This window comes from Haemaphysalis longicornis, unplaced genomic scaffold (assembly GCF_048455015.1).
Source record: "Haemaphysalis longicornis isolate Haplotype H1 unplaced genomic scaffold, Haemaphysalis longicornis Haplotype H1 scaffold_23, whole genome shotgun sequence".
NCBI classification, from domain to species: Eukaryota; Metazoa; Arthropoda; class Arachnida; order Ixodida; family Ixodidae; genus Haemaphysalis; species Haemaphysalis longicornis.
The window spans coordinates 1,661,962-1,734,050 of record NW_027526306.1 but is presented as its reverse complement, the minus strand read 5'-3'; the positions used below and the strand labels follow the sequence as shown (position 1 = coordinate 1,734,050).

At 45.6% G+C, this 72,089-nt stretch overlaps 1 protein-coding gene across 1 annotated transcript; it reads right to left on the bottom strand.

Moving 5' to 3' along the window:
• Positions 1-42,352: 42,352 nt before the first annotated feature.
• Positions 42,353-70,095, bottom strand: LOC144172519 (UPF0462 protein C4orf33 homolog). The gene is made up of 7 exons (XM_077701202.1): positions 69,888-70,095; positions 59,157-59,341; positions 56,085-56,142; positions 53,056-53,107; positions 49,377-49,573; positions 46,901-46,998; positions 42,353-42,475 (listed from the first exon to the last, which is right to left on the bottom strand). The coding sequence occupies exons 1-7, from the start codon at positions 69,998-70,000 to the stop codon at positions 42,372-42,374; spliced, it is 807 nt and encodes a 268-aa protein (XP_077557328.1). The 5' UTR covers positions 70,001-70,095; the 3' UTR covers positions 42,353-42,371.
• Positions 70,096-72,089: the final 1,994 nt, after the last annotated feature.

Here is a 72,089-nt window from a genome sequence, read left to right as displayed (position 1 = left end):
GTGTGCCTAATTAGTGTCCTTCTAGCATAGAAGTGAGAAAATGCGTACGCTTGGTTTGAATTTTGAAGGTGTGTTGAAGGAGAATAATTCTCATTTTCTGCTTCTCTTTATCCCGCAAACATCAACAAAGTCGGTAATAGTGGTCTGTCATTCTAGCATCAGTGGGTATGTGCACGAAGTGCAATTTTGTTGATGTCGTGTGCGTTTAGTCACTCACTAGCAGCCAAAAATCCTCGGAAAAGCTTTGGCCAATTCGGATATTGAGGTATGTTTTAGTGTCGGTATGCGACACTGTGCGAATTTCTAAACCCGCACGAAGCAAAACAAAAACCTTCTGGCAAACTTAACGCTATTAATCATAATGGGTATGGGCTGCTCTGTAGACATTGTTATGTGGTGGCAGAAGAGATAAGTCGATCCATGCTAGCTGCTGAAGTGATGTATTTACAGAGATGCCATCGATGTGTCTAAATTATGTACATGACGGACATGACAGAGACAGCGCGAGACACTCGCTGGTGAATGTGGCGCTAGGAGAAGACAAAGAAGAAGGCGCTGCCGCGTAGCTTTGAGCACTGTCGCCGTTTCTCAACAGCTAGACAACTGTTTTTGAAGGAGCCGATTGAGCGGTTGGGGTTTACTTTAACGATAACACTTATATTATCTATTGGCGCATCACAGCTGGGGTTTGCAAAAGGGTTATATATAACTGCATTCAAAATTTTCTTTCTGCCTCAGGTCGTTTGAATTGCTAAACGGTGCTGATTAATGGGTAATTCGGGTTTCATTCACAACTAAGTTTCCTTTTATAGCCTCTTTCTGGAAATAAGTATTTTGAAGTCCCCACGTATTTAACCTGTTTAGCGCTGGCCAATCCCCCCTTGTGGGTACGTGCCAAAATATTTGAGGACATCATCATCATCATCACCGGCATCCGGGACGGCAAAGAAGCTGAGTGGGGGAACATTGATTATCTTGGTCTGCCCCATGGCCACCTTTGACTTTGTGTAAATTAATCGTTATATTTTCCATGGTTTGTTTTGCCTTCATCCCGCCGGCCACGGAGCAGTGCATTCCTGCGCGTGAATATTTAGAATAGCACGAAATGCAAACTTCCATGGCTTGGCGTCGGTCAGTAAATCACAGCGGGTACCTGTTATAAACACTGGTAGTACTAATAAAAGGAAACCATAACATTTAATCTATCCAAGGAGATAACGAAGCTAAATGCACTGCTCGCCAGGCAGAGGATTATCAATTAAAGCGCAACCATCCGCAAGTTACGAGCGTGTATTATCATTATCGGTCGCGAGTCCTTGTTTAAGGTACACACTGCCTTCGAAGACAGCAAAACAGAGTTACTATCGGTGATAAATGTTACTGCTCAGGCTTATCATACTGAGTAAAAGCTCGCAAAATGCAACTGTAAGCTTTGCGCCACTTCAATTCCAACTCATGAAAGTTTTAACCGACAAAGGTAAACAGCAAAATGTGTACGATGCTATTGGGGAGATGGAGAGCATGTAAGGAATCGCATGCTTCAAAAATTCCTCGAGTGCAGCCTGCCTTTTATCATCGAACGAGAAAGCCATAACTTTTTAATCAATGATATGAGCGAAATTAGTAGAATGGGCCTCCTCTTCGCCTTCTTGAAAAGTGAAAAAGAAAGGGGCGGACTGACCATCCGCCCAATACAGCTGCAACTGGTATTTTTATCACAATTTCAGGGCTGGAGTTATTCGCTACGAGTCCCGGACCGCACACACGATTTCATGGCAGAATGTTTAGCAATAGCTTTCGCTCTATGTGAAGTACCACAACATGTGTCAGAAACGACCTGCGCACGTTTAAAACGTTTCGTAATAAAGTCACAAGTTACTTGAGGCAAGCCAAACAAAATTACCTACACAATCTATTTAGCCCTGAAATATTAAGACGTAGCGACTTACTGTGGAAGAATCTAAACACTTTACTTGGTCGTGAGAAAGATAACACTGTGGGCACCGAAGTAATGCAAAATGGGATACGCATGTCCGGTCAGCAGCTGGCCAACGCTTTTAATAACTTTTTTCTATCTGTTGGTGAGAGCTATTACGACCCACGTTGTTTAGAGTATATGGCACCCAGGAACTGCAAAAGTGCGTTTTAGCACCTACAAGCGAGCACGAAATCATTTCCACGTTTAGTTCATTCCGAAATAGCAAAGCACTTGATGTAGATGACCTACAGATTGGGCCTGTCAAACACGCAATTGATATAATCTGCCCTGCCCTTGCACACATTTACAACCTTTTCTTTCAGCATGGAACCTTTCCAGCCCGCATGCACCATGCAAAAGTCTGTCTTGTATTTAAAGCGGGTGACAAGAATGATTTCTCGAATTACCGACCTATATCTGTGCTGCCCTATATTCGATAGGATAAATCACGCGACGCTGCTAAGAAAACTTGACCATTATGGCTTCAGGGGAGTTTTCTATAATGTGATTCAATCGTATCTTCAGTTCCGCTGCCAAACCGTTGCAATAAACACTCATTTGCACGAAATTAAACCTATAACAGCCGGAGTTCCTCAAGGTAGCATCATTGGGCCATTACTTTTCATTCTATACGTAAACGATTTAGTGAACATTGGCCCATCAATCAAATTCGTCATCTATGCTGATGACACTACATTACTTCTAACCTGTAAGGATGGTACAAGGCTATTGGTTGAAGCAAATCGTGCATTAAGTACACTGCATAGTTGGAGCGTATGCAACTCGTTAAACATAAATACCACTAAAACGACGGCTGTCCTTTTCAGAGCAAAAAACAGAAAATGAAATGTTGATGGGGATCTTATGCTTGGTACGTCTAAAATAGAAATAGTAGATCACGCGAAAAGCCTGGGAGTGATATTCGAAGAACACATGGTGTGGAATAGGCATATCGTAGCGATTTCAACAAACTTGGCGCGTATTACAGGTGTTCTTGCAAGGCTGCGTTTCTATCTCCCAACAAGTGTTAAGACAATAATTTATAATTTCCTTTTTGTATCCAAACTAAATTACTGCCAGTTGGTCTGGGGAAACACAACAATGTCAAACATAACAAAACTTCATATCTTACAAAAGAAAGCTGTGAGAGCTATCTCAAACCTGCCGCATGATGCTCACACTGCACCAATTTTTAAAGAACATTGTATCCGCGCTGTTCCACAATTTTATAATGACACGCTCCTCAAGCGTTACTACGCAGGAATGAAGAGAAACAACATTATCATCGATCAATTATCAACTATGAAACGAAACTGTCCTGTTCGTCATACTCGCCATGCTGACACATGGGTGATTCCCCTTACACGCACAAATTATGGTCGCCAGTTGCTCTCCTTTACATTGCCGTCATTACTTAACTCGCTGGGTACGTAGATATTCCTTTGTGTGAAACTGTTATTATAGAGTATTTCTCATTTTTGTGTCTGAAAGGTGTCTTCGCGCATGTGCTGATCAAGAATGTTTGCTGTATAAAGTTTCAACTGTGTGTATTAGTTTGTTACCGTTTCACATGCACGATTAGTTTTTTTTGTACATTACTACGAAAGGGGCACAGACCCCGTCAAGCCTTCTTTCTCTGGCTTTTTGTCTGTGCCCCTGGTATCTGTGTTGTTGTTGTTGTTGATACCAAAATAAAGGTGATTGATTGATTGATTGATTGATTGATTGATTGATTGATTGATTGATTGAAATCATCGTATTATCCGGTTTGACATCACTTATATCGGCATTACCTTCCTCTTTCTTCCGATTCTCTATTGTACCACAGATTATTCTTTTTTGTTCTAAGTCACGTGAAGGAGAAAAAAATCCTGTCAATATATAAACACCGTCTAGAACGCAGTTTTCTTTCGTCCTCTAGTCAACATTAGCTACGTACCTTGATGCACACGCCGCTTTGCAGCGACGATCTGTAATGCGGAGACCACCCGCGGTGAGAAAGACTCCGGCTCGAGGATGACCCACGAGACCGGTCTGCTCAACCAGATGCCATGTACCAGTCATCTGGGATGAGTAAGGCAGGAGCACAAGACTCTCGAGAAAAAGAATACGCTCACCTCAATAGAAATGGGTGGAAACCTAACTGCCAACATCGTTGTTGGTTGTTTGGGGTGCGGGGGTCAGAATCGTGGAGGTGGGGGCTGCCCGAAGCTCCAGCACTGCCCATCGCAGTCTCACCTGTCGAATTACAGGGACAGGGTGAACCCATCGTCTCCTACTGGGGACGCGCAAGATGGAACACGCTCCCTGTACGGCTGCGCAAAGAGCGACTAGCAGTTGAGGACTAGCCTCCAGCAGAGTTCCCAGTGCGTGCGCAGTAGTACCCGGAAGCCTGACGCGTCCACGGGGGAGTAGTGTGCGATACAGATAACCACCCTAGCCGTAGTGTCCAGGGCCGAGTAAAACCACTCGCGAACTCTGTCATGTCAGACGAGCAACTGGTCTAGGGGGACATTGCCCCGAACGGACACCTCCGGCCGATTGCTCACCGGGGTCCCGGATGGGGTAGAGGTCAGCCCTGACAAAGTTTGTGCATGAGCCGCCAGGTGGGTAGGTCGAGTCCGTGGCCATCCCAGCTAGGCCGAACTGGTTGTCAAGTCCGGGACTACGTGAACCCCGGGTGTGTGGTGGTTGGACGCCGGGCTGAGTTGGCGTGGTGCTCCTGACACATTGAAACCCTTGTTCCCACCACACGGCCGCTTAGGCCGGTTGCCACGCACCCCTTTAGCCGTAGCTCGTGAGCGCCGACGTTGCCCGTGGGACACCACATGGAGGCAGGTGCGGGCAGGGGGGAGTTTACGCTAACTCCTACTACTCCCCCCGGAGCAGATGGTGAATGCTGCTCGTCCCACAAGCTCATTTCCTAAGCTGGTTCCTAAGCTTATTCCCTTGAGTTTTAGGCGTCGTCGACCTGACCTTTTTCTGCACAAGCATGGCCAGGATTTCGGGACACGGCGTCGAGTTTCAAAAAACTGACACCCCGTGGCGTAGCAGACCTGGAGACACAATTCCCTCTCTCTTGTTCTCTCCCCTGCGGCGCGAGAAGCAGGGCCTTCACACACAGTCTAGCCGCTCGCGACGGTTTCCCAAAGTGGCCAGCTTTTCGCCGTTGAAATTCGCCGAACTAGGAAGAAAAAAAAAGAGGGGAGCCCTCACCGAAAGACCCCGCATGGGCTGCGTTCCCCCGTGTGGACGAGGCTCGTTTATGGGCCGGGGACGGGTCGCCACGCTCGGACGCCTGCTTTTTTCGTGGCGCTCGTGCCGCATTTCTCACTCGAAGGAAAGAGCCGGGTAAATTTTTCTTTCGACTTGTGAAACAATGTGCGTTAGTACGTATGGAGCATGTTCGGGTCAACTGCAGTGTCGCTAATTAGTTAACTTTTGCCAGTGTTCGTCTTGTCTGCTACGGACGCATCGTCTGCTCCCCGCGCCGTTGGACCAGCCCAGTGCCCTGGCTATTTCACGGGATGAAACGTGTTGTTGGGGGACGTCGATTCCGAAAGCCTTTCAGGCCCCATGGGCCGCCTTTTCGACACTAAGGGGTCATCTGTTCAATTTGTCACAGGGAATTTTTATTTCCTTCCGCTTGCACGATACTTGTTCGCACTTGGCACATCCCGATCTCCTTTTTTTGCCGTTGAGCAACTTGCACAAATTGTGTTGGTACATTGATTCGTACATTAGAATTAATGAGGTGTCTGATATGTGGGACGTCTTTTGAACGCGCATGCGATTAAACGGAACGAGCTTTTCTTTTTCTACTCGCTTTTAATTTCTACTCGCGAACATTCACACCCGAATTCAGGAAAATTATTTGTCCTATGCTAATATCTGCGTCGGCACATGATTTGCAGCACAAAAACATTTTGCGTTATTGTTGCAAAGCACAAGCGGTAGAGCAAGGTCATAATCTAATATTTCGGGGTTCATAAAAAACCAAAAAGCAAATGCCTCAACCCTTACCTACTTTGCGTTAAGGTTGAGGTGCAACTATAATTACATTATGAGTAACGAAAAACAAAGAAATACGCAATTAACGCGACAGTGCCGAAACAAGCAGATGAGCGTATGCAAGTCTTTGGCAAGTAAAAAAAAACAAGTTATGAATGTTTTCTATTGTGTGGGACGCGTCCGCTGAATGGGCTTTCCAGTGCCTCCAAAGCTAAAACATACGCACGCCGGCCCGACGAGAACGCTTCTGCAAAGAGCACGTGCTGGATCGACTTGCACGCGCTAGCCCCTGAGGCAGCTTTGCTCAGAAAGAGAAAGGTGATGATGATGATGATGATGTCCTCAAATATTTTGGCACGTACCCACAAGGGGGATTGGCCAGGGCTAAACCGGTTAAATACGTGGAGACTTCAAAATACTTATTTCCGGAAAGAGGCTGTAACAGGAAATTTAGTTGTGAATGAAACCCGAATTACCCATTAATCAGCCCCGTTTAGCAATTCAAACGACCTGAGGCAGAAAGAAAATTTTGAATGCAATTATATATATATCTCTTCTTGCAACCCCCAGCTGTGATGCGCCAATAGATAATATAAGTGTTATCGATAAAGTAAACCCCAACCGCTCAATCGGCTCCTTCAAAAACAGTTGTCTAGCAGTTGAGAAACGGCGACAATCGAGAAAAAAATGTTTGATCGTTTCGGGGACCTGGCACCGCAAACATAGTTCTGTAGGTGAAAGTTCTGAAAAAGTGCTACTGAATGCGGGTAAGTTCTTCTCTTCTTTTAGACGTACACTAAAATATTTTAATACTCCCAGCCTCAACCACCGGCCAGTGTGGGACATGATCAGTGAGCAATATTCTTGGACTAGCGCTCTTACGTGAAACGCCCTGTCCTTCATAGTACCTGAAATGGGGTATGCTACCGTACTGTAAGTAGTATTTTTATTTACAGTACGTTCCCCGGGTATGTGCCGAGTCATAGTCACGAAGGAGAAGATAAGAAATTGGCTGCGTATCTGGTTGCTTCGCTGCAAATGATTACCATGGCCTTCGGCCGCCCCCGCCTCGTAACATCCTCCGCTCTCCCCCTCACGGTGTTCTTCTCCCCCTGCCTCCCCTATAATTAAGGCAATTGAAGTTTGATTAATTAGATTCAATTTTCCCTCGTTTTCTTGGTTCGCGCACCACCTGTTGGGACCTTTTCTTTCCATTGTTCTTGGAACAGCGCCTCAAAAACCTCACCCCGCCTGGGTTCCTGGCTTCTCTACCTACACTTCCAAGAGCTGCTGAGGTATTCGTGAACAAGCACCTTGCCAATGCCAGTCATGCACCAGAAACTCTACGAAAAACGCGCCTTCCACCACACCACGTTGCCCACAGTGCCACCTCATTTGGCTTTGCCCCAAATTAACTCGCTATAGAAATTTCTCTGCTCCCACCAACGATCCCACGATAGCCATAGACCATCACTCCATGGACACTCCCACCCTTCAGAACATTGCTATATTCGCAGTCACAAGCGGTCTAGCACGAGCAGTATAGAACGGCCGGTCTGCTCCCCTTCCTTACCCATTCCTTTAATCCTATTCCCCCATCAGGCATAGGGCCCGCCTTGCCCCAAATAAAGGTCTCTCTCTCTCACTCTTGAGGAGACATCTTTCTTTTATTATTTACATTTAGCTGGCCTGTTTTTGACACCATTTTTTACCGCATTTTTATTAAAACCAGTCTATTTTTGAATAAAAGAACGCCGCTGCGGCCAGTTATGCACTAATGTTTTGTCTCAATTGTGCCTAATGCTTTTTTTAAAGACGATAGTCTTTCTTGGGCTACTTAAACGCGATTGATTGACTGGTAAATCTTTATTTGGCGAGCATCAAGCGCAGATGTTAGGGCACCCGCCCGGTGGACGGCACCGGTTCAGCCACTGGTCCAAAAATTATAATTATTGTTGAACGAGATGCTCATATACGCAAAACCGTTCCAAACTTCTAAAACTGCCAAGATTTGTCATACATGTCCCAATAATATAGCGCGAAGTCAACCCCACGTACATTTGAAGCCAAATGTAAGTACATAACCGGGATTACGCACATTCTTTTAAATAAGAATACGTGGCCTTGGTTTTCACGATAGAAAATTAAAAAAAGGCATTAAAAACAATGTTTTGACCAAAAAATACAAAAAGAAGCTGGCGCCCGAGCCTCCAGCTCGAACGCAACCCCAAGCCGAACAGTAGCAAAGGTTCGAACAGATGGCGTGTGAGCGTTGCGGCGCGGGAAAATTGGATTTAATTTAGCTAACCTCCATCACGTCAGACGCGCGAGGAGTGAGAGGGGGAGGGGGGCGGGGGGGGGGGGGAATGGGGAGAACGTATGAAATGGCAGGGGCTGCAGAGGACTATCGCCTTTCGACGACATTTGCAGCCAAGCGAGCAGATACGCCGCCAAGTTTTACTTCAGAACACTATTGACATGTAGGAATATATGCACGCCGCCAGGTTCAGTAGCGTGGGACGGTTTTGCCTATATATACTCCCTGTTCCAGCATTGTTTCATATTTGGCCCGGCGGCTCAATCGAGTGACAGACGGACAGACGAACAGATAGACAGACAGAAAAGAAAAAAGGACGATTGAGAGTGCACGTTGGGCAACTGGACACTAATGCTTTCTCATTCACTGTAGCATAAAAAAAGTGCTTAGGTGTCCTCGTAATTTACACCCAGGATAGAGAGCTGCAATTATTGTGTGTGGCACCGAAGGGCGCACAGAAAAGTCACAGTTCAGAAGCTTGGTCCGCAAGCTTAGCAATAGACTTCTCTTTTTGGAAGTGCCTACGTTTGAGCAAGTTTTATTTGTTACAAGTCTTAATAAAAACCACTTTATATGCACCGGAACCATTTCTTCAGCTCATTTACACAAAGTTTCACTAGCGACAGCATAAAGCTTTGAGAGCTGCATAATTTGCCCCTTTCGACGCCAGTGTAACATTATATGTGCCGTAACATTGTTAAATATCTCTTTTTGCGCAGATGCAAGGCGCCACACAAGGCGGCAAGAAGCTGCTCTTTTTGCGGCTTTCTGAACCCTCGCCCGCGCCCCTAGAAAAAAATTAAGATACATAATAATTGGTATTGCCTAAACGAGTTAATAAATAAAGCCCTAAAAAATCTCAACTTCTGACCGAAAACTTTCAAAGCATAAACACAAACGATGAAATCAGTGCGTAGACAGTAATCCAGAACCTAATACACGCAATTAATAGGTTGCCGAAAGTTTCACACAAATAAGCACACAAATTCGTTCGCAGAAAAGTTGGCGTACTAAAATGTCGGTGCATCGAAATGTCTGCACCGTAACATCCTGCATTGAAATGTCCCAGTACATCGAAATGTCCTAGACCCGTCTAAAATGGGCGGTTCATAGGCGTCTAAATAGTAGTGACTTGGAATCTCGAACATCAATTCTCAACATTGGGGTTAATTTCAGGTGCAGCACTACCGTTGCGTTCGTATATTTCACGACACTTTAACTGTAACAGTGTGCTGTATATGTATAATTGCTTCCAATCGGTTAAGCGCCATTGACATTTTCACGTGTATGCATGCTTCTTACGGCGTCGTTTATACTTTTTTGTAACCGTTTTTAACGCATATCAGTTTATAACTGGTGCTGTTCCGATGGAAGCGCCTTGGAAGCAGTGGAGGGCGGCCACAATTTTATTATTTACAATTAACAAAATATCAAACAAATTCGCTAGAGCGCACACAAGAATGAGAAAATTCGCTAAGCCTAAAGGCAACAAATATTGAACAAAAAGCTGCGGGAAAAACTGCAAAACTACGCCAATATACTGGGAATTTTTCATAATGATGAAAAAACAATTATTAAACTGGAACGCACCTCTAATTATATATTCCCTCTCGTAAAAAGCGTTTAAATAGAAGTGGGTTGAATGTTAAATAAATTGAATAAAATAACAATTAAAACACAAGAAACCAACGAGCATTGGTGATTCTATAAACCGGCATTCGAGAAAACGATTTTTGATAAAACGGACGCCACTTCGATGTAATAGCGTTAAAAAAACAGCGGTTGTTCAGCTCTTGGCAACCCCTCTTGCGTCATAATTTCAGTCTCAGAAACTTAAAGATGGTGCTTTATTTTTATTTATTTAGTATTTATTTCATACTTCCAGCCTGAGTGCCAGGACTTTGGCATGTGTGGGAATAGATATATACAGTAACAAGGATGGCATAATTAACTGTATACATAACAAAAACGCAATACAAAAAAATCACGCCATATCCACGGAATGAATGATGATAAGTGGGGCGAAGCTCGAGAGGGGGAGATCATCGGTAACCGTAACTCTCCCGTGAAAGTTCGCCCAATACATTATTAAGAAATACGTAAGACTGTGTGCGTACATTGTACAAATCAACTTTTATTTTCGGAGTCAATGCTCCCAGGCCCAGACCTGGTGAAAGACCCCGCGCCATCGAGGACTACCCCGCAACTCCACCACAATTTGCCACGTAGGATGGGACACAACGGTAAAGAAATAACTTTTATTTAGGGCGGACTTGTGCCCGAACAAGACGAGAGGAAACGAGCAAAGGTCCTTGCGTCTCGTTCGATCTCCGAGAACGACTGCCTGCGTTCGTGGCGTGATCTCTTGCGTGATTTCCCCCTCGCAGTGCACGTGCGCTCGCGCCTCCGTTGGCGAACACAGACAAGCTCGCGCTCCCGGTGCCGAGTTTGCGCTGCCGGTTGCAGCAGGTTCTTGCGCGTGCAACGCGGCCCACTTTGCGGCATCTCCGAAAGCATGTGGCGGTCACGTACCACGAGACACAATGGATGGACAGACCCATGACTTAAGGAGCTTCGCCCCTAAAAAAGAAGAGAAAACGCTGAACAGATTACAAATACTTTCATACTAATCCGTATGTAAAAAGAGACAAAATGGCATACCTGCGCGCGAACATATACGTTTTACACATTTTAACGCATCACTGCAGGAACCGATAACCTATTTTCACCTTTGACACCGTATTAACATAGCGTTACTTGCCACCTCAGAAAAAAAAAGAAAACGAAGAAGCAAAAACTGTACACAGTAGCGCGTGTGGACATGTCGTAGGTCCTTCAGGCACAGTTCTTGATCTAGATAGTCTTCCCCCCCCCCCGCTCCCCCCGCCTCGCGAAAAACACCAGGGTAGCACGCTTTGTTTGCTCCGCGCAGGCTAAAAATGGGGAAGGGGGAGGGAGAGAAGTTCAGCACAGTCAGCCAAATCTTTTCAGTGGCAGCAATTATCTCCCCCACTTCGTAGGGATAAACCAGGGGAGCAGGCCTTGTTCGTCCTCGCGCACACTACCGACTGCCTCTTTGTTACTATTAGCGACAACAGATGGGAACCCTCCCTGGTTCCGCTGTGGAGAGGCGGGTGTTCGGTTGGAGACGGTCCTCCTCTCCACTTCTTCCATGAAAAAGGAGGGGGATGGGCGCCACGTAGGGTCAGTTTCTCGAAGTTTGTGGCAATACGCCTCACCCCGGCCGTGAAAAGTGTTGCAGGGAACCTACACAAAGTTGCAAGAAATCTACAATAAAGAGTTTGTAGCCCACAACCTGAAGTACTCAAACCCGGGAGTTGTTTTAAATGCAGAGCATTTCTTTAACTCACGATGTCACCCGTTCTAGGCGTCCGTAGTAGTCCGCATCGCTCGCAGGTGCACCCTCTCCCCCGCTCCATCTCGCCTACTCTCCGCTCGCATCGCGCGCTCTCTCCGCGGTCGGTTCGCGCCCAACAGGTGGGGGCGCGCGCGTCGCGGGATCAACAACATCTGCGCCGTGTCCCGTTCACTTCGTTCGTCCTTGTCCATTTTGCGCTTACTTACACGGTGATCGTGACGTCAGCATCGCGCGCGTGGCGCGATCGTGGCGTGATAAAGGCTGGAACGCACTCATCGCCGCGCTCTCTCGTCAGCAGTTACCACAAGTGCAACAACATTAACGTAACGCAAACTACTTAACGTCGTGCGCCCCCGGAAATGCTCTGCATTTGATCGTGCCCCTCGCGAGGGGGATGTTTAAGTGGCCTAGACGTACTCTTGGCCTAAAGACGTCACCATAACAAGTTTTTTAGATGCAGAGCATCTGATTCACTCGCCTTGTCCCTCCGCCGTCGTCGTCGTCGTTGTCGGCGTTGTCCACCCCTCCCGCATTCTCCTCGCCGCGCCAGCTGTGCTCACCCCCTCTCCTCTCCGATAGCGAACACTCTCTCGCGAGGGGCATTGGATTGGATTCGATTGGATTGGCTTGGATTGGATTGGCGTGGATTGGATTTGATTAAAGTGGATTGTGTTGGATTGCGTTGCGTCATAGCCGCGGCAGACGCGCAGAGGCCGGCGCATGTGCAGTACTCTCTCTTCCGCGGTTTCCTCTCCTTCGGGCGCGCTGCGCATAAAACAGGTGTGCCGTTCTCCGGCGAAGCAACATCCACGCTTGGCTCAAACACCTAGAGTCCACGCCGCTTTACAAGTACGCCAACGTCGTCATCGACTGGGACCGGCTTACGCAGTTCCCTCAACGTTATGCGCGCTATAAAACGCGGTCCCTTCGCCGCTCCGCCTATGCGTCGCATCTACACAGGGGTTCCCGCGAGGGGAGGTGGGAGTTTTTTTTCTACCTGTTCTCTGAGCGCCACAAATTTGTGTTAACTAGTGCGGAACTACCTAAAATCCAGCCTGTTCTCATATGCAGCAGCAGAAAACGTTTAGACGGCCTGGGAACCTCGTAAGTTAGTCGTACCAGCCCAGACTTTTGCCACGGCGTGCCGCTAGAGCCATGTTGCGTATATCCCAGACAGATGTTTCTACCTGTCTTCGTTATTAAACTGCGGCCGTTTATTTTTTCTGTCCCATTCAGTTCCGCCCCGGACGGGCGAAGCGCCCGGGGAGAGGGCGCAATCAGGTTTCGGCGGCGCGTGTCCCTCAATCATGGGGATACTACTAAGAACTTCTGTCCCAGCTTATGCTCCCAGTTCCCCAGAAGTGCACGCGATCGCGCTACCCATTCAATACTGGTGCAACTAGTAGTCGTCACTCGTGAATCCACCGACTGCAAAGCCTGTGCAACTTTCTTGGTAACAAATTGGATGTTTTAATGGATCTCTGACTTAGTTTTGTGCAGGGCTGAGTAGTGCTGTGTGTAGCCAACGGTATGTGTCTCACTCCGTTCACATAATCTTGCTATGCCACCTTCCTTTGTTTGCTCGTTACTGCATTTTATTCAGCTTCTCGTTTTTTTAACTTTTATCCTTACCTCACTATCTTCTAATTGGCTGTATGTTCACTTAACAAGTACATTATTTGTGGCTAACTCTTCCGTCCATAGAGTGTGATGTCCTTGTTACTACCGTTCTTTGTGCTTCTATTAGTGCAGCGTACTTTTAGTGATACGTCTTGTATGTGTGATGCAATTTTGTTTGTTTTTATGTTTGTTCGTGTACCGGCACTAAGACATCACCGTCGTTCGTGGGCACTGAAAATAAATTCATTGATTGATTGATTATTATTATTACTATAATATTAATACTATTATAATATTATATTAAATAAAAGTGATAATTATAATCATCATCCTGTCTACGCTTACTGCAAAGGAAAGGCCTCTCCCATAGATCTCCAATTATTCAGGTCCTGTGCTGACTGCGACTAATTTATCCCCGCCAGCTTCTTGATCTCACCTGCCCACCTAACGTTCTGCAGCCCCCTCCCACGCTTGCCTACACTAGGGATCCCCTCGGTTACCCTCTATGACCAACGGTTTTCTCGCCTTCGCAATACGTTCCCTGTCAACATCCATTTCTTCTTCTTAATTTATGCTAGTATGTCCTTAACGCGCGTTCGTTTTCTGACCCACTCCGCCTCTTTTCCCTTAACTTTACACCTATCATCCTACTGTTCTATTGCTCGCTGAGTCGTGCTCAACATACGTTGAACCATTTTAGTGAGCCCGCCCAGTTTCTGCCCCTTAGGTGAGTACCGGTAATATGCAGCTGTTGTGCACTTTCCTCTTCAGTGCTCGCTGAATATAGGAGCTCAATTTCCGCGGGAACTGAAATGGCCGCCATTTACTCTTTACAATGTTGGAAATTTGCTTTGCCGGACAACAGCGCTAACGTTGGTTATTCCCACAATGGGAAAGTTTTGCCTTCCATTTATATACTGCTACATTGGCGTACGTTTCCCGGAAGAGCATATTAGCACCGTGCTATTGTAGAGGACAGTAGTAGCGCACCGAAAATTTAATTGGAAAACACCGCGATTGTCTGCCTGCTGAAGCAGCAGCTGTTTTATCACGGACTGCACATTCACTTCATCCTGCTTTCCTCACCGTACAACGCACTCTGCGGAGCCAATAATTTACGCCTGAGTGAAGTAAGCCACCACGCCCAACTGGCACGAAACGCCGCTCCCGACCGGCAGAACAGCTGTACCGTGACATCGCGTCCGCATATAGCGCCCTCCTGTTTCACCGCGACCATTTCAGTTCGAGCCCAGATCCTGCATTCGCTGCACGGGACTTTTATTCTCTGCGTATGAAATATGAGGGCTTTTTTTTTTAAATGAGCCATATCCACCTAACGCGAATTTCTGAAACAAACGGAACTTTGTTACCGGACCTAAATGCAACGCTGTCAAAGCCATTGCCGTATTCACTCGCCTAATGAACGCACTTTTTTTTTCGCGTAAAACAGAAGCAAAGTTGGGGCTGCCTTTTTACGCATGGTAAATATCAGGAAACTTTTTCTAAGTGACGAAAGAAGGCAGCATCAAAAAATATTGCATTATATAACCAACCTTTCGCAGTAAATGTACGCGTGCAGAATTTGTAAACAAACAGCGTTTTTACTTAACTACACTCGTCTTCGTTTGTCAAGGCCCGTTTTTATCAAGGCTTCGTCTATGAAGGCATCGTTTGTCAAGGCCCGTTCGTTTGTCACTTCGTCAATTCCGACATGTCTATACCGGCGTTGCGGTTCCCATACTCAACTGCGTACCAAAGAGTCTCTAACCTAAAACTTGCCGTTTAACTGCCGTTTCGGCCCATTGACGACTGAAAGGTGCAATACGAGCAGAAAAGCGAGTAAGTAACAACACTATCGCGACAAGAAAGCCGGGCTAGACGCTCGCCCGACTCAGCAGACTGAGCATCGTTGTGACTGGCTGTCCCACAACGCCGCGCCGGAGTGTTTGTTCGCTTTTACTCCGAGAGATGGCTCTAGGTTATATGCGCGATCACCATCAGCGGGAGAGAATGAAGAGAGAAAACTACACACACACATTCGTGGAACTGCAGGGTTCAAAAGATTGGGGTGCATTAATTAGGCGGGGAAAAAAAGAAACCTAATTTTGGCGACTAAAGTTGGGGGTGCGTTCATTATGCGAGGGCGTTCATTGCGCAAGTAAACACGATATATGATATATTATATATGACAGCTAGGCGAAGAATACGGCAGCAAGTTATTAAACATTATGCCGTAAATGTGGGCAGTACTGGGGTGATAAATTTGAATTTGGCTAACATTGAATTGAAACCTCAGGTTGATGCAGAATTCTTATGAAATCTTTATTTAAATTGACTTTCAAGGATGGTACGATTGAGTGTTGGTGGTCAAGGAAACAAAAATATCCAACAGCACCTCAAGAACAGTAGAAATATGCAAGGAGAGCAGGTGAGTCATATTGGCACCATTATCAGATCTTTTTGAATTCCCCTAGGATAATTTTCTTTGGCATGTCTGAAGGCCCTCACGAAGTAAGCAAGTTTTGCATTGCTTTGCAATGAGCTTCCAAAACGCTTCACAAGAGGTATTCTCATATCCTCTTTTTCAGCTCAATTAAGTGATTCGTGCTCTCAAAGGGGGGGAGATTTGCCAGGGCTTGTAAGCGGCAGCTATTTAGTTAAGTACTGAAATAATAGGTGTTGGAGTAAAAAAAATATATAACCAGAATTATTTCGTGTGGACGGGTGAGACAAAATGAAATCATTATTTCGTTTTATTTCAGTATCAGTTTCATTTCGTTCACTCGTCGTTGACATCTGGGGACAGATCTTTCGCTAATCCCCTAATTGCGTCTGAATGGAAAATAAGCCAGCTCCAAAAAGCGGAAAAAGAAACTTCCGGAACACCCATTAAACAGTCTGAACAGTGAAGCCGGGGGCAAACTTCCATTGTAAAAATTAATTCGGCTCATTTTAAGTCATGAAACAGCATGATCTGGCCTATTTTTGATACGGCCTACTATCTCTGCGTACACCTTTCCTGGGCGTTATCTCAGCTATTTTCTTGCGACCCCTTTTTTAGGGTAAAGTTGCCCAGTTTTTCTTGTCGCTGCAGTTTTATTCGATTTAGTTTTGGTTTCTGGATCTGGCGGTTATTTCGAAAAAGAAAATGCCTCAAGAAGTCATCCATTTCGCCTTCTTGCGGTTTCAGTGAGGTCTTTTAGTGCGCAATGGAAGTTGGACAATGAAATCCCAGCGCGTCGCGATAATAACGTGTGCGTCTCTCTTAGACGAAGGGTGCAAATGGTACAGTGCGGAGAACGTTTGTGGAGTTATCCAAACAAAGCGAGCTGTGCGGCGACGCCAGCCTACCTCCCTGCGAAAATTCTCTATCCCTGGAGTGTTTGTAATGTCTTGAAAACCGTTACTGTAGCACTGACTTCTAAGACGAATACAATAGTGTAGCAGTTTCACCTAATTGTATTCGTTATTTAGCAGTGAAGTGCAAAGGTATGGCAGTTCCGGTCTCCACTGACTATACCATATTCTGAGTGAGAAATATGACACATGAAATGGGTTACTCCAGAAGTATCCAAAGATAAATAACATGATACTTCAGTGCTCGGACTACTATGCACATAACAGCTGAAACTGTTACATCATCCTGTATTGTGAGAGATTATGGGTCACGTGTTGAACACGAACAGTACAAAGTCGAAGCTTTTAAGCTATTGAGCAGCGTCACAAAGGCACCCAGGAGGTAACAGCCTCACCCTTGTTTGCTGGCGTAGAACGGTAGTTCTTCCAATTAGCATAAGAAACTTTTTTCCACATTGAAAGCTGAACAAGCCCTGGCCTCCTCCTATAGTAAAGTCATCCATTCCATTCCATATTGAAAGCGAATATCAGCTTACGTCCGTCCCAGCGAGCTAGGCTGCTTTCATAGGCCAACGTCCCCAGTTTTAGTAAAGGCCGTTGAGTGTGTCTCTTAATTTAGAAATATGCTAAATTATAAATTACAAAGAACCGGGTTTCGTGTGTGCGCTAAGACATGATCTCAAATTGGTTAGGACAGCGCCCAGCCCAGCATAATGCTTTTATTGCAGATCCGTTAAGGGCGACACAAATCCCGCTTACGTAGACAGAAAACCCAGAGCACACGTGAGCGCGTGCCTCGCGGTAACCGCCCCGTGTCGCCCAGAACTGCGAGTGGGCTTACGAACATATGGAGCTCCTGCCTTCATCGTCGTCCTTGTGTAGCGACGATCTACCCACGGGTCCACGCCGGCGGAGACGAGGGCGACGAATCTGTGAAACGTTCTCTTCAAAATCCACAACTAGAAACGGCCACCGGTCCAAGTGACAAAGAAGCGGAGATCTACCGTGAAGGGGGCGCTGCAAGAGGATTGACCCTACGACGCTGTACCATCGGAAGACGCGGACGAATAGGATGAGGACGATTACTACTGATTAAAACACAGTAGATACTTGAGTGGTCTCTTCTTTACAGTGCCGTCCAAAAGGCTTTGCACAGCTGCGGTCTGGCTGCTCCCTCTCCTGTAAGATCCGCTGTCGGTGTGGGGAGAATCTAGGTCGACCAGCAGTTCTGCTCCTTCTCCACCTCTGCACCACTAATGGTAGCTGCGCCAGCTTCTGTTACCAAATAAAATAATTCTATGCTTCAAATATGTATTGTGGAAAACCAATAATGTAAACCACAGAATCTTCAGTTCCACAGCTTATTGAGTCACCCAGTAAAGTGTGTACTCAAGATATTGCTTTCAAAAAAATGTGTTCTTGCTACAGCCCCCAGTACTTAAATTTAAAGCCGGAGTTCGCTACATCGCAAACATGCTTAATCGGCCCCACTGTATGCAGTCGACTCTTGTTGAACAGAACTTAGAGGTAGAGGGAATATGCACTCGTTATGCCGAAATTCTTTTACTGGAAATATCGCTTTATTCGAAATTTCTTCCTGTCCCAACCCAAATGCATGCATTTCAGCCCGCATTACACGACGCTTGACCCGCTTAGAGCGAAGTGGTGAGTGGACACGGCGCCGAGCGTTGCCGACACAGCTGCGAGTCAGGCTGTAAACATGTCGGATCAACGCAAGCCTGTGTTTCCCCGGCGATTTTCTTGAGTCGGGCATGCTCGATTCGCGCCGTCGGACAAACGGTCCAAATGCGCGGTAGGGTGATTGAATTTTGTTCCTAGACATTGGTCAATGGCGCGGACGCGACGGTGCGCAAACACCAAAACTCGAACCGTAGCAGTAGCAGTGTCGTCGACAACGAAGCGCCAAAAAACTGTTCTTTTGCAAATTTCACGGCTGCACGCCTCCGAAAACAATTGACTAGTGATCGTGCAAAGCATGCACCTTGAATGTGGGAGCGCCCACACAACTGGAACGAAAGTAGAAAAAACAGGGACAGCACGGCGCTAAGCCCCTGCAAAATTCATATTGCAAAACCGGTCAGTTTTCATGATTTCGCGGTGTACCCACAATTAGCGGTTAACCTTTTTCTGAACTCAACAAACACACCCTCAGGCTCGAGCCACACCATTTGCGGAGCTTTCGAGCGCGAAAATTGCGTAGCGTTTCGCGACCCCCGCACGCCCCCTATAAAAGTGGCCATTGACGCTGCCACTTTTACGGGCGGTGACCACGGCCTCGTGCAACGCTCTGTCAAATTGGAGCAGAGTTTGCTCGCGGCCGCCAAGGACTTCAAACAGGCGAAGCTCACTGCCTTATTTCCACGTGAATAAAGCTTTGCGTCACTAAATACACTAGTTTTACATTCCTCGCAGTTGTGGCGCAATTAAACTGCTTTGGCTTTTCTCGAGTGGTCGCTTATATTGAGATACTGCCTATAACAGACATTTTCGCCATTCCGCTTACTGCGCTATAACGAGAGATTACTGTACATTGTTTTTAACGTTTTTATTACGTACTTGATAGGTGCAACACTGCCTGATGCTAAATGTAGGTAATAATAAAAGGGCACACCACGAGTACTAACTATTCCAAAAGATCAAGCACGGAATCTTTTATTCCCGAATTCTAGACCGCAAAACGTATGTCAGTTGTCTGCTAACTCCTTCCGCCGGAAAAAAAAAGCAACCAGAGCCCTGAGTGGTTGGCATGTGAATAGCGCCTGTACATCTTTTTGTTTTAAATCTCTCAGCAGGTTTTGGTGAAGTCATTCCAACGCGCATGTATTAACAGAAAATTTGTGAACATTATCGTTTGAAGGAACATTTGAGGGTTTGGACTGCTCAGTCTGCCTGCGCACGTTTTATGTCGTGATCACAGTCGGTACATTCGAGGATCTACCTGGCCTACCCGACCACAAGAGGAAGCACATCGCGCCTACAATGCAGCTGCGGGACTCCAGTTCGCGGAGTTCCCGATGAAACTGCAAACCTGCCGACATTGTTGTTGTTTGTTCGTTTATTTAATAGCCTCAAGGCTTAGTAGACACCAAGCGGGTCCGATCTATATCCAGGAAACTAGGTTGGCCTCCCGGATATAGTCCAGTAGGGAACGGTAAGCAGGACCATGGAGCCACCGACGGTAATGCGTGTCTTGCCGCAAATGTAGGCCTGCTGCCATCAAACATTTTCTTCTAATGTCCTTAGTTCCAGGGCATGTCCATAGTAGGTGGTGAAGGTCTGCCGGAACCGTTTCCTCACAGCAGGTTGGACATTTCACATGTCCTCGGTAGTCCCCTTTCCATCCACTCGTGCGGGCAGGAGTAAGAGCCACGCCGACATGCAAACAGGGGGTGATGCCTACCGCGACGGCACTGAGTATGCTTAGCTATTGCAGAAACAAACGATAAGAAGAAATACCGTCCGTCCTGAACATGGTGCACGAGCAGTGCGAATGCAGGAAAATTGGTTCGCATTGAACAAACTTCCAGTGAATTCATTATAACATCAGCGAGAGGGGAGGAGAAACACGAGAGTAGAAGGACTGGAGACCAGAGCAGGGATTACTTGGCAGCTGTCGAAACACTGCCTTTTTTATCATTGCTGCAGTGAAGTAGGCAGATACGGCGCATATTTTTTGTTCTAAGGACCTTCAAGAAAGCGTTCGCCAAATTTCATCTTTATGCCTGACGGTATTGGTTTTGCCTGCCCGTGAACTGCCTTTTGAATGCACCCGCCACCTCGGCTTAGTGGCTAAGGCGTTCTGCTGCTGAGCACGAGGACGCAGGTTCGATTACCGGCCGCGGCGGCAGCTTTTGTGAGTGAGGCGAAAAGCAAGAACGCCCGTGTTTTCGAGATTTCATCGCAATTTAAGGACCCCAGGCGGTCAAAATTAATCCTGAGCCCCCCACTATCGCGCCACTCATCACCTGGGTTGCACAGGCGCGTTAAACTTTACAATCAAACAATCAAGCCTTTGCAATGCAATTATATCCATCCAAATTTTTGATTGTAGGGTTGATTGTAAGAATAAGTAGCAGAGGGTGCAAGGAAAAGATTTCCTATTTACTCTTCCGTCATTATTGAATAGGCAAATCGTTCATTATAATTCTGTCCGTGGGACTGCACCAGCCTAATGATTATTATCAGCGTAGTAATGACATTTGGTATGTTTATTCCGTGCTGTGGAATGAGCCATAGTATTTATTAATCACTCTTCCCACGCACCCATATATTTAGTTCGTGTGACAGTTCCTGTGTTTACTGTGAAAGGTTCCTCGTAATGCTCATTTCTAGTAATCATACGCGCAACGAATACACATTGCGAAAAGTGGACTGTTGCTAAAACTGCTACACGGAAATAACGGCTGTTCCAAGTCACGTAGCGCCTCCGTTTCAACACATTCCAAATTCAGAAAACGCATTTAAATAATTTCATTCGCTTTCCAATCCAGGTCCCTTATTCTTCACTGTGGAGGTAGGTTTCCCCGTGTCACCGACTGTAGCAACCGCCCCTATCAATCGCATTGTCCGCATGCCAGGATCACAGTATTTTGTGTACTCGCCTTCGGCAACGCTGTATTTTGCCCGCGAAGCGAAATGTACTCCTGATTTATTTCCCCACCAACCTCCTCTGACGCTTGACGAGTCAGCACTCCGAACAAATGACAGTTTATACGCATGTTTCGAACATGTGTCGCTGTCTGCGCTTTTTTTAATCCTTTACATTGAAAGCGTATGGATGCATGCTATACGTGGATGCGTAATCGGTTTATACCTAGGCTGGGCATTGTGCTGCACATACAAGAACGGTTTTCGACATAAAATTATTTGTCAGGTTTATTTTGTACCTGTCATTTGTGAAACGTTCGGGTCGATATTGCTTTTTGGTGTCTGAGTTCTGTGCCTATATCCCAAGCCCATCGACGAAGCTGACGCACATTATATCCTTTTATTAAAATCCCGGTGGCAAGCACAGTGGGCTCTCATTCGGCAAACGTTGCTCTTTCAAACGTTTGTTCACAATTCTAGACGAGCACAGCTGACGAGGAAACTCGTCGCCAAGTGAAACCCGCTCGCTCTTGTTAAACCCAACTGGTTCATCAAAAATACGTATAATTAGCGACAGAGGACGTTGAACTCAAGCTTAAAAAATCAAAACCCGCCGGAGTTGTGTTTTCATTTTGTGATGACGCCTGCGTAGCGAAATTTCTTTACACCAGGTGGCTGCAGCGATGAACTAAATTATGCTCATCCGTTACTGACTATACACTTTATGCTGTGGCATATTTGTAGCATTACAAAATTCGGATACTAAAACTGTTTTTAAAGTACCTGGGTGGAGGCTGTGTGGCTGGTGAGGGAAGAATTGGCCCTCAGTTATCTTTTCAGAATCCTCTATAGCTCGGGCTTCCACTTCAAAATCGGAGAGGCACGTAACGACCTTCTTATTGAATTTAGGACATAAACCAGCCTGCGAAATTGTTTCACTGTGTGTTCACTATAGCTTATTCCTCTGGGGAAAATGCTGTTTCCGATGTAGCTGGGAGAAAACCCGCACATTTACAGACCTTTTCGCAACAGCGCGTCTGACGAGCGACAGTAAGCGCAGCGTGTGTTTCCGGCAACAAAACCTCGTTTCGTATCCACAGACTGCATGCAAGCAGGCGTAACGATCAGTTGTGGGGGGAGCGGAGGGGTGGCGGAGCGATGCACAGATGTTTTCCGCTATTTCAAAGCGGGGCAATGAATGGAACTTTATTCCGTAGCAATCGGCGTATGCGCGAGCTGCGTCCGCCGTCATATCTTGTCGCCCTGGGAAAAATAAACACCTGTGTCGTACTCGCCCTGCTGCTTGAAAAGGAGCCACTACTTTCTAGCGCGGCACCCTTTCATCGCTACATGCTTACGTAGCGTAAGCTACACTGGTCGTGGATGAGCAGTTTCGCGTGGACCTTGAAGGGACCTTGAAGGGAAGCGCGAGGAGCATTGGATAGGATTGAATTGCATTGGATTGCATTGGATTAACTTGGATTGGTTTGTATTGGCTTACATTGAATTGCATTGGTTTGTATTAGAAATCCAATCTAATTGATTGGGTGTGTCCAGAATTTGGTCTGCACATTCGCTGGCCTGCCAATTCCAGAGCAGTGACGCCATTGCCCCGGCATACGCACTGACGCTGGCGCGTGCCCAGCTGTGCGCCTCCGTGGCGCAGTAGTCAAGTCTGAAGGTGCGCCGCAGCCGCTTGATAGCCGTTTCGCATGGCTCCTGGATGGCCGTGCTGCGCATGCTCGAGGAGCAGTGACTGGACTGGACTGGACTGGATTGAACCAGATTAGAAATCGTTTCAGCAGCAGTAAGCATGATAATCAGCTAATCTTAGACAACCACTAAACCATACAATAACCACCTGGAACCTTATCTCCCGCTACGTATATCATGTGTCAGCCGGGGTGAGTTTGCTCTACACACAAAAAAAAGCTTGCCAAGAAAAGTGGCCAAGCTTACAAACGAAAAGAAAGGCTGCAAAAGCGGGGAGCACATAGCTGCAAAACTGTGGGTCAAAAAATAAAAACAATAAAAAACGGCCCTCCGTCCCCGCACATTAGCCTCAGTAATCTGCACCTGCGTCAGTGGCCTTCATCTGAAAGGAATTATGTAAGGAAGACTTGGTGGGAAATAAGTGGGCGGCGAGGATGCTTCGTGCCCAAGTTTTTTGACAGCGAGATGTTTCCTGCCGTGGCTGCTTATGTCGCCGTGCGACCGCTAGGAACCTGATGTCGGAAAAAGCTCCATTTACCCTGGCGGAAGCTTCTAAATGACCGGAATCCACTAGGACCACAAAATACCTGATATACTTTGGTATTGTATACCCGTGAGTACAGTGCCATGCGCAATTGAGTTTGTAGTGACAGGATTGGTGCCAAGGTAGTTTTTTGTGACAAGCATAGAAAGGCCAATGTAACCAAAAGTTTAGTAATTGGGACCATTATCCTGGTGATATCGCTTAGTTCTACATTGCTCCTTCCTTGCCCAGTATGCCCAACGTGCAGCTCTGATGCTTAAAATATCATTTCAAACGAATATTTTAAGCGCTTTTACGATTTTCGTCTCTAATTGAATAAAAGTGATTAAGATGCGCCGTTAGGGGCATTTTCTGTTTCTTGCAGCACTAAGTGACGAATTTATCCTCGCTTCACTTGGCGGCAATAGCGCCACCTTTGGTGAATTTGTTTGAGTAAGGAGGTTGCTACAAGTAAACTGTTCCCAATGGGTAATTCAGGTTTAATGTAATAAAACTCATTGGTGCACTTACGTCTACTTACGGGCTTCAAAGGCAAAAAATTTGCGAAACTTTTAAACAATGTTTACACTATGGCGTATTTGTTGTCCTTTGTCTGGTTATTTTTTTCGTTGTTTTTTTGTGTGAATTCCTTTTAAAGGCTGTTTAATTGCGGTGCTGTTGTAGCTCACCGTAATATGTGGCACGAAACACCGAATGGTTTATAAATGCGAAAAATTGCCCACTGCTCGTGAGCCGGTGCCTCCAGTGACCGCGTAGCTTCACCGGCACGTGTAGTGGATTTATCAGAACATGAACTGGCGAAAACCCCAAGGAGAAAGAAGATGCCGAGCGCGTGTGAGCGAGCGCGTCGTGGTGACCGCCGAGCACCTCAAGCTGGCCCACTGGCATTTGAAGAAAAACGTTGAGCTGACATCTATGTATGGGTCTTAAGATGTAAGACGCGATAGTGTTACTTCGACTCCAAGGGAGCATTTTCGAATGGTAGTTACTGTATTTACGATCTATGCTTCACGAGCCCTGAAGGAAAACGAGGAGAGATAGACAAGCAGCAAAGGGTTTTATTCGCCGTGGTGAAGGAGAGACAAAGTCCCCCTGCGTTTCTGTTGCTTAAGATGTAAGCGTTACGCCTGCAGGTTTCGCCTGCGTGTTGATTGTTGGTCAGTTTGAGAGAGAAGGTGTCAGTGTTTTGAAGTGTTTATTCTCTGATGCTTAAGCCGGACGGACCGTTTTCGCATTTCTCGAAGAGAGGGAGAGTGAGTGTGAGAGAGAGACTGTGTTTATGAAGATATTTATTGGTGAAAATATAGTTGGGCTTTACGAAAGGGGAGGAAAGAGATGTAAGGGGGCTCAAGGGTGAAACCTGATGTCTAGGGCGCCACATGCAGCAGCTCCTTCCCTTGCCGTCTCCTCCGCTCGCCGTGATCTTGAGGTTACCAGCTGGTCAAAGCTGCCTCCCATGTCCTAATAGAAATGGAATACGTAATGTTCGAGTTGTTCTCCTCCCCCCCCCCCCCTACCCTTGGACATAGCTACGTTTCGTGGAATAGAATGAACGTTTCTCTGATTTTAACAGAGTTAAGTCAATGTTTGATGTTCCCACCAAACAATGTCGCCCAGATAGGTTTCTAGATACTTGTGTTTCTTTATCCTCCACAGAGTTTGCGTTTCTTCGGCATTGAGACCTGCTTGTACCAAAGGAAAAATTGTGTTCTCAGGCTTACGATGAGAAGACATTATTGGCGTTTTTGTAGGAGGGGAGTGCGGTAGTCCTCGGCGCAAAGAGCATGGTATGGGAGTTCCCTTGTCTTCTGGTCGGTGCCTAGTTCTCCTCCAGACCATTGTATCTGGGCGTTCAGGTGATGTCATTAATTTTATAAATCCTGGAAGCGAGTATCCTACAGAAGGGTTTAGTTATTATGCCTGCAGACTACAGTCTAATGGCTATCGAGAGCCTGTAACAATGCTTACGACTCTATCCGATACCTCCGCTGGCGCTACTGCCAAGAGGATGTCTTCAACTTGTATTTTTTCTTGTACGTATAAGGGTAATGCAATCACACAGATTGCCTAAGTAGTCAACTACGACAACTGCTGCCTCGTATTTTCGTACGTGCCGGGGTCGGTGCATACTGTGGTCTCATGTGTATTAGGCGTGCCTCAAATGATCTGAGTCCTGACCTATGCCTGTTCTTGTGCAGCTTTGGATGCAGGTTTTTGGTAGAGGAGAGTTTTTGTGCGGCATCACTGAATCGGTGACCTGTTTATAAAGGCGCGCACGCGTTTCTTTTCAAATAGGCAACCTGCGCTTCATGCGACGGCCGGTCCCAACTTTGTGTTCCCAGCTGCTCACTTGGCGCTAAGAGAGTGGCCTTCCAGATTTCTTCAAGAGCGCTCTAAAGACAGAATTTGGGGGCCTATTCACGGTCATCATCATCAACATCCTATTTAGGTCGACTGTAGGACGATGGCCTGTCCCATTCACGTTCACCGGTCTTGTCCTGCGCTTCCCAAAACCATTCTTTGCCTCTGAATGTTGCTATTTGTTCCCTCCATCGACTTCCTGGCCTTCCCCTTGTTCTACAGCCATCTCTGGCTTCCCATTCTGTTACTTTGTGGACCACCAGTTTTCAGTTCGTCTCACAGTCAAATTTGCTATGTGCTGTCCCGATAATGGTGTTTTTATTTAATTTACTTCGGTGCAGGACAATTTGTGGCAAGGTAAGCTCTGCAATATCCACCTCATGATCAGTGGCTGAATAAGGGCTACTGCTTCTTCTTTCTTTCTTTCCTGGCTCCTATTGGATAGGGGTTTTGTAATGTGGGCAATTGGCTCCACATTTTCTTTCTTATGGTGATTGTGAGTTAAGCTCTGCCACGTTACTTTAGAGCTACGCCCAGCACCCTTATGCGACTGTTCTCTGGAGGACATTCGTACGTCTTTTAGAGTGATTTTTAACTTGGCCGCACAGCACCCTCCGTCGTTTGCCAAACGAAGATAGGACCACGGCAATATTGCAAAGTAGTTTGAACATTTATGTGATTAGACCCTTGGGTCTTATTATAGTTCGTTTCTACTCATAATTGATGCCTTCCGTGAGTACACAGAGACTGGCGTTATTCCTCTGCCCCCGTTTTAATTAGGTAACCCAAAGATGGTGCCGGCATCGGTACCGGTGAAAACACCACGTGGTGGCCCAGTTGATATCGTGTCGTGCTGCTGAACCAAAGATCATGGGTTCGATTCCCGGCCCCGGCGGCCGTCTATCTAATGGAAGGAGAAAAGTGTAACGGCCGTGTGTAGACACTTCCGCGCACGTTAAAGATCGCCAGTTGTTCGAAATCTTCGGGAAACTTACCCTACATCGTTCCTCGTAGCCCAGGTGTAGCTTCGGCTCATGAATTACCGGAATATTATTCTTATCCTTCGCTCGAAAGATGCTTTGATGTGGTGGCGTTCGTCGCGGGCATGGCTGGTGACCGTGTGCGTCGAATATGCTACCACCGACTTGGTGGTTAAGAAACTTCACTGCGCAGGCACGGCACCTGCTGAAGTGCGTGTCGTTTCTTTCGTCTCCGCCGTAGTATTACTCTCATCCTTTCCACACTTCTGTTTTCCGGATTCTGACCAGCCATCTAATCTTGCTGCTTCAGTCATAGCTCACGGCTTGCAGCAATGACCTATTTGCGTGGACACTTGTTAAGCACGGCGATCCGCCGCGGTGGCTCAGTGGCTAGGGCGTTGCGCTGCTGAGAACGAGGTCGCGGGTTCTATTCCTGGCCGCGGCGGCCTCTTTTCTGATGGAGGCGAAAAACAAAAACGCCCGTGTGTACGAGATTTCGGCACACGTAAAGATCCCCAGGTGGTAAAAATTAATCCGGAGCACTCCACTATGGCGGCCCTCATCGCCAGCGTTGCGTCGGCGCGTTAAACCCTACAATCAATCAATCAAATCAGTTGATAAGCACGGCTGATAGCGGACGGCTAGCAGCCACGGGGAAATCGAACAATGAACCTAATAACGCTATCACGTTAAAAACTTGCGAAAACCCAAAGGAGTGGCTGGAGTTGCACGGCAACCAAGAACACAACTGCTGGCGAAACACCTGCTCCACGTAACCTCGATGCGACTACAGGAACTCCGCGCGTGCGTCGTGCACGCACGCGCCGCCGCTGCGTTCCAGCTGTCGTCACGCGCTGCCACACATGTTATTATTGGCATGAGGAACGCGACCATATCAATGCATATGGCGTGTACTGCTACTAGCACAGTGCAAAGCAACGACACGGCATTTTAATAAACAATTTCAAACTGCACAAATGTGAGGTGACGTGTCCTTCAGTACTAACGAAAGAATACTGCAGCTTCGCTAAGGTTCAAGCTTGCGCGACTTAGTGCAAGCTTCGTGAGTTTTTTTGTTACTATAGCTGTGTGTTTAGATTGATATAATCCCTTTTGTTTCATCATTTGCGGTACGAGATAAATCAAGACTTAGTCTAGTGACCCACGAATTAGTTTCCCTAGAATTTTCTCTGCATGGCTAGGGTGCCCTTGATATATTCGTGCAAACATGTTTTCCCGGATTACGATGCCTTTGTTCCTCAGGCACCCACGTCAAAAGGTAGTTCAGCGCTAGGCAGAGCTATTCCATGTAAATAACTCTTGTGGCAACTCACTTGTTTTCCTGCTCTGGGTAGAAAATGCCACATACACTTGCATGTATTTTATGCACTTTTTGTAGTGGTGGCGATTTTCAAAACAAGAAAGTAGTTTCAACAAAAGCGGCAATTTTTTGTTTAGTGATTCACATCACATAGAGATTTTTTAAAGCAAAGCACGAAGAAGGGAAATGCGCTGAACGCAGCAGTTTTCGGATACTCTTTTCCATGATACGTTGTATCAAGAAAACCGCCTAAAGGTGACCCACTCTAGAAAATACGTTGCTTTCGTTGTAGAGCCAATTATTCACAGAGACAGTAGAGGTCTACCATGCATAATGCTCCGATTGCTACTTAAAGTGGTTGTCGAATATTTAACGAAGGTTAAATGCAAAAACTAACAGTAATATTAAAAAGAAAGAAAAAAACTCAGCAGATGAACACACACGCGCACATACACAAGAAAGAGCTAGAGAGGCAGTCACAAGCTGGAATTTAGTACAGAGTCTCCCAGCGAACGCACGAGCGCACTAAAATCGCTCACCGAACTGTTCTTGCCATTACAAGAGCCTACAATGTCCCTCAGCCTGACATTTCTCGCCCGTATTTTACTTCTTGGAGTCATTCCTGTCAAGGAGAAGCGTGAACGGAAATACAACCGGTGTCCTCTCAGACACTGCAAAGGGGCCACAGAGGTGATGCCACCACATCGCTTTTGTAAAGAAAGCTGTTGGTATAGGCTACTTTGAAGCGCAGGAAATATATAGCAGACTCAGTTGGTCTGGACAAACTGTGGTATACAAAACGTAGACTGCGTCTCGACAGCTTAAATGGGGGCATACTGCAGGTACGAATTCATCCAGTGCATCAATTGCATGCGCCATCCAAGAGTTGTGACTAGTACGTTGATTCCCTCCTTCGATTAAAGGAAGTTGGGCTGTTCACCTCGTATAATGGCCCCAGCGCACAAGGCAATCAGATGTTAACTTGCCCATGATGCCACAGTGTACGGGCAGCCACTTCGACAAAATAGTGTGTCTTTTCTGCAGTATCTCTGTGTGTATCATGTTGATTTTATGAATCAGCTGGCTTTGATGGCATGCTCACTTTAGAAGAGCATATAGCGCTGAGCGGGAGTTCAGGAAAACAACCCAGGGTATTGGGGGGCAGCGCTTGACAATCTGCAACGCAACTCTCACGGCTTCCATCTCGGTTTTTGCAGCCATGTCTTGTGGATGAGGTTCTGGCTCAGACAGGCTCTGAAGGTAGTGCCCACACACCTATTAGAGAATATTCGGAAGTAAGAGTCCCAGGAGTTGTTCTATGTACTTCGCCACCACGCTTTGTATTGATTTTCAAGTGGACAATGTTATTACCCATGAGCCAACTCCCCCAATCTGAAGCTGTTTTCAATTTCAATGAAATTAACACTAGAATATGAGCCCAGATTACGGTGGCACTTCTGTTGTTGAGTCTTGAATGGATAATACTACTTTACCATGCGCGGAAGGGAAGGTTTTTATATCTTTATTTTCTTTTTTATTGTCTCAAGAAGACATAGAACGTAGCAGCGGGATGAACCGCTGTGCTCTCCGTCATTGAGGACGAAGATGTGTTAGCGCTGCCGGCATGGCCTTTTGTATAACCTCCATGTAAATAGTGCAAAAGGTGGAGCATAATATTAATGATAGCACAGCTTATTTTTCCTCAGTCATTGGTCCCGTCGCACTATGTTGCACTCGCGTCATCACCGTCTTCTAGTCACACAGCGCACCCGTAGAGTGCGACCGCCCCGGCCGAAGCCCTAGCAAGTAGGCGATTGCTGAGAGCACGGAAAATGAATTGGGAATATACAATAAAGTTGCTGCAAAGGACGAGAATGATGAAATCGGTGAACACAGGCCCCGGTACAGTGATATCTGCCGACGCCATGAAGAAACTCCCGAAGCCCTTGAAGACGCCCCGGAGAACAGGGCCGGAGAACGGAATCATCGTGCGGTCATTTCACGGCTGTCAAGTCTCGACTTGTCTGGTCTGGTGATAGGTTGGGGGGACGGGGCTAGGAAATGGTCGGGCCCATGACCCACCTGGGTTATGGTAGCGCAAGGGCCTTGAGTTGAGGAGTGCGCTTTGAAAGCTAAGACGACAGGAAGCTCGGGGGCACGATGTGGGTGAACCCGCGCCATCCACGAAAGTGTAACAGGATTTATGGTTAAGTCTCAGGAAAGTGCAAACACTTAAGAAGCCGTCATAACGACGCCGATCAGAGTCTGTCCTTCGGAACACTGGTGATTATGATGTTCTGACGGGATGCCCGAGACATGGCGCAGGTGATGGTACGGGATGATGCACCGCACTTGCGTGGCTGGGAATGTCGTCTGTATTTGTTGCTATTTATTTATTTATTTATTTGGATTTTATTTATTTGTTTATTTATTTTTGCTGTCAGCCGTTGTGGGGCATTTGCATGATTGGACTGCTTATAGTAACAAGGGAAATGACGCAAACAAAGCTTCTTAGCCACAAAGGAGAACATTGCCGTATGCATAGAAGCGAAAACTGCGTTACATAGCTAGGCACAAATAAAATTTCAACAGAGACGCCAACCAAATCTACAAAAGCAGAGGATCAGCAAGTGTTTAACAACAACGTCTGCAGTAACTGTGTTGTACAGTTTGCGTACGTAGGAAAAAATCAGTGCTCAGTGGCCAAGGCGTTCTGCTGCTGAACACGATGGTGCGGGATTTATTCCCGGCCACGGTTGCCGCCTTTCTGATGGAGGAGAAAAGCAAAAACGCCAGTGTGTTCGAGATTTCTCCGCACGCCAAAGATCTCTTGATGGTAAAAATTAATCCGCAGCACTCAACTACGGCTCACCTCATGGGCTGCGTTCCGTCGGCGCGTTTGACCCCACAATCAAATAAATAAAAAAAAAACAGTGACCGAGCAAAATACTCGGGAAGAAGCAACAATAATGCGGAAGAGATATGTGTAAAAGCTACTTCGTGAAATCTGTGTTCCAACAGAGCGCGCTGGTAACACCGAAAAAATACAGACTTCGGTGAAGTAATTCACCGCCAAAAAACAAAAAGCAAGAAGGAGCAGCTAACGATTGCTTCGGAAAGCAGCGTGACTGAGCGGAGATGACTCAAACTCATGAAGTGTGATTAAAGTATGCAATCGCAGCATGTGACACCGCGTTCCACTCTTCTATCATTCTCTGAAGAAACCGAGTATTTGAATCTGGGGATTCTGACAAAAAAAGGCTGATTTTTCCATCTTTTCTTTTTTGGTGGGACGTAGGCGCCTGCGTTTCCCTTGTTATATTAACGGAATGTTCCTCCAAAACACAAACGCATGTCAACAGACTATTCTGACTTAAGCTGTTACAAACATTTAAGTTTGAGATGAATTCGTAAATGGGAACACACCCGGATTTGAGATTGGCGGTCTAAAGAGTGCAGGAGGCAGCAGAATTCGGCTTATACAAAATATCCGATTATGCTCCGTTTCCTGTCCTATGTTTTCGTCATTCTCCTCGGCCAACACGATGATACACCATGAAGCTGCACAGCAGACTTACGGAACAGCGTCAAACAGCTCATCCAGCAGAAAACCCGCCGGCGGCATCCACATACGATAACTGAGAAAAGTATACATTGGCTGCGTATCTGCGTATCTTCGAAAGAACAGTTCACAGAAAGGATCTAAAACAAAATATGTGCAGCTTGTACACACTCATCAAATACCGAAGAATAGACAAAAAAGCAATCACCATAACGTCCGGAAAACAAAACAACAAAAAAAAACAGTAGCGAGACTGAGCACGCTGTGTAACGCCCTGCATTACCTCAGAAATGGATAACTGGCGAAAGTAGCCCTTTTATTGGCCTAATAGTGTAAATTCAGGTATACGGTACAACAGCATTTTGACTAAAATCTAAAATCCAACAAATGAAAAAAATTAAGGTGATCAATCTATGCAAGTGATATATCCACTCCAAACAGCGACGATTAAACAAAAATTGCCGCAAAAGAACATCCAGAATACGAATAAAATAACTGGCGAAGCTTGCACTGAGCGGCGCACGGCTTTCACCACAGCGAAGTTCTGGGATTTCTTCCTGCGTGAGCACTAATGGACACATCACCTCGCATTAGTCTAAGTTTTATCCCTACGCATTTTTGCAAGTTTGAAACTGTTTTTTTTTTTCATCTTTCGTCGTCTTTTTTACTGCGCTGGTAGTAGTCATCGTCATATGCAACGATGGCACTGTGTTCCTCATGTCAAGCATTATCTGCGCAGTATCAATTGATGACAGCTGCAATGCAGCGGCGGCCCGTACCGTTATGGACTATTGAAATACGAACCGCAGAACGCACAACCGAAGATATCGGGGCCGTCACCTGGAGGCTGCCGTCGAAAGGAGACGGACATGTGCAGTAGACGGTTCGGCAGCGAGTGTACGTGTCCCAATGCGATATGATGTCCTCTCCTGGCTACCACGCTTGCCTTGTCGCTATGCCGCAGAAGTACTGTAAACAACTCTGGTAGCGATGCGGCGCGAGATAATACCTGTGGGCACTGCGTGAGCGGCGCACACGAGCGCTCGCTCCCCGTGTGTGCCGGCGTCACATTTCTGACATATGTACCGATATGTGTGGTGCCCTAACTTGAGCAAATACCGGTGGACACCTGGGTCATGCGCAAAACCATGTTCAGTGCTGCCAGCTCGGGTTCTACAAGCACTGAGGTGCCTGCGAAACAAAACAACAAAAAATCTTGGGTCGCCAACATTGTTTTGCAAGGGCAACTGGCCCATTGAATGGTTGAAGCGTCCTAGCTTCTTACTTTGTATGAATATTAGTATTCAATTAGGAATGATAACAGCGCACTCAGTGCTCGCATATATATATATATATCATTCGAGACAGATTCTTGTGATATATTTATGGTTTTCTAGAAGCATGAAATGTGCGAAGTGACTCAGCCATGACTGCGTCAAACAAAGGTGTATTCTTGGCAGCCAGCTCATTGTTTGATTCCCGAGCCAAAGCACCACGAACGCAAAACATTCCAGTGCCGTCAGTAGTTAGGCGGCATGCTTTTTGGTCAATATTGCCGCGCGCTGGTTTTCTTCAAGAACGTATACTGTACTGAACAGTATGCTTTCGGAGAGCGTGCACGCGTTTCCTGCGGAAGCACTGGCCGCTGCTGCAGGAAATTACGTGCCGCATTGCCCTTAGCATGACCCACACCCTCAGCTGCGGCGGCGGTAGTAGGTAGTACTTGCAGCGCTTGCAGCGCTTTTGCGGTATGGCGACAAGACAAGCGTGCGCGCGAGAAGAGGGCACAATATCGCAGAGGAACACGCACCCTCACTACCGACAGCTGTACGGCACATGTCATTCTCTTTTCGACGGCCGCTGCCAGGCGACGGAACCGGTATCTTGGGCCGTGCGTTCGTTGTTTCGTGTTACAATGGTCCATGAGTGTACGTGTACGACGCATGATAGGCAAGGTAAATATAACTGGTAGCGAAGCTTCCATAGAAGCCCCTACGTTCAGAAAATGGCGGCTCTTAAGCTGCTCATGGGGCTTAGCGCCATCTGTGTGAGGAGGGAACACTTCCGGCGGAACAAAAAATAAACAGGATCTGACGCAAGATCCGGTCAGAAAGTGACGTCATTTTGGTGGCATTAGCGGGAAACTTTGACTTCAAAATAGCCTTAGAGGCCTCTGATCGCTGAGGGCTCATGTCATTGCCATCTGATTCAAGTTGGCGAGCCCTTGGCGTGTGTGCTTCAAGTCAACGCCAGCTTATACTCGTGACTAGAGAAACGCACTTTAGCATACTGTCGTATGATTCGCCTCGGTATTTATAAAAAACATCTTCCATCTTCTCTGAACCTTTATTCTGTATTCATGCCTTCCACTGCTGTATAAAAGCAATCAGTTGTTTATTTTGATATGGCAGTGGGTGGCAAACGTACCCATTCCCGCCCCCCCGGACCGGAGTTTTTTTCTGCATGGGATACAGAGCACAAAATTACAATTGACCACTCTCCCCTGCCCCCCTTTCATATAAAAAGCGTGCCCACTCCTTACCACGATACCAATTTCTACCAACGCCACTGCTGCGTTTAATTGCGTCGCACAAACGCAGGTTGCGTGCGTGCCTTAAGTATAGATCAAGGTTATATAATGCTTGCTCAGTTTGTGTACTTCTGTTCTAAGAGAAGAAATAACGCATAGTCATGCTATAATCAAGACATTTGAATTTTATTCCAGGATAAACATAAAACAAATTTACCACACTGCACAAAATCAGCACGTATACAACAAGTACAAAATGTTCGTGGGCACTACATGCATTATGATTTTCCTTACGTGCCGACAAATTGACTTTACCCGTAACACATAGCATTATAAGCAATGAAAACGTCAACAGCAGAACTACTTCGAAACAAGGGAAAAGAACCAGGCACTGCGTCTTGACGCAGAAAACCGGGCCGCAGGAATGCCGATTCACGAAAGTGCAGCGAGCACACCGCAGCTGTCCCGGCGTCTTATCAAGTAGACATGGGTTTCTACAGAGTTCACTCAGCATTCACGCCTGCAATTTCCTGGTTGCATTATTAGGCAAGTGTGGCAACAGATAAGTAAAAAGAGGAAAAATAAATCAATTCAAACGAAAGCGACGGCAGTATGTAAAATCACATAGCAGGAAAGATCTTGCAGCAGCGCAGCACGGAGCAGCACAACACAGTACTGCGATGGAAATAATGCTTGCGCAAACAAGTGCGGGAAGCAACGAGCACTACAAGCGTTGTAATGGAATAGAGAAGACACGGAGATAGACAATTAAAGCGACTCGTTTAAATTCGAGTGGTACTACGCTGAGAAGTCTTAGAGTAATTGACACCACTTGCTCCGAGCGAGCCTGAGGTGAAATCAAGAGATAACTGTGACATAACAAAGCTTTAGACCCATTTTTTTTTCGAAGCACGACCACGTCCCCTTACACAACCCCCGTGCACGTATTAAGAGTACTATAGTTTCGCGTTACCTGTGGAAATGAGAGGAAAATGGTGCAGTAAAACGCCAGGCGTACGGGAGTTGCTGTTGCAAACTTTTACGTCACATCGTTTCCGTAGGTACCGAGGAAAGCGCTCCGCTCCAACCATTGTCAGCATCGTCCCGTAGTTCACCGTGCCCGCCGGGCACGGTACTAAACGTGTTCACCGACGATACAACGCACCTCGCAACTCCACGCACAGCAAAAATTAAGTGCACACCAAATTAACAAAGAAAAACGAATGCAAATGCGCACCACCAAAACACGCGAGGGGCGTTTCCCAGCAGACGAACTTTAGGAGCGCCTCTCGGAACTCTACAAGGACTGCATCACAGAGCAATGACTTGTGCCATTCTTCAGAGAGCGCTACAAAAAAGGTTTTTGAGAATGAAGAGCATTTTCATAAATTATTTACACAATGTGCCTAAATAAATGTGATTCATAAATAAATATCGTTCGTAAAATATAAATGTTGTTTTATTGCTACACAAAACTTGGTTTTTTGTTATTAGTGTTTGTTCCCTCCTCACCTAGTCGCGCTTCAATCGCCACTCCCATAAGCCCCCATGCTGATGCCGCTGGCAATAGGTTCTGAACCGCTTTTAGCCCGAAGCTTCGCTACCATTTATATTTACCTTGTGATAGGCGTTCCTGGAGTGGCGTCGACGTTCCGTGGAAAATCTCCTGCGCCGGCTGTGTCGTTGTTGGTTTCTAGGCAACGCGAGGCGCTCATTAAGGTTTATGCCAGTATTTTTTTTTTGCTAAAGCCAGTGCCCGCGCCGGGAACGGTCGGACGCCGCCGCGAAGCACGCGTTCACTAGCGCTCGGCATTGTCCGAGCGTTTTTGACGCGTTGTGCTATGTTCCGAGAAACGACGAAAAAGACATATTGTGATCTAAGGACGTAAAAAAGCGGCGTGTCGCGCTGTTCGGTTGGCTGGGATGTGAAAGGACTTCGTTCTCTAAAGTTATTAAGGTACTTGTGGCAACAGTATGAACCCTGCCTTACGCGTTACGGACCACAACTTCCGGCCAGCTACAGCAGCTTCACTGTTAAAACGTAGCGACCACGAGTAAACCGCCTAACTCCCTGAATTCCCACAATGGTGCAAAACTGGCCGAAGTGTCCCCTTTAATCATTACGTTAAGCGGAATTTTTGAAATCCAAAAATGAGAAAATGTAGCAAAAACATTATTTAAAAAGAAGCGATCCGTCGACTTAAAAATATGAGTGATGTACATTTTCTCAAACAACTGAAGGCTAAACACTAGAACGAACGCGAAATGGCGCTCCGATGCAAATAAAAGTAGCAAAGATGAGCTAATCGTGCAGCGCCCTTTAATTTCGCAAAAATGCATAACTGGCCTAGCTGCCATATTTATTCGTTAAATTTTCGTAATGGGGTAATTGGTGGAATAGAATGTTGAAAAAAATTGAAAAGAAACTTTTTAGACAGAAATTAAAGCCGTTCCACTCAACGTGAAAGCTGTCGGAAGTGCCGAGCACGGATTTGCAGTCACGGGCTGTGCCGCCGTTATCGGCACACTGCTACCAACCGTCACGCTCTTCGGCTTCCTGTCTTCTCCTGCCTTCATGGATTAAACGGAGGCTTGTCCAATACAATTCAAATTTCACGCCTGGGCAGTGCTCGTGCGTCCCCAGCCTGAAACAGAGCGAGCAGGATCTCGCACGTTCTGACGCCTTACTGCACAGTTTGGAACGCATCGGTTTTGGTGGCCCTTTTTAACACGAATGTGTTTTATGACCGGGTACACCGCGATCAGAGCGGTGTCATATCCGTCACGGAAATGGCGTCGCCGGAGCCGGTTCAATTGATGCGGCTGCACCCGGATTCAAGCCACGAACTCTCTCACCGCAACGGGAGGTACACAGCGCTCTGCCCACTGCGCTACCAATTCAAGTGTAACTGCGTCTATGAACGCTCCTCATACCTTTCCCACTACTTTCTTCATTCAGGGTGCGTTCCAATCTACGGTTTAGACAGCTTCGTTGCCGTCTTCGCGGACAGTACGCCATGTTAAGCCCCGTTCCAATTCGAACGAAGCAGTCTTCGTTGACTGCTTCGAGGAGACAGCAACGAAGTCAGCAACGATGCAGGCTACCTTCCTGTATAAACTAAAAAGTGACGCCAGCGCCACCTTTTTGCGTTTTTATGTTGAACCAAAAGCACTTGTTCCTTTATTTAAATATTTATTAAAATTTACTAGTGATGAAGGTGACTTTGCCTAGTTTTTAAATTACGTAACATTTGTAATAACAACGGTAATACTAGTTACAAAACTTGCGGCTTGCTCAACTCAAGATGTCTGCTACGACGCTGCCCTCTGCGCTCATGTCTGCGCTGGTGTTGCGTTTGCGACCGCGGCGCCGTTCCAATTTCATTCCTTTAGACGTCTAGTTAGACAGCTTCGTAGACTGTCTACCAAGCTGTCTGCGAATTGGAACGCAGCATCAGATGCCGTCTAGGATATGCTGCCGTCTAGGAGAAGTGAAGCGAAATAGTTCATCATTACAATAACTAGCGCTGACAGTTGGCGCTTCGATGCCAGCGCCCTGTGGACGCGGGACGCAGGTAAATAGAGGCACTCTCCGCCACCCCCTGCTTTCGGTTTCTGTATCGGTTTTCCATTTTGTTCCCACGGTTTTCAAGGGAGGTGGTTTCAGTCAGATTTACGCAGTGTCCCGGCGCGTGCAATCCAGTGTCTGACGTTGATGCGCCTAACTGTGCCATACCAACGTAATATAAATAGAGCTGTGTAACTTCATATGGATGGACAATAAATTCTCCTGTGAAGTTTTACTTTCGTTTTACGCCGACTCCCGTGTAGGAGGCATCAACCACATTTTTTTACAATCGTAAAAACCGCCCAACAGGCGTTCCTAACTAAACGGACGCGGGTGCTGCCGGTTATATGCCCACGTGTTGCCTCAAATATACCTGCAGTTTTCTTTGCGCTAAACAACTTGAAGCGGTATGACAATTGAGCCAGCGGTTCAGAAGTTTCGAATGGCTGTGACTATATAACCCACTTGTTGTCGAAGCCACTGTGTTACGCAATAAAGTCTTGTAAATTACGTTGTTGGGCTAGTTGGTCGATCATATTTAAGAGGTGTATAGCGCAAAAGAAAAGACGAAAGACATGGAATGCACGAGGAGAAAGCGCTAACTTGCAACGACTGGTTTATTGAAAGAAGCACACATTTATAACAGCAGCGTACATGATAACCGACAACCCACGCGACACAACCAAAAACATCAAAAAGTAAGTTTGATGCCCTACTACGCAATCTTATCGCCTCCTTCCCGAGCCACGGGCTTACAAATAAGCACTCTTTTTTGCCGATAAAGCAATCTATGCTTGACTAATCCATCCGTCTCCAGCTTCGAAAATTTCTAGCACTTCCACTATTTCTCTGGTCATTTGGTTCTTCCTTTTGAGCAAAATCTTGCACTTCGAAAACAAAGGCACGCATCCACAATCCACATACACATCCTTGTTTTTGGTTGTGCCGCGTAGGTTGTCTGTTATCATGTACGCAGTTGTTATAAATGTGTGCTTCTTTCAATAAACCAGTAGTTGCAAATTTGCGCTTTGTCCTCATGCATTCTTTGTCCTTGGTATTTTTTTTTTGCGCTATACATCTCTTAAATAAAAATGTGTTATGCAGTTAGGGTACGCGTTGGGGCTCCACTTGCGTCCGTTATCTCGCTGCACAGCCTAATTCCGGCAGTCGCGTGCCATTGTGACGCGAGCTACAACTACAACGAGATCCTAAAGTGCTGTGCACAGAAAACAATATGATGCTATCAAAGGCAATGCGTATTAAAGATATCCTACAACAACCGAAGGGGAAACAAAAAACCAGCAAAAGTACGCTGGAAATACGAATAAAAATGCGCGGAATCCGCAAACCGCGCAACTCCCAGCCTTTTCAACAAAAATGCATAACAGGCCGCGGTAATTATTTAATTGTCATAATTGCGTAAATGGCGACAATAGAGGCAAAAGAACTTAAGCAAAAATTAGGAAAGGAAAGAAAATATTTACAAAAATTATCTAATAGAACAAAAAACAAATTAAAGCATGTCTGCTCAACGTTGGAACTGTGTAGAGCGAAGCAGTGATTCGCCAAAGGGCTGTGGTGCCTTTTTTTTACTACTTTCTGTATTAGCCTGGCGTTTAGTCTGAAAGTATTCAAGACAGGGCGATAGAGCCTGTTGCATCCGGGAAGGCCGACCCGAGCCGAGCTCTGTCACCTCCGACATACGTGTGGTAGAGTATTGAAGCGAGCGGCCAGCCAATGTTGCTGCCTCCAAGAAGACCACAGCCCGAAGGCAAAACGTAACTTCTTTCCTTCATAGCGAGAGATGAGCCGAACTCAAATAATAATGCCCCGGCGGGCGAGGTTACAGTACAGGACTAGAGCAGAGTGGCGGCATTGATTCACTGCTCAAACAGGAATTAACTACAGCCCTTGGGGGTCTTATTTATACCCAAAGCTCCAACGTACAAAACAAGCGTTCCCTCTAGATTCTGCACATGACACGAACAGCATAGAAGCACACAACACTCTTTCCAGGGTTCGTGAGAAGTCGGTAGAAGCGGCGCACGGTGAGTCTGAGAGAGGGGATAGAGGAGGTCTACGTAGCGGCTTCCGTGTCCTTCGGCAAGTTGAAGCCTGCCTCGTGTACCAACGGCGGTTTGAATCATGCCGACAGCGGCTCGCCTGCGATCCAGACGAGTAGCGACGCGTTTGAATGGTACGCTCCAAGCGTGAGTCACCGACAGGAGGGGCCTGCTTGAAAAGCGCACGTAGTAGAGGATTCGCCGCACAGCCGAGGAGTATTGCGGCAGGCTGATTCGTAACAAGCCCCGGGAAACGCCTACAAGGATGTACTCGATTGTTTTCATTAGGTTGGGGTATTTATTGCGTTAGTTTGTGACTTTTCCTCATTTTAAGTAATATATAGTTAGTGCTGCCTAGCAATGGCAGCCTCTGTGTGAACGGCGCAGCGCAACAATAGATTTGATTGATTATGATGTGTAACGCCGCGATGCTAGGCAGGCGATGAGGCGCGCCGTAGTGAAGGACTCCGTATTAATTTTGACCCGCTGAGGATCCTCAACGTGCCCTGAATTCTCGAACAAACGTGCATTTTTCGTTTTCTCTTGTATCATAGAAGCGGTCACCGTGGACGTGAAGAAGTGCAGAAATCACCTGCAACACTATGGATATCAGGGAAGTGGGTCTATTTGGCTCAATAGGATTGACATCGCCTTCGTAATGCGAGGGGCCCATAATCGACCCCTACCAGGTGAAGCAGCAAACGTTTCGAAACCCTGTTATGGTGCGTGACACTGCGTTACGCGTTCCCTGTTACTGTAACAGTGGCTAGATACCCTGACCTCGGACGAGCAATGACGACAAGCATGGCTCCTAAAGGGCTCAGCACCTAAAATGTGCATCTGATACATCTATTCGAAAAAATGGAGGCTAAATAAAAAAGCGTTAGCAATGCGAATAAAAAATGGTGTTAACGAACGAACCTTCTAATGCCCTGCGTTTCCTCAAGAATGCATTGGTGGTGGAAGTGCTTCGTTAATTGTTATAGTAGCGTAAATGGACATGATTGGTCGAAAAAGATTTTAAACCACCGAAAAATTAGGGAACAAGAAAAAAATGAAACATTTACGAACATTTTCTCAGAATATCAAAAATATATATTTTATACGTTTCCTCTGAAAACCAAATAAACGAAAAACGCCCTCAAAAAACGTTGAAAGTTTGGATGAGAATTTGCAAATTTGGACCTTGCATCTGAAAAAAGCGCAATGGGAGAAGTATCATATGACACTTAACCACGATAATGTTTTAAGTTTGCATTATCGACGAAAAGAAAGAAAATAATTGAAACAATAAAATTCCCCAACGTCCTCGGATACTTATAGCCAAATCTGACTTTAAATAACTCACATATCACGAGCGGCACAAGAATGCTACACTTGAGTAGACCATTGTCTGAATTAGAAAAGATTTTTTGTTGCACCGGCCTGTTCGGACTCTGAAGAACGCATTTACCCCAGCTATCACTCGATCACCGCTTTGCATTCCTGAATGCGGATCTTAAGCGTCCTGAAATGTCTTTAAGTGAATCTTATACGGCTGCGGTTGATGCATTTTTGATACCCGTGAACGAGAGCCCTGAAGGTCCACATTTATTGGAAGTGCGGGCGTCCTATAGCGCAAGGCGTTGGATAAGTAACGTCCCATTGTGTGTGCGCTATCAGGACCTAGTCAGCTCTAAATTCAACGCAATTCAAAACAAGACATTCCTGATCACTTGGATATGAGTCTGGAGTAGGTGTATTTCAATAGGCACCATTGTCAATATCACAATGTGACTTCGACCTCGGGCATAAAGATCTCAGCACTTGTATATGCACCTTGCGGAGATTGCTTATCAATAAGCACCATTTTTAAGGTCAGTAATCAAATAAAACTGTGTGCATCTTTCTTATAGTTAACCTCCATCGATGTTCAAAAAATAAAATTTGCTCATACCTTTCATCTGAATTTTTTGTGACCTGTATGTGTTTTACTAAAAAGTTTCTTGGGTTAGCCACATGAGAAAAACAAAGTGACAAACGATTTCCTTTTTCTAGTTTTAGCCACCAGCTTTTCAGAACCTCCCCTCGCGATCTGAGTGGTATTGTAAAACGGCAAGTGAAATCTTCAAGCACGAGTGAAAATAGTGTGTCAGCACGGGAAATGGTGCTCTAGGGATCAGAGATCATATCTATGCGGAAGTAGAGCACAAGATCGAACATACAGTTTGTAGCCACTAATTAAGGCATACCACAACTATAGTGTGAATAGTTTTTCGAGTCATATATTAGTGATATGCGCTGCGCGGTGACTAACGTGATATATCAGGCATCACAAATATCTCTTTCAGGGGGGGGGAGGGCGGAGAAAATTAAAAGTTTTGTTTATTGGGAGCACGTGGATGTGCACGTAGAGCAGCTTTAATTCTGCAGGAATGAAGTACATAGAAATCAGTCATGAGTCGAAGGAACAGTTTATTTTAATCGGAGCCTTGAAGAAATCTATATTGTACTTGTACGAACAAGCACATGGCGATCAAAGTCACGGCTGGATAAGCCACTGTTGATGACGCCCAGTAGTATTCTGTAAGGAATAAAATGTGATATGAGATGACCCATAAAAGGCAGCTGTAACATACACAACCATTTTTAATTCGCTCATGAAATATTTACACGTAAAAAATATGCCCTGAGCAATATTAAGAAATGTTTTGTTGTTATTGCGGGCCAGCTCAAGCCCACATGACTCCACGCACGATAAAATAATATGACTCAGTCTGGACAAAATTAATAAACAGAAATTTTATTGCTTACTCTGCGTCTCTCCGGTACTCACAAATAGCTAGATAGATGTACCTCTATTAGGAAAGCGACTGGCTCATAAATAATAACTCCAGAAATGTTTGTTAACAAATTTTGGCACCATCAGAACTTAAGCTTTCATGCTATGAGGACAAAGGTTATTATGGTTTTTTGAAAGCATCAATAAGCTTTGAATACTTGGTCAGCTACCGTACACCAGGCCTCGGATACTCGCTCTAGCGGAACTTCCACTGGCTAGAAAAACGTGCAGTGAACGTACACGTTTCAAACACATAAATGACGGCAGGGGAACGATAGGAATAACCATGCATTTCGAACGAGCAATGGACGCATGGCTGCTTTGTGTTCACAACTACAATTCTAATTCTTTAGCACTGAACAACTGTTTTTCTTCTGCGCTACTCATATTCGTGAAGATTTTTATTTGAATTTCAACGGTCAAAAGATGGATGCTAATATATTCAAGCGTATTAAGAAGATTACCTTCAAGTTACAAACTACCCATTTCGTATTAGTTCCACAGCTTACCGTGAGCCAACCATGGACAGCTGCTGTACTCCAAGACAGGCTTCTCGAAGTTTAGTTTCTTTGAATGCATGGGAGGCAGCACTTCTAATAGGCTCTTTGTTTTATTAGGTGTGTTTGTCCATAGATCTCCTCAAGCACATTGGGTAGTCGTCCGATTTTTCCGGCTGCTTACCGAAATTATTTCGAGAACTGTTTGTGCGATCAGCCTTTCTACGTGATGAGGGCAGGCTACTGTGCCGTAAATAAGGTAATTGAGATAAAAAAATCCACATCCCGAAATAAATGTCGTCGCAAATGTGTTGTTTATTTACTAGTTGCTTAACTTTGTCTAAAGAAAAATAGAGCGGTTGTTGCAAGTTGTTTCAACTTTTTTATAGACAAAGAGTTGGAAGGTTTCTTTCGCTTTAATGGGTCGTAGAATAAAAAAATACACTGCGCTCTTCTGCTAGAATGGGTACCTGACAACCATTCACTTATGATTTCAACTACTCATAAGTTTTGTTTACCCATAGGTTAGTATGTGCATCTAGAATAAAATATACTCAAAGTATGTTCGGCATATTTGTTGATACTATTCTTATTTCGATTAAAGACTTCCAAAAGAACCACACATCCTCCAGCATTAGGCTTCTATTGGAAAATGCGGGCTTGCTTTTGCTCTTGTTTTAAAATAGCCTGAAATAACTTTACCTTTCAATAAAATACGCTGGTCGGTCACTTGGTGGACATTGGTGATAAAATTACTCGTAACTGAGAAAACGCCAAGAGAAAGACTAAAAAAGAACATCTTTATTTCCGGCCAGCAGCACTTCTTTCGTTGTTTTTCTCGTGTCGTTGTCTCAGTCGCGTTGTCATTTTATTACTTCACTTTTGTTTGCACCCATTTTATGTCTTCTTCAGCCAGTAACAATTCTTCACTCAAGTTTTATAACACCTAGGCAGCCTAACCGCAGTTTACCAGGATGCGATGTAACGTTTCTTGTGTAGTCTCACCTTTGTATTTTCTCACCACATCATTCCCATTTCGTTAATATAGAAAATTACGCCCATCTTCCCGCTAGGGAACCCTGATGTGATGCAACGCATCGGCGGGTTCAATTGGTCGTGACGTTGCTTTGAGCGTTTGCGCTGACGCTGGTATTGGATTGTTTCAGCCCACTCGCTGAAGGGACCGTCGATTCCATCACGTCTTCATCGGAAGAATCAAGTCAAGCACGGAGTCGTCAAGCAAAGTCACGCGGAGTCGAACGAAAGCGAGCGCTGACTGAACCGCCGCAGCGCGCTACCCGGTTTATATTCACAGCGCTTGAAGGAGAGGAGAAAGCGGAGGAGAGTCGCGCATGCACACACTTGCGCACACCGCGGGCGGCGGAGCAGTTGTTAACGCTGTGAAGCGCGCCCAAACAAGCGCGCCAGCTGTGGTATGCTAATGAAACGGAGTGAGAGTGTTTCACACAGCTGTGGGAGAGAATAATGGAGGAGGGCTGCGGACGGACCGCCCGACGACGCAGGAGGGACATGCCTCAGAGCAAGAGATGCGTCGCATCTAATATATACGTTACATTGGTATGATTGTGTGAATGTGGACGGGAAGGCATATTGTCCACTCCTGGAGGTATATATTTTACTCGTTTTTTTTTAAGTCTTGGTGCATTTCTAAGGTTCCAAACATTTCGGCCAAGCATCACGTGGCCGAAGAACCGTTATTTGTAGCACTTCAGTTTAGCGTTTGTAGATCAATAGAGTCAGAACAAGGCTCGTTGTCATATTTTCTCGTGTTGTCAGTACCGTGTTACCCGCACTACGTAAACGGCATTGGTTTTGAGTATGTCGGTACCTGTGTTGAAAAATAAATGGTGATACTGCTTCAAATGTCAGTCAGCGATAATAGGCACTTTGTAGGGGCTCTTCATTGTGCTCTCAGCCAAACGTCTTCAGTTTTGTTAAATTTTACCAAGATTTATTGAACATGATAAAAAAAAAATTGGCTCCATGTTACGCTGTGAAGGTGTTTGGAAAGCTACACTTTAAATAACACCCACAACAATTGCCGATGTGACGTCACTTCAATTCACACACATGGCTCTAAAAGGAGCGAAACCAGACATTCTGCCAGCCATTAGTGGAATCCGCGGGGGCGGCGTTCCGAACGCGCAGCAGCGTCGGCCACTGCCGGGCTAGCGAGGCGGATGCCACCGCTGTATCCCGGCCGTGAGTTGGCAGAAAGAAAAACGGAGAGGAGCGCCTTTTGAAAGCTGAGACAGCGGAACCTAGCCATCCTGAAGGGCTAGCTTGGGGCTACACCACCGCGCAACACAAGCGCAGACACCGAAACAATTCGGCACGTGAGCTTAGTGATTCCCCTTTTTACCGATTCAAACTAGTTAGTTCAGTAAGTTTAAGATTTGCGAGGACGCTGAGGGAACTTTTATAATCGCTATTTATGAGAACCAGTTGCTCCTTTCACCTTTTGTAGTACCCGTGAAAACACAACTCAATTGGTATTCACGAATTTAAAAACCGGAGTCCCATTCGTGCCAAGCAGTGCGTTTCTCTAGTGTTTTTCCAGCGGCCAGATGTCTGTATGTGGTCTCTATATTTTTTTATCTTTCTCGGGAAACCAATCCATAACGTATCTTTGCCGTACGTCCATATAATTCTGTTGGGTGCAGGTTACCGGGGAGGTGCTGTTGAACAATTTAATGAAGCCGTGCGAAGGAAGCGCGCATAGGACGCGAAGCTGCGCCAAAACAGACCCAAACCAACCGTCGCTGAAGCACACGAGAAAGCCGACGGAATGATCCCGCCTACGCGACCGCCCAGGTGAGCAGCTCGGGTGCGCGGGGAACGCTGGGTAAATTCGCCGCACCATCTACAGTGTGCTCCGCGAGTGAAACCGTCCTCCCCCCTGGCGCCGCCTCCGCGGCGTTTGGAGTTCGTTGCTCCGCACGCCTCGAAAGCAGCGTTCGCTGGTACAGCTAGAACGCTTTGCGTTAAAAAAGATTTTTAAGCGTTCTCGGTGGTATCTGGTACCACAAAGGATTATGTAACCCACGAAAGAACCGGATACGCGAACGGACAGCGAAAGGCGGACAACAACTAGGAGAAGTTGGATAAGTCCGTGCAGAGATATGATAAGGAATCACGCTGCCAGCAACTGATTCAGGGAGCGTGAGAAACGAACGATTCAAAGTATACGGGAAGAGGTTTGTATTAACATATAAACCATACAAGTGAGAACGTTCGCCTAGGCAAGTAGAACTCACTGGCGGCGTAACTGCTCCTACCGGGTAAGCATAATCATTGAGAACGCACATTCTGCCCAGGCCAGCACTCTGCTCATTTAGCTACTCTTAGCGCCGGCACTATTCACAGCAATTATGAGAAGTGCGAAAGTATATATAATTGTGAAATTGTGACAGCAGCCACTGTGGGTATGGTGGTCCGCCATTGTAATGTTAAAAGTTTGTATGTTTGTAGGCCTTCTTACGCTAACAAAAATATTCATACAAAGGGTAGGCATGGAAACAGTATCACGCCTTTTAGGCATACAAAACACGTAACCTAAGCAAATTAAAAAATCTGCTGCAATTATTTGCCTATTGAAAGGAAATATTTACGAGTCCTAAATGCCCCCTTTACAATCTCCGCAGCTTACCTTCGAAGGCCCGCTTCCATGTGTGAGATAACCGTTTTGGATCATAATTGGGACAGATGCGTTTGACGTCTATTTCCCCGAACGTCTTCACAGTCGTTCTGAAACAGTTATAGCACCGCATTAACTATGAATTATACACTATGATTGTGGCAAATTGAGAAATATAATGTATGGACAGCTCGAGGCAAGAAACAGGGACACAAACGCCGCATTGGCAGGTGAGTCGCCACCATCACCCTTCCTTTCATCCGGGAGAACTGCTGACACCAGTCATGGCTTGACGTTTCTGTGTTGTTTCCAATGCTAGCCGTAGCTTAAAATACACAAAAGGATTTACATGCAGGAAACACGTGAAACATTTTATTTCAAGCAGGCCGTTCGTTTTGGGTAACTTATTACGCATGCGAAATATATTCCCACCACCTCGCTAAAATGTTTCGTGATCTTTTACCTGCCAAGAAAATACGTGAGGCCACTAACATAGACCTCGGCTGTGCTCAGTCTAAAGATGTGCCGTCGCCGTTATAGCATACAATTTTTACGCGTGTCTCGATTAGGTTATTTCTTTTCACATTTCCCACCAATTTCACCGGCAGATTGCCAGAGTATGCATTTATCTGTTTGCGGTGATATTCACGCAAACATTTTGAACTGAACACGCAGTAAATGGCTAATTGAGCGCGAAAGCCGGCATACTGTGTTCATATTAGAAAAAAAAAAATGGGTCATTGAGCACCTATTTGTAAACGATGCATTACATAACAAGAACCCTTATAAAGCGCTAGCCTAAAACACCGCAGTAGCAAAATGTGGGTCCTAACTCCGGTACACCGCACATAAAGGAAGCGGAAAACGGAACCGAACAAGAGAGCGGACAACCAGGGAAATTCATAACCGTCGACTTTCCCATTATATAGCGGCGGGAAAGAGTAGGGGCGCAACACGTAGAAGATAAACCTGAGCCATTGGAATGCGTTCATGCTTAGGCGCTTACAATTTCAAGAATCACTGGATGGTTCATCAGATATAAGCTTCTGCCGTAGCTTGACATTCTATATAAATACTCACGTGTCCCAAAACTATTTTTAATACATTTATTTCACTGTTGTTAAAAGTAACCCGTAAGTACAAAAAATATCACAATTGCTTAGATGTTTGCGCGGGATTTTGAGTCAAGAAACATTTTTGCCCTGATCTCTGATCTGCGAACCAGGTGGTTTGCCAGCAAAACTGTCAAGACGGCAACAATGCTTGTTTAAATATCTCTGGCTCACACTGAGGTCAAATTTGTCGTAGTTATGGAGTTGAGCCTTTTAAAGTATTCAACAGGAATTAAAACTGTAAACGGGAAGCACTACCAGTGAAGCATCTAGTATAATAATTGAGACTCTTTTTCCCACGTGGACGCACTAGTATTTTAATATTTAATCAAGCACGCCAAATGGCGTGTATATAAATGGTCAGAATCAATTCACACAGAACGATTTTATCTGTACTTTGTGAACTAGCAACAGCCACCTGCATATCATCTAAACGAAGAGTTCTCGCGCAACGCCGTTCATGTTTGCTGTTGATACACAGGAAAATTAGAATATCCGCTCCGAAAATTGAGCTATGCGCCATGAAGGACCATGCCCCTTTAAGAAGTATTTTATTCGTTACAGCCATACATCCCTAACTACAGATAAGATTTGTAAAAACAACCCATGTCAAGTTTGAACTTAACCTTCGTTGCATTCTAGATGCAGGGCGGTGTTAGGGCGTTTGTAAGGCGCAAAAAAGAATGAAAAAGTGCTAGCGCAGGCGGGCGCGAGAGATGAAGAGAGAATAAATTTTGTTATTTCGACGAATAGGGAAAGGATTCTGTGCATGTATCACACATTTTGCGCTTGGCTAGGTCGGCGGTATTTTCCCTGAAACATACAGCCGTTTAGGATTTCTGTGCACCTATAATGCTTCGCATACATTCGGACGAATATGTAGCGTTTTGTTTGTGCGCCTCTTTCTACAACCGCAATTGCACACGTAAAACAAAAATTTTGTCTGGGATGGCTGCCAGCAGTTTAAAAAAATGGCTAGTGTGATTGACGAATTATATCTGTCCAACTAAAGTAAGCAATCATAACTTTCACAAATAAAAAAATTTTTAAACTTATTGAAGCCAAAGTGGCCTGACAACTTTCTACAACCAAAGTTGTTTTGCGCGACCCTACTCTCCAATCAACTATTTTGGCAGTAAGTGCTCAAAGTTACCGAGACTGTTTCGCCTGCACGTGGTCGTATTGAGAATATCAAAAATTATCTCTTAGCCTTTCCTTAAGTACAACTTTTCTGCGAGGGGCATGTTTGTCAAAGAAAGACCGAAGTTCTGTTGGCAGTTAGCAAGGTAATTATCTTGTAAGGTCGTTCAAAGAGAGTACTCGAACAAAAAAAAACAATTTTGTGTTCAAATAGGAGACATGGAGGAAACCCACACGAGTCCACTTTGCATGGTGATCCAGCCGGTGGTGGGTAGAGAGCGAGGACACGCCGCTCACTTGGGCGACCATGCTGCGCCCAAGCGTTCATAGACTTGAGGCCAGGTGGGAGATATGAGACCGGTATCTTCAGTGAAGCTCGCCACAGACTTCGGTAACGGTCCACGTTGGCCGCGTAGGACACCGTCAGGTCCATCTGCTTGTTCGGCCCATCCACCCATAGAAATTACTGTAGTAAAAAACTTACTGCACTTTTTAACTTTTTATTTCTTTGCTCAAGGTGGACGCACACCAAAGCACAAAGCAAGGACAATACGGATGACAGTTACACAGTCGACGTGGCTGTTAGGCAACTTTTGCCATTGAATACTGTACACATTTCTAGTGCTTCACCTAAACCCTACATTGCTTTATTTTAGACAATCTGAGCGATAGAAGACAATTGTGCTGTTAAGAACTTACTACTTGCTAAGTACCTCTATTTGTGAAGTGATGACACGTCATTGCATTCCGGTCACTCAACAACGAAGAAAAGAAGCCCTTTTTGGCAGTTCTCTGAACCGTTCTAACTTATTGGATTGCGTTTGGAGCAAAGGGACCAGTCCACTGTATGTCAGCCTAAGCATATGTTCATGTAGTGTATTTGTCCTATCATGCCCAATGATTTCATTTTCTTGTCCAAAATTCCTGCGTCAAACGCAAAAAAAATTGCCAACGAATGGTATACAAAACCAATGACACAGAGTACAGAAAACGGGCGACTGCACGAATAATAAAAAAAATTGAATAAATGGTGCAATGAACGGTGCGTTTCCCTCGACGCTCCAATAAATAGCGTATCTGATCACTACGTTGAAAAAGAAAATGGGTTGCATTTTGCGCTGTGTGAGATCTGAAACAGGGCTATTCGGAAAGAAATAATGCTCGTATTCCATGAGCTTCCAAAGCTTGGTGACTCTATCCGAGTGAAGGAAAGCACAGCGAAAAGATATTTCTATGCGTCATACAAGCGTGTGTTCCATACGTGAACTCAGTACTGCCGGAAAAATCTGTGCATATGAATTACACAAGCAGCAGTCCGGTGCGTAGGAGAGAGCATTCATACTATATGCGTGGCTGAGAAGGACAATTGGTCGAGCTTCTCACGTATAGTAACCGTATAATGGAGAAAAGGTTCGTGAAGAGGAAATGATGATCATGATACTAAAAGGGCACTCTCACCACTGCCACAACAGCACTACCATACTCCGAATGAGTGCACGGCCTTGCAGGTGGCACTTGTTCTACTAATTTCATCCTTGCGGTGTGTCTGACGGTGGCATGTGAATCGTCTACATCAATAGCAACTGTGAAACATGGCGCCGCAAGCAAGACCGACCGGGATATCCGTTCTACTCCTTGATGATTTAGCGTTCGCAATAAGACAAGTGGTGCTTCTGTCTCCTAGAAAGTTAAGCTTAGTTTCTGTCTATTTTACTTTTTATATTACTTCTTCACGCACCTTGCCACTCCACTGATATACGCCGTTTTTTATTTACACATATACGTGATTCGATGTACATATATTGGGGCAGATTTGTAATGGGTTTTTATGCTTGGTTGAGATACCTTCTACGGTAGATCGCTCGCGCGATCAAGAGGCGCGTTTTAAATTTGAATCTTGGCCGGCTTTTCTTTATCTGCTTCCGGCTGATCTATTTTCCCTCCTTCCCTACGCAAACTGTACAACCTTGAACAACCCAAGCCTACGATATTAGGGTAACGTGTTTCAATGATGTATTTTAAGGAGTCCTTGTATAGAGACCCTCTAAAATACACCACACACTAATTCCTCTTGTCCCCTTTGTAGTAGTTTTGATTAAACCTAATTTCGATTATTATTCGCGCCCAGATCTACCTTCTTGGGTGATTAGATTTTGGTAGAAAGCTTCCTGGTAGACAGGAACGTCGGCATCGTGGTGATTTTTCCTTGCATTTTATGGTTCCTCGCTTAGGCTTTAGAAGCTAAACACTACAGTACAAAAGTACTGTCCACTAGACGAGTGGAACTAAGCATCAGCCAAAGAGCTAAACTCTTGTCACAAATTGTATACGAAAACTCCTGGGGGCTCCGTTTAGTTCATCTCGGTTATCTTGTCCGATACTGTGTCCGCCAGACGATATTGAAAAAGAGCACACCGCATTAGCAAAGTAACCGCACGTTGCCTAAATAATACGTTAACACATACGGCAACAACGGGGAAAAAAATTGATGAATAGACAATCTGGGTGCCTTTTTCAGGGGTACTCGTCTAGGCCACTTTTCGTTAGACTTCTGCGGTAACCTCACACAGGAGGTCATTCAATTACGGAAATTATCGAGACCGACAAGGTAGTTTCTCTGAATGACAGCTACGTTGGCACACCTGCTTTTTATTAAAAAGGAGGAGCTGCAGCTTTTTCAAACTAGTACTTTTTAGAAAAGATGTCCACCTTTGCGAGGCAGTCTCTTCGAATGTCACCCACATTGATGCTATTTCTTTGACGCTCTATATTTCTTGATGTCTCATGTTTTTTATTGGTGCGTTTTTTTAAAATAAAACCGACAAAATTGCACTGAAAATAATGTTGGCAGCGCAGTGTCCGGTATGCTGTATGCGCGCCTCATTCCTTACGTGATTTTATTTGCAAGGATTGAGCAACTCGCAAAAAAAGCCGCAAATAGATGCACCACTCTCGTATTTGTTGCTGCAATACCAGACCAACTATGAGTATAGTACATACATTAAAACCTCCTAAACCCAAGAAAGGCAAACAAATAACCCTTACAAAGATACAATGGTGAGAAATATGTAATCGTACAGTTCTTAAAATATAGCTGCAAGCAAAAGCAATTACAAGGAGCCTAAAATCAATGAAGTGGGTGTAGTAAATGGGGGTAATTACAACCGAGGCTAATTTTTCTGGCGGTTCTCTAATACCTGTTACATATTGCGCCGTCCCGATACAACCTGGCGTAGACTACATTATAGTGCAATGAGGGACCTATCCATTCGGCGTCGTGGTTTATTTGAGAGGCCGGGCAGCGGGCCGGGCATGAGAAAAGATGCCTGGCTCACTCCCGCAAGCGACCGCGTTTGCACGCACTTTTACCGCCATCGTCTTTGCGTCGTCAGGCGACCAGAGTACTTGGGACATTTCTCTTATTGGGAGATTGTGCAAATAAAGGGGACTGCTTGCTGACACCAAGAAAGCATCGTACAGACTTCAAACGGGGCATTGATTTGCACGACCAGTATCGAGGCGACATGATATTGGTCTGGCGTTCCGCCAGACCTTTAGTTTAGGATAATATAGTAGGTTCGACCGTCCTATCGAATATTTTCTCAAAAAGAAAATATTTAGATATTTCTCTATTTCGGTATTGATAGTGACTGACTATTATACTATTTTATCTTGCGTTTGCACACGAGCCGCAGACTTTGCTGTCAACGAACAGTCATTCTCTGATTTCTTTTCGCTTGCCCACATTCACTCGCCTTTGCGAGAAAAGCGCCATTTTAGTTTGCGTTTAAGTAGTTTGTTGGGAACAATATTTTGTTTCCGAAGGTGCTATGAACGTTTCCTGGGAACTATACTAACTCAGAGGTACAATACACTTTTTGCTTAAATGCGTGGTTTCCTAGAAATATGAATTACCTTGAGGAAGCTCCCGGATACACTTCCCAGAATAACCAAGTAATGTCCATACCTGCGAAGCAATGTTTAAATATTTTAATGCCAACTGGCTTGCTGTTTAATGCAGACAAGTGACGTGCATTATGTGGGAAGAGATAAGCACTACACTGTGTGCTGTAGCCATTTTTTGGCCATTTCATTCAAGATTCAGTGCACGTTTTCTGTATATTGCAGCAATACCACCAACAGTTAATGTAGGTCCACTGATACAAAAGCCGTTGCAAAATGATTCATCAAACGCGGCTCTGAGCATGCGCTTGCGGAAAGATTAGTGGCTCCCTGCGAAACGCCATTCGCTGTACGCAGCTGCCAGCGGATGTTGCGGGCCTTATACCATCAGGAGAAAACGTTATGTATATATCCACTCCTAGGCAAAGTAGTAGAAAGAAACTGAATTCTCGCCGGACAAAACACTCAGCAGAACGTGTGTTGTAATCACAAGTTGGCTTTCAACAGACCGGTCACAAAAAATCTGAGTAGATTAATCCCCCTAGGAAACCGAAATAAAAAGAACCGTTTACGTTGAATTTTGGTGCGCTACAGAACGGTGTGAGAATTCAAACACCGACCTGCTCATGCAAACAGCACTTCCAAACCTTCGTCTGCACATGCGCACTCGCGCATGGGCATTCTATATTTTTTTCGTGATTCTGGGGAACACCAATCTCGCCCCACGTGCGGTGAGATTAAAGGGACACTGAAGTGAATTTGTCAAGCTCCCGTTTTTGCTTGCACTGCGTAGACTGGCTCAAATTAGCTCACTTTTCATCGTTTATACGGTTGACAAATCGGTAATTATTTTACAAAGCGCGAAAGAAGAAAAACTACCATGCGCGGTTTGCGGCGGCCGCACAAACTAAGCTGTGACGTTGGGAGGAGGGAGCGCCGTGATTGGACGATGCCCAAGGTTAGCAATGAAACAAGTTTCGGTTTCGGTCTTTAAAACATGTTTCACATTCGATGGCGTCGTTGGATGGGCATTCTCAATATCCCAGTAATCGTAGTACCGCGCTTCTGCCATGTTGTCGGCTGTAAAATGCATAAGATAAGCCTCCCAGGACGGGTTGTAATCGTAGCATTCACTAGCCGAGGCCTACGCAGTGCATGAACGCCCTCCGCGTCCCCGCAAACGCACAAATGCATGCGCTTTTTCCCCATATTTGGAGCTTGCCTCGCTCATGCCTGTATCGTAAAAAGCGTGTTCGCACCAGGCCAAGGGTCTGTTGATTCTGGCCTGTGCCCACTGCCCGCAAGCAGTCGGTGCTTATGGCAACAGCACGCCAACGAGAACTCGCTAGCGCGGCAGTGCCAGCCTGCGCGAGTTCTGTGGACTAGTTCGTGGAGCAATGAACGTTGCGGCCCAAAAAAAGGTGAACTCAGCATAGAAAACATCGGTGAAACACAAAAAAGTTAACTCATAAAAAAAACCTTTTCCCGCGGCGATTCGAACTTGTGACTGGCAAAACACTCGCGATGACATACCTAGCACCCCAGACGACTAGGCCACAGGGGGCCGCTGGCGGCGTTGGAAAAGATAAGTTGTATAATGTATAACCAGTTTACACTTTTATTTAGTTTTAGTATTTCAAGCAGCTTAGGTGACTATTTGTTGTATTGTGCTCGTGCAGTAAGCGTCCCCCGAGTTTCCACAATAGCTCACATCTAGCAATTGCATTTCGTAGACGGGAAAGCGTTCGCAGATGCGTAGTCGTGCTGCTGACCGCTCTGCTTGTTCGCCCAGCGCAAAAAAGTGCTTCCCGCACCCTAGTTTTACGCTGTACGGTAAAAATATCACTTGATTTTATATCCTTAGTACCTATATTGACTTCGCTCACTCTTCTCCCCCTTCAAGAGGCCTTATATTTTCCTACTGGCGTACCAGTCAGCGAAGCGTCGCATGTGCGCTTGTGCAGCGCTCGTGTGAAGCGACCTTGACTTGGAGCTAGATACAGTGTACAAACTAACGAAGTAAATAAAGGCGCATTCTTCCATTCCCAAACGTGTTGTGGCTTAGTTTCAACTGATGGAGCGAATTGCGACGACCCGTTGGTGGCCGGCGGACTAAACGGTGGGCCGACTGACTCGGTCGCGGAAGGTCGGCGAGCCGTGCAGTAGCGCAGCCAATTGCCAGCTCCTCTCCTGCTGACGTCACCCGAAAACGCCACAGAAAATGGGCGAGCGTAAAGAGAGGAGGACAGCATTTTCGAATTGATTTTTCTACTAAATAAATTCGCCTAAACGCGCACACATTGGTCGAAACAGGGCCCAGGGACTCCGGACTACAGTTTGCGCTCGTAATCCCGCATTGTTTACAAATCACTTCAGTGTCCCTTTAAAAGAGTGCTATGTCCCGCGGGGGGGGGGGGGGGGGGGGGGAGGGGCGGATGGAGGATACATATATAGCTGCCCCTCACGGTCATCATCACCCTTAGCGCTTTAATTGTGTGGTCAATAGTGGTAATGGGGTACGGTAATTAAGTTCATGGTAAGCAGACGACGCCACCCTGGTTAAGATGGCTGGAGTGTCGCAGTTAAGGAAACGATTGAGTGTTTGCTATAGCGCACACCTTACTTGCTGTTTCCCATCGCTTTTTTGTCACACAGTGCCAGCCAAAATTTCGGCCATTATTATAGTGAGGCTGTCTGCAGGTTGTGTTCATGGGTCTTGCAAACATATTCCGTCAACCTGAAACATGCGGACTTCTCTCGCTTTCAACATAAATACACTATTGTAAATCTCTGAACACCGCGCAATTGCTATTGTGGTTGTGAAAGAACTAGTGGTGTTTTATTGGGGATAAATTTTGTTTCCTGACTGCTGTATTGGAAATTTTGCCTCATCCCTTGGTACTACGAAGCATTCCCGGTTCTGATAGGAACCATTCAAATATTCGAATTTGTCGAAAAATGTGCATCAATGTTATAATGTTTATTTTCTCATATGAATTTTTGAATATTTTGTTCTGCAGGAATGTCGGGATAATACTCACGGTCCAATTTCCAATTGAGTATAGTAGCCTTCGGTTCCAACGAAAGCAATCTGAAAAACTGAAAAACAAAATGCATTATCTGACATTAAAGGACGTAGCTCTTTGCGAACAGATACGTTTAAAGTAAAATAAACTAAAACACGTTAACACTTCGGGGTTTCTGCAGTGGTTCGCAAACTGGCAGAAAGCTAATGCCGTATCGCTCTGTTAATATGCACTAAACAGTTTATCCCTGATCAGTGTTTCCACAACCGTATACATTTGGCTGTTCCTCGTGACAACGAGCTTCAGATTTTTTTAGGGCTCACGGCGCAAGGTAATATAAGGTATGTATCACAGCTGCATCAGTGCTTTGATTTATTTTCTTTGTAATAAAACGCTCTCTGGCACAAAAATAATTGCAGTTAGCATCATTGGCCCAAAATGAGTACGTGAAATCAAGGAGTTAAAGAACTACAAGATGGGATTATACAAAGAAGTGCGATTTGTACGTCTTTGTGCGCAATTTCTACGTATTTTGTCCTCTCTGCTCCGTTCTCTCACGCTAAATTGAAATTGGTATACCGCTCCTGTAACACCTATGTAGTTTGTACGTTGGGTTTGGCTGGGTTTTCGTGTTGCGGGATGAACCAACTGAGGCAAGTCCTACTTTTAATGCAATTACTGCGTAGCTATAGCTCTTCTTCGAGGTTTATTGACGTAAAACCCAGCTAAAGAAAGCGCTACAAGCTAAGCGTCTATAAAGGCTCTGGTATCGCCAACCCCTTACTAGGACACAAAACAGGAAAGCTAAAAATTATTTGTTAACCACCAGAAGCGACTAACGAATGATGCCATACGGTACACAAACTTTATCTGTTGATATTTTGCATGCGAGATCAGGGGAAATCAAAATGAAAAGCGCCATAAAGAATAAATACAAACTTGCTCAATGATAAATCGCCGGCATTTGGTAACTCATTTACCTCTATCTGAGCACAAAACCCGTAATTTAAATTAAAAAACGCAAGAAATATCGTAAACCTTTTAGTGTTGCCCCTACCTACGTTAGCAGTAAGACACAGCGGCAGCAGTTGGTCTATAGAGGAAAGCACTAACAACGCGGTTACCAGTGTCTTAACTCGACATTAGAATTCACATGAAAGGATACACTACAATGAACAATTCATGTTTTTTTTCGTTCGTTCAGGTCAGCACAGCCATTCAAACATGTTGGGCGCGTAGCTTCTCACTTGGGAGCCCATGCCACGAAAATATACTATTTCGCGTTCTGCGCCTGGGCCACGAAAATGCATCTCATCTCTTCCCTGACCACATCAGTTGCTCTTCCCTTCCGTGTTGATCCTCGCACGATAACTACGCATGAGGAATGCCGAAGTGAATTCAAGTCTCGCGCGTTCTATTGCTTGTGTTATCTACTGATATCTTTGTTATTGTCGTATTTTGAGCTCTGCAATGAGACTCGGGCACGAGATTGAGGCTCGTATTCTTGCGCACAAGTGTTGTTTTCAACGCTTATTTTTATTTTTGGTCGCAAATATGCAGCTCCACTTTACCTGCAACTGAAACTCACTTCAACTACCAGATGGAGATTGGTGTTGTGTTTCAAATATGCAAAATGTTTTTTTGCCAATGTTGTCACATTGGAAGTATGTTTCCAGATTTAGTGGTTCGGAAAGGTTTCAGCTGTATAAACGTTTCATTCAAGAATTCATTTACAATTTGGCCTGGTGATTGGACAGACAGACATACAGACAGACAGACAGACAGACAGACAGACAGACAGACAGACAGACAGACAGACAGACAGACAGACAGACAGACAGAATAAATGTTTGCGGTAATGTAGCCCAAGAAATACCATCGTGTTTAGTAAACAATATTCTTTGACGTTGTAGACACATCGGCAGAAAGTGGGTAGGGACACGGCACTGCTCGGTCTGTTTTAAGTGCGATGCACTTTATAAGCGACCCCAAACCATCCACCGCCGGCGGTGGCGGCGTCCGCAGCCCTGCTCTCCCTAGCAACGGCGCAGAGCGGAGAGGAGCGTCGGTTGCAACGGCGCAGTGACGTCACTCACCACGTGACGCCACGCCCTCACCGCTCCCTCGCGGCGCGGCGGTGTGCGCCGCGTGCATCCCTATCCTCACCCGCGCGGTGACGTCACGCACCACCTCCTCTCCCGGCAGCTGCCGTGCGCCGCTGCGCGCGTCCCCCTCCCCCTTCGCTCTCTCCTCCTCTCTCCTCGCTGGCTGCAGCTGCGCGCGCACCCCTCTCTCGCGCGCGCCCGCCTTCTCTCTCAGCCACCTGGCTCGGCGCGCTCAGCGCGGCGTACCCCCCTTTATATGCAGCGATAAACCGCCAGACCTCCGTGGGTCGGCTCGCGCGCGCTCTCTCGCTACAGTCTCCTGCTCGCTCTGCTCCAGTTTAGACCGTTCGCTGGCTGGGCGCCTCTCAAGGCGATGTCAGAATTACTACGCCGTGTACTCTCGGCGCAAGAAATGCATTCGCACTTCCTCACGATTCCCTTCGGGGAGGTGGGGGCAATTTTTTTGTATTACTTCTGTTATTTCTTGACTTTTAGGAAATATTGTAATTGCTATTGCGACGAGACTGCCTTTTTATGATGCAAACCAATGTTTTCATTGGCCCTAGCGAGCCGACGCGGCGTCGTATCGTTCCACTTTTTCCTACATTCCTTCCTGTTGTGTGAGCGCTTCCACCTTCAATATTCACACCTACCAACTAGCCCAATTGTCCGCTCTATTGCTTTATAAGGTGCGTATGATTTGTTTCGAAAAAATAATTGCTTTTTTTAATTTAATTGTGCATACTCCAACGGAAAGTTCAAAACACCTGACACTAAGCCAAAGGCACAGGAAGAAATGTTTTGTTTAGACAAGGCAGAAGCTGTTGCTAAATTTTCATCTGAAAAATTGGAATTCTTCCAGTAACATCGAATGTAAACAAGTTTTTATACAGCATAGCCAGAGTGGCTAAATTCCCCGGTGTCAGAAGGGGTAATGTGCTCTTGAAACCTGCTAGAATCTAGTGCGCGCTCACTGCGTTACCTTCGTACTGGCTAAGATAAACCGATGATCCTCCGGCTGGTCCAGGCGGCTGGCAGACGTCATCGAAGAAGGCAGCTTTCATTTCTAGCGGAATCTCGTCCTTCTCCACCATGGCCAAATGGAAGAGATACGGCTGGCCTGGTAGCTCGCTTCCATTGCAGCTCTTGGACAGCTTGTAGTACAGGCTGTAACAGTCGCGAATGTAAACTTGCAGTTCGCTCAGGAGAGACGTTCACAAAACTTACAAATTGTATAGCGAGGCAACGTGAGTGACGTTATCGTCTTTTATATTAGAAGAAAAACAGCTTTCAGCAATTTACTAAAAGGTTCGGGCTTTTTTGTTGCAATACTTTTTAATGACTTATTTATTGGAACCGTTCTATTGACACGCTCCCTATTTTCCTCCTCCCTACAATACGACGGATCAGTAACATGCAAATTATTTATGCGAAACTGTAAAACCTATCTTGCGGGATATTTGTCAGATAAACTTGTTTCATTTCTTTTTTCCTACCTAAATGACGTCGAAATCTCTTCGCCGCTACCTCCTTATTGGCTACATTTGCCAGAAAAATTGCTGTTAAAGGAAAGTTACAATTGCTCCCACAACATTATTTCTACTAGAATGTCATCAGAACAAAAGGTACTTACGGAAGCTACAGCACAATCAACAAAAAGCTTGATGGCTGCGAAGCACCGCAAAGCGATTATAGCAGTCCATGCATGAGTGTAATATTCTATGAACGGCTACAGCAATAGTTCTCAATGGATCTTTCAGGAGGCCCATTTACGGCCGATACTCACACAGCCCTACACTTCTCACCTCTTTATCAATTTCTAAAGAAGTTTATTATTAGTTTATCAATGACTTTTTCATTACAAAATACCCAAAGGTGTTAATAAAATTTTAATTACTGCATACCCAAAGGTGTTAATCTTGCCAAACAACTTTAACTGCGCCTATTCCTCGTTTATGAGTGCATTGTGATATTGGTTTAGCTCTTCGGCCGCGGTGTTTCAGTGGCTGCATTGAATACTAAGCTGGTACTGCTGGTTCAAGTTACGGCCGCAGCGGGTGTTAATTGAAATTTCCGAGTGCGAATATTTTATTTGGTTTAAGGACCCGCTATAGAGTATAAGAAGTCTGTGCAGCCCTACTAAAATTATCACCTGAAAGTCAGCGGTAGTCATCTAATTTCAACTTCTCGTTCCTGGATGTTGTTTGTAGCCAAGACAAACATGTGCCAAACCACCCGAAGTTTTACTGTACCTTAGTGTGGTGCATAGCGGAGTCAATTTTCGGTTTTGTTTTGGGAGTTTTAATAGATAGTTTTATGGGACGCAATTTGTACCACTAAAATAACTTCTATTTATTTGATAAGGTGGTTGTTCAAGTATTGCACGTTGGGCTAGTGACAGCAATTTTATTCCCCCTGTAAAATGCGTCCTTACGCTCCTGCTATGAGGCGTATCGGGAACTCGAGCTCTGTACGGGCCGAATATTTGGGCCCGAGCCAAGCCCGGGCCCAGTGCTCATCGAAGTAGGCCCGGCCCGACCCCCCGAAGAAGGCCCATGGGCTGGCCCGGCCAGGCCCGAGACCATAACCTTATGGCCCAGGCCCCGCCTGGCCTGGCTGCGCCTTTCCAACCCAAATACCATAGGATCTCGCGCCTGATTGGGGCACGCTTGGAAGCGAAATCTACAAAAGGGCGGTAAAATGCATCGCAAGGGAAATTATAACAGGCAAAACCAACATTAAACGGGCAAAACAACCCCAATTAAACATAACAATCATGCCCATATCCCTACCGCAGCTGTCCTTCAATGAGCTACATAATAAGAATTGAAACCGATATAAATGCCACCGAAACACCCAACCTAAACGAAGATGAACCAAAATCCCGAACCACGGACAAATTCATGGTAATATTTGAAAATATTCCAGAAAAGTAGCCAAAACCGAAATGGCCCAAAATACTGAAAAATAAAAAAAGTGCCGGAGCTCACCTAAAGGGAACAAAACCACCCTGCATTTTGTGTAGAATTTCATAATATGCTCTAAATGAATTAAAACAAGCAATTAAAAATAAAATGACACCTTGGGCATTTGAACCTGATTCTTTGATTCTTGCGATTGCTATCCAGAAATGGAGCCTGTATGCTAGGGGACCAGCCGGTTCGTGCTTGATTAAACAGGGTGTGTACTTGCTTTGTTGTTTCGTCCGTATACGTTTCCTTTTCTCAAAAGTATATAGGGCTGTCGGACTAGGTACCTTCTTTTTATCCAGACGCAAGGTACACGCGTGCATTTATACATATTTTATTGTTGCCGCTTCAGTACGTTCCATACCGACTGATATCCCTTACCTATAAAGTTTCAATCATACTAAGTGTTACAGTTTAGGCGGCTGTTGGCGCATATAAATCACCCTAATCCCCTCTTGCACTTTTCTTTTCGTATTCGTCTGCCGGCCACAACACCCGTGGGCACAGGCCACCTCCCACCACCATCTACGCTCGCCACAGTGTTTTCCCGCCGAAACAAAAAGCAAAACTAAAGTTGAATTGTCACCTCAGTCTTTCACAGCTTCACTTTTGTTAGCTCAGAGAATGAAACTCAACTCTGAATAGGGCTCTGCTACAGAAAACAGATGGAGACGCAGGTTTCTCTGGCAGCGCTTGCAGTTCAAAGTGTTCCATCATAAAAATTTGTTTTCGCCCGAACTTAGAGGTGGAAGCTAGTCACGCTGAATTTTCATTCGTTGTACTTCCCTAGGCGGTGTGTCGCTGAGCCGCATGCGTTGCTCAGTTCATCCCATGACATGCAGTTGCCGATCTGTCACACTTTCCGGCTTGCCATACGCCCACATGTGCCACAGCGCCTTACGATAATCCCGTGGAATGTAAAAAGAAACCTGACCCGCGCATTTACCGCGTCAGCAACATGTAGTTTCCGTGATATCATAGAAACTTTAAGTATCGCTTCACTGTGCCGGGCCAGCCCGGGACGTCAGAACGGCCGGGCGCGTTTGAGGCATTTACATTTCGGCCCGAGTCCGACCCGTGCCCGGGTGAAAAGCAAATCAGGTGGCCCGAGTCCGGCCCGCGGGCATGGCCAGGCCCGGGCTTTCGGGTAAGCCCGAGCCCGTGCACACACCTGTACCGGGAACAGCTGCAGTAAACAGATCAGCATTGACATTTATGGAACCGTACAAATGGATTTCTTTGCGATAGATGCTGCCCTAATCTTAGTGATGATTTTTGTTTTTGTTCTTACATCGCTACTTGATACCAAAACTGCCAGGTCTCACACTTACTTCCTCCGCTTCCGTATAATGTCCGAAACTAATAAGAATCTTCTAGAGGAGTAATTTTTCCGTGTACAAGGATTGTGCTTGTGTTATGAGCGAGGATTCGGGCAGAAGGCTATGCACACTAAAGAATCTCAATATATACTTATGAAGTCTAAAACACTGGTTGGGCTTCTGTAAGGGTTACACAGGACCAGAACACTCTCTTCTGCTGAAATCATACATTACATTCGTGGGATTCCGTTCACTGGAAACTTACCAAGTGATTAGGACAACTGCACAATCATTGTGTTTGCGGAATAGCTTAACAACAGAACAGATGAGATTGTGGTAACCGCTGATATCCTCCAGAGTAGACGTCACCCGCTGTTCATATACACGGCACTACTTCGAAGCGGGACAGCTCTTCGCAGTTTATAAAAAAAGGATGACAACCCCAAGGATAAAAAACCATCAGGAGCTTTCCCACAAATGCATTTAGAGATCCAACAGCGAAAACATACAACTTTGCTTGACTCCAGAGAGGGAGCACCGCGTACTCTATTAGGATTTATCCGGCGAGAAACGTTACTTCTGCCAATCAGGAATTCCCGTTTGAAGGATTGGGTTTTACTTTAACCGCCTATTTCGCCGTCTTCTGATGTAGAACAAGCCCGGATGCGTAAATTGAAGGCCACCCAAATATGAGCCGTCGAATGCTCTGGTGCAGCCCCACTATAAAAACAGGTAAGTTCAGTATAACTGATGAAACCAGCCAAACATATGAGGGTGTTTGGGCCTGTAGTGCAACCCTGTGCTGCGTGAACCATGGTGTGGGCACTTTGTGTGCGAGAAAAATGTTTGCATATACCTGAAATGCAGTCGCGTGGCTATAAAGGGCCGCTATACACCTTTCTCAGAACCATCGCGATCACTATTCGCAGTCAACATTCCACGGTTTAACATTCGAAGCACGAAGTACACGCAGGTGTTTCAATAACACTGGTTATTAAAGCCCACGTGTTTTTAACGTGCTTGTTTGGGACACGGTAGCGGGGCGGAGGCTTTCCGCTGAATGGGAGCTGGCCATGTTCTCGGTATTTCTAACGAGCGCATTACGTTTCAGATTCCTGCTATAATTTAGAAGGAAATAACGTTTTCGGGGAGGACTTCTTGTAATGAACCCAACTTAAAGCATTTCGTGGTCTCGGAATCGACTAGCCACACATTGCACTCCTCAGATATATGCGACGGGCGCACGCGAACAAAATGGCTCCCTTATAGAAGTCGGGGGTTTTCTATACAAACGGGTGTCCGGCAAGAGAACACACCTCCGCAATAGTTTACAGACTTTCGAGATGGAACGTTCAGAAATTCTTAGCGATGAAAAACAGGGGTGCGAACAACAGGGTAATATCTGAGGCACCTTAGGTATGCAGACGATATAGTGTTGTTCCGTCGAAATAGTCGGAAATTGCAGAGAATGCTTAACCAAGTGCGCTGGGGAAGTTTGGATGCATTTTAAAAATAAACCTGAAAATGTAAACGGTTATGGTCTACAAGCATGCCAAAAAACGTGGCTTTATGATAGGTAACGACACGTTGTAAACAGTGCTCGATTACGTCTATCTTGGCAACTCAAGTTCTGATCCCAATCATGAAATGAACATTACCCTTAGAATTAGCCTGGGGTGGTCTTCGTTTGGCACAAATTTTGATGTTCCTAATAGTAAACTTGCTCTATACACCAAAATGCTCGCATATAACCAATGCGCTGTTTCGGGAACAACGTACTCGGCAGAAACTTGGGATCTAACTAACCAAACTGAAAGGAAACTTAGATAGGCCAAACAGTATATGAAAAAAGGACGCTACCATTCACGCTTAGGGATAAGAAAACAGCTACGTGAATTAGGGAACAAACTCGTGCAACAGAAATTCTAGCGAATATATGCGAAGAAATTGGACATGGGCCAGTCACGTCATGCGCACCAGGGACAAACAGATAGTCTATGTGTTTAGCAGAGCGGCTCCCGATATTTCATAAACGCAGTAGTGGTCGGCCAAGGACTCGACGGAGGTATTAGCTACGAAAATTTGTACGAAAGAGTGGGCTCAGCTAGCAATTGATAGACGCGGTAGAGATCTATGGTAGAGGCCTTCGTCCTGCATTTAGCACAAACAGGCGTATGAGAACGACGACGACGACGATGACGACGACAAAGACGACGACGATGATGATGATACATTTTGCACGGAAAGCCCGTTTGATGTATTTGAAACGTCAGGGACGTTTGAGTAGCTTCATGTGTTGGAAACAGCGTGAGATATCCAATGCTTCAAGTGAATTTAAGGAGCCATGAAGAAAAAACACAAGTTTGGTCATTCAAAAGATTGCCTCATTAGAATCATACTGACACCACTTTTAACATAGACTTTGCTCAAATAAGCGACATAATGAGGAAAAAAGGAGACGGCCATCCGACCCACCAGCTCATTTCCCGCAACAGAACCTATGATGTCATACCTGCCAGCTCTGCGATTGCCGGAGGGCGGCACAAGCAGACGGAAATTAGGTAGAGCTTATAAGAAATCCGAACGAGCGATTTGCGCATAAATTTAGGGCACATTCTTTATAAAGCAATAAGAATGGTGGGACGAACAGTGGAAGTTACGAAAGAAAATGTACACATAGAAGTACTGATGCGTACTGCTGTTGGTACTGCGCTCACTATGCTTGGTTTAGCTGCACAGCACTGCGGGGCTTTGGGGTTGCCTCAGACGACACTGGCCGATTGACGCAAGCAACGGTGTCTTACATGACCATATTTGTCGAGCGAGCACTGTTTCAGGAAACGATTATTTTCGCCCTGAACAAAAACAAGCCAGTTTTAATTACTGCCAAAAGCAAACCAAAGGCAGAAAACGGCTTCCCACGGTATGATGGCGGAATTTAGGTTCAGAACGGGGCTCCTCGAAGACAGCACCGCCCTGCAGGGTGGAGACACCCTTTGAACGGTCCCGTGCCGCTGCAATTGGGTCAACGTGCTCAAAGCGTTGTTCTTTTTGTTTCCCACAATATCTAGCAACGCAAAACAGATAAGGTCATTCAAACTTCACCAGTAAACCGCGTTGCGGCGATATTTTTGTGCGGTTTTGACACAATAACTTTCTCGGCGGCGAGCGAGCCACCAAAATGGCGACGCCAGCGTATACGCGTCTCTACCCTGTACGGAGTACGCATAAATCAAGGTACTCAAGGCTGCAGAGCGGTCGGCTCCTCTGATGTCATTGCAGACCACGAAAACAAACGATTTAGCGGGAAAACCGAAATTTCAGTCTAAATTGATTATTTCTCGGCGAACAAAGCATCGTTTGTATTCTGGCAAGCGCTGGGGGCAATATAAAACATGAAATCTTTCGAATAAAACAAGCTCCTTTAAGTCCCCTATGTCACATTGCCTAAACGGGATGCCTTCAAGAAGAAAATGCTACATCCCACTAGACACAGATGTAGATGCGGACAGGGGATGAAAATGTGGGCACTTGGATGAAAATAATGCCTGACTGAGCAGGCACGTGACCTCGGCGTCATGAATTTGGTGCTGTCACCTTCGGCCTATTGGGTCTTCACAGTACATAGCACATTGACACTTATCCCTCATTGGGATAGCGTAAAATGCGCAAGAAATAATTCTCTCAATCCACGACACGTGGTACACATATTAAATGTGAGATCGTTTGGCTTGACCGAGATCCACGTGACAAGTGTCAAACAATAAAACTTGTCAAACAAATACTCACAAGTCGACGTTGTCGAGGCTTCTCCTAGAACATTGAAAAAAAGCACATCACCGCTTTTATTACTTTGTTATTACATTCCTACCACTGTTCCGCTGTATAAGTTGGAGCTGGAAAAAACCTCGTAAGAATACTTGCTACATCCTTAAAGGAGGTTGAGCACAGACAGGCGTATTCATCAGCCCTATTTGTTCCACAACTTCAAATGGTTTGACGTATATATATAATTTTGTTAACAAAAAAATACGTTTTGCGTCTACGTGTGGTATCAAAGAAACAGAAGGGAAAATGCCCCCCAAAATATATTCATTTAGGAAAAAATTAAGTAACTATATAAACGAAAAAGCTCGGGCCAAACTTACGGCCAGAAAATATTTATAAAAGCTGCCATATCGCATTGTCGAAAGTCACTCAAATGTGTTAAGATCTTAACAGGTTACGACTGTACGGAAATGTGTAAAAAACGTGCCTAAGCTGAGCAACAATAAACAAATGCTTAAAAGGCGAATACGTTAATTCATGCTTTATTATCAGTGTTCTGCGCGTTGTTCCCTTGCTTTACACAGGCATTATGAGCTGTGTTTTTGCCAGTATATGTTTTTCTCGCACCTTCTGCATATGTCAACTCTGTGAGCTTTTATCAGCTGCTATACAGATTTATTGACTATTATGAGCGCACTGTCTGCGACACCGTTTTTCTCAGGTTGCTGCTACTTGCGCTAATGGTTGGCCGAAGCGAACCACAAAAGTATTTGACTTGGATAAACTTAACAGACTGGCGTGTCAGCGCAGCGGAAACGTCAATGTGCATGAATGCTTTGCCAGTCGTATTTTTGTGGCTCCCTTATCATAGGATGCCCTAGCCTCATACTGAAAGATAATGCTGACAGATAACCTTCGGCATGAATGCACCAATAATGTAGATTCAGGTTTCTGACACTGAGCGTGCCGAGTAATAATTGCCGGAGTGTGGTTACCGGGGTGATTATATTGCCATTGGAATAAATGAAAATTTACAAAATAATAAAGGAATACCCAGCGGCGAGATTAAAAATTGAACTACCGCCAATTTGGCGGTTAGAGGACGACGCTCACCATTGATTAAAACGTAGGGGTGACGACAGCACATCGCTGGTAAAAGATTTATCATGTTTATAAAACGCGCAACGTAAGGGCAAGAAAACAAACAAGAAAACAACCCCATGATTTCTAGCCGCTGTACTTTACGAACAAAACTACACCAGATATGTCTTCCCATAACGCATAACGGGAGTCCACAATTCGTCTCACTTGAAAAGACAGTGATTCATTTGATACAACAGCAGCTAGTTTATGTCAAGGCTACTAGTTTGTATACAGAGCTACAGCGACAACTGCGCTTAGTGAGTGTCAAAAATACAGGAAGATCCTTAAAGCCACTTGCCAAATATTTATGTTCAAATATAACTTACTCCCTGAGGCTTCACTAGCGGAGTTTTTTTCTAATCTAACCTTAACATGGTACGTTTTGAGTTGTGGAATTACTATTACTTTAAATATAATTATTTAGGTTCTTTTTAGGGTACAAAATATATACACTGTTATTAGTTATCACGCACCGTTTTAAGCGACCTCCAGATGTTATATTCTGGACTGATATAAAAAAGTTCTAAAAACAAGCGATTCTCTAGTATTGAAGCGCAGCAAAGATGAGGACAGGAACACAGACGACGGCACACAGGGCGCACACAGCACAGGGACGCACAGGGCGCACACACAGGGCTACGACGACACAGGGGACACACAGGGCGACACACAGGAACGACACACAGGGACACACAGGGCGTCGTCTGTGTTTCTGTCCTCGTCTTTGCTGCGCTTCAATACGCCAGATGTACCAACTGGCCCAAACCAATACTCTCCCGATTCTGTAGACTTGAAAAAAAAATTGGGACTGGTTAGGCTGTGCTAAAGAAGCCTCAATCGGGAGTTTAGAGAGGCTCTATAGCCCATGTATATTTATAGTTAGATGTAATTAAATAGGGGTGATTTATTTGGCGCAGTTTTCCTGCAGCGAGATGCGCCTAGGTGAGTATACGCACACAGTATAAGTGCGTGTAAGGGAGCACAAGCGTTCCTTAGAAAACAACGTGTACTTCCCGGTCGCACTGCAGCAGTGAGGACGCGGTTTTGAACTGTTTCCTTGCGGACTTTCCTTTTGGCACCACGCGCATTAAAGAATACTACAAAGCACAAAACTGTAGTAATCATTACAATGACTTTCGTGTTTGCTCATTCCCGCGCTCCCGTATCAGACAAGCCACGTGACTCCCTCAGTTTCGAAGTGGACGATGCCTACTACAGCGTGCGTTGGGTTGCCATATCAGCATTTTCGATTATTTGACTAGCGTGTGTATAACTGACCTCGCGGGTTGTGTTGTTTTCATTCGTTTTCAGCGGTTTTCATCTGTACTATGAAATAATGTGTAAGCTGAAGACAACGACGCGTTTCCCTATTTTCTCTCGCCGCTATTCGCACGGACATCTATGCCGTCATAAGTGTACGCCAGCGATACTTCGTTCGAGGATAGGTAAAAACCTTGCACTTCGGGTGCGATGTCCAACGTTATTTAAATATCTTGAAATGGTGCACCCCGCCGTTAAATTCACCTAAAAGATACTCATCCACTCAGATACTCAGAGCATCTCAGATTAACTCACATACTCAGAATGTAGCAAAATAACAATTCACACTAAACAACTCGAGCGCAATTGAAAGCAAACATTCTGCACTGTAGGTGCTCGGAACCAAAACATTTGACCTAAACCTCACGATTGCACCTCCTAGGCTAAGTAGTACGAACGGCGCAGTTGTATCAGCAGTAGCATAAAACTTGAGACGGAGTGTGGTAGGCGAACCACTTGATAGCGCTCGGTGCGCACGGGGAGTGTTAAACCCACTGGGGAGCGAAATGTCTCTGCTAGTCAGTTTACCGGTGCGAACATAACTTCACGTATTCAAATCACGTTTGAAACCTAACCAAAATTACAGCCCTTGGAAAGTTACGCCATTGGTTAAGCACTTCCAACCAACACGCTTGAAGTACTGTAACCAGTTATTGGAAAAGGGCTCATCACGACGACGTTTTGAGATTACTTATTTGCCATGTTAATTTTAATGTGGGATGACAAGTCAGTATTGACAATTTGTTTGCTCGTAAACGTACGGAACATTACATACGCGTATCTATAATACCAGCTAAAATTCAAAATTTTCTGCACAGATAACAATAATTAGCATATCATTCAGTGAATATCAAAGATGTTTTATTAGTAAAAGGTTATTATAAAAATATATTGCAAGAGTTTAGTAAATTCTCCTGTGTATAAGTTTTTCTACATTACTGATTTATGTTATGATCCATAGTAAATTTGCCGCAAAAAGTCACAGGCAATACGTATTTTCATTGAACGCTCGTGCAGAATTGTGGTTCAACTGCGCTCGTGCAAAATGTGGTTCAACTGCGCTAACATTACATTTACTGGGCTTTGTCTTCAATTATAAATTGTTGGTCCTACAAAACAACAGCTCAACGGGCATCCGCAATTATAGCAAGTGCTCCGATAGGCCGTACATCGAAAGAATTTGTTCACACTTACTCTGGCTCGTTTCCGTCGGCTGTCACGAAGGAGAACACCGAGCACAGATAGGTTAGCAGCCAGAAAAGGCGAGTTCGGAGAAGAACTGGTGTACCTCCAGATGAACCCTGCATCACACACGCACGTGCAGAGAAAAGAGCGTTCTGGCTGTATTGAACGACGCGTGTTGTGGCGAGCAATGAGTGTCTGGGCGATTGAGAGCTACGCCGCAGACACCGATCGCTGCTCCTGCCTGACTGAATATCGGGGTTGATTGACGCGGACGTCCGCCAGAGGCTTACCGCCGGGTGCGTCCGTATTTAGAATCTTCATCCGGGCATACGTCACCGCTGTTGGATGGGAAATCCCTCGTCAAGCGAATGAAACGCCAGTATATTTACCCGCTCTATCAGTTTTCGCCTGGTCGGGGTCCGCATCGGCGTTTCCGTATTCACTTCCAGTGGTCTACATCTACCGACACCAACGCCTCTGCGTGTTTATGAGTTACGGACTGCTACTCTTCTGTATAATAGAGGAACTCAATTGCAATTCAATGATTTGCCCCAACCTAGGCGCCCGCATATTAAAGCCATTTACCTGTTCTTTAAGATGTGATAAAGTAAGTTGCTTTGAGAACCCACCTCAACATCCCAATTGAATTTTACCATAATTTCTCCCACACCACTCCTCCCAAAAACCTTTGCGACAGTTCGGGTTTTGGACTTGACAACCGAAACATACGGCATGTAGTAGGGACTTAGAAGGGGCCGTAACTCAATGCGCTTCTGACGGTCTTGCTGTTTGAACCATAAAACACAAATACAAAACTCTCATATACAGCTAGTCAAATGAAGCCATGGGGCCAAGTGATGTTGAAACCCGCCTCCGAGCACACGGCCGTACTTCGGATTACCGAAGCTGGGAAGTTAACAAAGCTATTTTATTATAGCTGGACTTGCTTAAAAAAGGAAGCAAAAAAAAGTAAAAAAGGTGTTAACTGAGGAAGGTTAACGCGTACAAAGAAGCACACTCTATATTATGAGCTATTTTCACAACCCAAAAGTTGCAAATTCGGATGGTGGCAGGTATTACATGCGGACAAATTACCACCGAAGCTGCGCTGCTGCCGTCACCAAGCCTCCGTTTAACCAAAACCGCTGCAACTCTATCAGTGTACTACTAAACGCTGCAAGCGAACTGCTTAACCGGATATTGCTCAGCCTCTCGTGAGCTGTACCACAATCTTTAGTCTGAATGAGGAAGAAGTTTGCAAACCCAGGCGAGCAGAAACTGCAGTATCTGTATCCCGTTATTTGGGCATGAATGGCCAACTTAAACAGATCGAATTTTCTGTTTATATTATTTCTGCTGCGAAAAAGCAGGAAGCAATGTGTACACCTATTATGTTACGAAGGCGTTATTACCGACACCTTACATTTGGATTCTTTATTCGCTTTGCTTTTGATACCAGTCTGTTTTATATGGGGCAAGACGTTTGCGTCTATTGCAATCAATAAAAAACGGCTGCGACTAGCGTTTGATGTGCTACGCTGGTAACGACGCTCAAGGTCAGCAGGACAGCTATTGGAGCTAAGGGAGAGACAGAGCGATATTTAGAGAAGTCTGACGATGTTAGCTTGCCTAAAATGCATAACTTGCTACGCCAGTTGATGACGTGATGATGATGATAGCGATAATGTTCAAGAGCTTGATGCGCACAGACACGGCTAGTTATTCAGAGCGAAGGTCTAGACCTGTGTGTTGCAGATACTCTATCAGTGCTTTGGTAGCCCATAAAGCACGTTTGGGACACGCCCATGGTCCTAAAACGTCCTTTAGCGCGATGTACAGAAAGCGGCAGTCCCAAAGCCACTGCGAGGGACATGTTCCAGAGGCAACATTCGGCGCAAGAGACAAATGCATATATGTCCCGTAGCCACTGTTTAGCGCCCCTCCCCCCACCGAAGCGCGCTGTGTCGGAACCACAGAACTCCAAGCAACGCGCGAACGCGCTCTTTCCCCCTCTCTCAGCCTACCGGTTTCCGCTGCAGCGCGGCCGCCACTTTTTTTCCGCCCTGCGTAGGTGTGACGCCGCGTCCTCGATGCTGACATACATCAAACAAAGTAACCACCCTACTCCGAAGCCAAAATTCTGGCGGGGAACTAAAATATTATCTACATATGAGCAAAATCCTGATGTTAGCAATCGCAGCACCCGCTTTA

Coding starts and splice junctions, on each gene's coding strand:
- LOC144172519 (XM_077701202.1), bottom strand. CDS start 70,000: ATGCAGGGTTCATCTGGAGGTACACCAGTTCTTCTCCGAACTCGCCTT. Junction 56,143..59,156: donor TTATCTTAGCCAGTACGAAG/GTAACGCAGTGA, acceptor TTTGTTTTTCAG/TTTTTCAGATTGCTTTCGTT. Junction 49,574..53,055: donor TATCCGGGAGCTTCCTCAAG/GTAATTCATATT, acceptor CCGAACAAGCAG/ATGGACCTGACGGTGTCCTA.